Consider the following 72,089-nt stretch of genomic DNA (forward strand, 5'->3'; position numbering starts at 1 on the left):
GAGTAGAAAAGCAAAACATAGAATAACATTTCTAATGGGCATGTCTGAACTTTAATTTGATTTTACAGTTTCCATGTTTGTTTTAGGGCAAATACAGTGCTTACAGAAATTCAGTGCACAAAGTCTCTCTTGTCTGTTGAGAAAGCCTCACCAGTCCTGAACAAATCTGTACAAAGAACACATGATCACTCTTGGTGTGCTAAATCTAACCTAAGGTCTATATATTGCTCAACTTCTGGTTAGCTTTGATGTATCACAACAGACCAGCAGGTATCACTAAAACACAAAACATCACAAATTACATTTGCAGTTCTGCTTCCCAAAACAGAAGATCCCAAGAGATGAAATTTCTACTCTAAATTAGCACATAGTCATCACAGCACTGCAATCTGTTATTAAAGTTTTAATCTGTGTATTATATCTTGGTCTTATACAACAAGTTGCCCACTAAGAGCAAAGCATGGGGCATCTCTTATCTCTCAGATGGACAGATTAGGAGAATGACAAAAGGGTGGGCAAGCTCTGCAGTTATATCATTACATCAATAACAAGAGGGAAATCAATTGCCTTCAATAATATTAAAAAATAATCTTTAATGAATCATCTCACAGAATTTACGATTTCAAAGTATTTTCTTTGAATTTTCCTGTCCTTGAAAATCTAATTTTTTCTTAGGCCTGAGAGAATAGAAGGCTCTTCTCTACATTATTTTCAACACAGGCAGAACTAATCCCAGAACTGCAGAACCAGCTAGGCTGGAACAGGCCTCTGAGATCGTTGACAACAACCCATGACCAAACACCACCACGTCACCTAGACCATGGCACACAGTCTTCCCTTAAACACCTCCAGGGACCACACCATCTCCCCAGACAGCACACTCCAATGCCTAATCACCCTTTCTGTGAGGAAATTCTCCCTAATGTCCAATTTACATCTCTCCTGTCACAACTTAAGGCTATGTCCTCTCATGCTGTCATTGGTTGCCTGGGAGAAGAGAAGGTTCTTCACCTGGCTACACCGTCTTTTCAGGTGGCTTTAGGGAGCAATAAGGTCTCCCCTGAGCCTCCTTCAGCTCTCTCATCTGCTCCTCATTAGACTTTTGCTCCAGACCCTTCACCAGCTTTGTTGCCATCCTCCGGACAATTTCCTGCACCTCAATGTCCTTCCTGAGTTGAGTGGCCCGGAACTGGAGACAGAACTCAAGGGGTTACCTCACCAGTGCCAGGTCTAATGAGCTACTGAAAACTTCTCCCATTGCATTCTTATGAAATTTCCATCTCAGTTTCCAATCCATATAATTTTAGACAAGTTCAGATACATTAACTTAGATGTGCTAAACCATATGAACAGGGTTTTTTAAGCTTCAAAAAGGAAGGACTAAGACCTCCTTATAATACAAATTAAAAAATTGATAAAACTGTCACAGTTCATCTTCCTGAAACTAGCATTTTCTCTTCTACTTAGAAAACTGCCAGCCTTTATGATAGGCTATTCAAAAGACAAGATTTTTTTCATTTCTCACAGATATTAGATATTCTATCACATTCATTAAGCACATGAGGAGTGTAAAAAATATTCTTCATTGGCATTGTCTTTCTCTTCCTCCAGCAAGCTCTATAGAGGGACTATCCATGTGGTTTGCCTGTGGAGCTGAGTGTCTCATTTCCTCCTTGTTAGCATGGATTTCTTAACTGCCTGTTACAAAAGCAATACTGACCCTTAGTTTGAGGTGCAGGTTAAAAGAGAAATGTTTTGTGTATGTATATTTGGAGTTGGGGTACATGCACAAAGATTACCCCCACCTCTACGCCTCCAAGATATGTCATATATTTTGCTGTACAATGACTTTTGACTTCAAGAGCAAGAAGAAAAAGGAAAATAGTATCTCTTGAGCCTTTCAATATTTACATCAAAACCAAACAGGCTATGACTTACGGAGAGAAATTGTATTTCTGTACGTGACTCCAAAATTCTTTGAAGTGTTTCTAGCATACCGTCACGAAAGAGATCAATATTAAGCAGCAAAGATGGAATTTTCAGTTCTACTAATGCTTCAAGCTGACAATGCATTTGGAGAAAAATTATGTCTTCATTTCTGTTCTAGTTAAATAGCCCTCCCCTCCAGCTTTGTAGGGCTCAGGTAGCAGCTCTGCTTACTCAGGTGCCAGCTGTGTTTACTCCAAATCAGCAAACACAGTCCAAACCTAGAAAATTCTCTTATCAGCCTGCTCTACATTCCCAGGAATTTGTATACTGAAAGCTGGATTTTTCACTATTGCTTTAAACATATCCTTACAGAAAGCATTTTTCAGGATTAGGGATTTCATTTAAGAACTTTATAAAGAAATTTTCCCTCCACCCCTGGTTTATATCTCCATGTTTTAGAAATTGCCAGAACCCAAAGTAGCAGAGGACTTTCATGTTTGCTTATGGCTAAAAAATCTAGTTTGTGAGACCCTGGTGCCCTTTTGCTATTTCTCCTTACTGTTCCTGTTTAATGAACAAAACAAAAATCCACCCAGACACCTGGCAGAACTTCTCCATTTATTCCAGATTACAACATTTTTGTTTCTCTTTTCTGTTTTTGCTTGAAAGACATGAGGACTTACAGAACTTTATTCTTTAACAAGTCAGTTTCTAAACAAACAGGTGGCATTTCTCCCTTTTCCAATCCTACTCTAGAAGAGCAGCCTTCTCCATTGCTGCTTGTATGACTTACTGCTGCTCCCATCACAGACAACTTCTTTAACAAAACATATTGCATTTATTTAACATCTTCTTACAAAAAAAACCAAAAGTCTGTAAGCAGACTGGTTTTTCTGTCATGAATTTCTGTCCCAAAGACACAAAAATGGAAATCATAGCTTATTGAAAATTCCAGCCCCTAGGATTTAGGAAAAATCAAACAGAACGAAACATACTCCTTCAGTTTTCACAAGAAAAATTGAAACTAAATTGGTGATATTTCTAAAATTGAAAATTTTCTGGTTTTCCAGCCCAAGTGAATTGTTTTTCACTGCTGATCTATCTACCTGTCTCCCAGGAGCAGCAGGCTGGTTGTTTGTGGCACATATTCCTTGTCTTTGGTAGTGCTTCCTGTTTGGAATACTGCTTCTAAGATAAACTGCCCTGTCCCATCTGCCTTCTGCACTAATTCAAGTATTTTAATTAGAAAATTATTTAAACCAGCTTTCAAAGATACTCAATCTGGCAAAACACTGAAAACCACTCCTATCACAAAATTTAAAAAGCAATTTAGAAAATCAGCAAAAGCAGTCAGGATGCCCAGTTTTAAACTCTTAAGTCAACACTGATTTTTTTCTATAAATAATTAGGAATGGTAAAGATACCTTATTCAAGGATAAACAGCAGTAAAATTATAAAATTTGGTATAAATTTCCTGTCTGAGAAACTGGATTTAAATACTTTCTTGGACAATTCAGTGGTCATGCCAATTCACAAAATGAGTTTTGAATACATCAAGGTGTTTAATGACACTGTCATTGTTATTTAGCAAAAGTATTCTTTCACTTCAGAGTCACATAATTGTCTGTTTATGTTTTAGTATTGACTGCATTAATTTTTCTTGTATTCATTGTGAAAGTGGATGCAGATAAATCAATGAAGAAATCAAGGATCTATTGTTTCATGGAAGTACCCATTTGAATATTTCAGAAGCTTTAAAATAAACCTTAGGGGTTTGGCATAAGTCAATACATGCCCAGGGCACTTCTTCCCACCACCCTCTTCTGTGTTTGTGTGTAAAGATGTGGATGCACATCTGAATCCCTTCAAAAGAAATCCCACGAGACAAGTCCCACCATGCTGTCCCCCTCAATAGAATAGGAGACAGAAGTCTCATGGAGTCCTGGACATGTTGGTCCTTTCTAATGCAACAGCTTTAGGTACATTTAGAGATATTTAAAGCTAAATGAGAACTGAAACCCTCCCCCAGAGCCAGCTACAGGGAAGCTGTATCAGCTCTCAGAGTGTAGAAACATGAGGTGTGAGTTGGCTGCCCAGATGATGCAATTGTGCTGAGCCTGCAGATGCCAATTGCCTCAGAGGATTTCATGGTGAGACATTGATTTATACTGTTCCATGAAGAACGATATAGGGTAAGGTTTATATTTGAGAGTGAAAACAAACTGGAAAATGTATGACACTGTTTAAAGTATAAAAGATATAATCAGTCTGGTGAGTTAACTGCTGCTCTAGAGATAACAACAATATACTAAATTACAAATAACAAGGAAAGTAATTTTCTCCTGAAGAATATTCATTCAGCAGTATATCCAGAGGTTGATCTGACCTCCTTTGAATAAAGCTACTTATCCCTGGATGGAGAGTATATAGTATTTTAGTATATCTCTTAGGAACCATAAAGAGATACCTTTTCCAGAAAGTCTGAGCAGCTGGTCTGACTCAGTGTTTGAAAGCACCATCAAATACAAGGTCTGCAAGGGAGGCAGTCACTAGTCAATGAGAATCAAACACAAGCATTAATTGCAACCACCTTTTCCAAAAGCAACCTGTCATCCTCTGCTGCAGTCAGTCACAAATAATCATATGACAGAAGGATGGATCACGCCATGTCTGTTCTAATATATGTCCTTTTAAATGATAGGGTAATTTTTTGCTTTTCTTTCAAATAATTTAACACCAGAAATGAATTTTGGACCAAGGAATTTTCTGTGCAAAAAGAATCAAGCATGCTCCCTAATCCTTTGCATAACCCCTTGCCAAAAAATGGACAGATACACTGACTATTAGTAATTGCCAGTTACACATGAACTGTGTTCAAGATAATTTGCTTCAGAAGGGTAAGGACTTCCCTGTGCAGAGGAGATGCATCATTTTCCCAGGCCTGAACAAGATTCATCCACCTTAGCAGCAGAGAGAAATGGAAAGAGTTGGTTGGTCTCTCACTTTTATTTCCTCCTCTAATTCAAGACTTTTAATTCCCATCTCTACAATTGCGGTCTGATCTCATGCTGGCCATGTGAAAGGAGGAGTGGGCCGCCTTCTATCTGTCATGGGATGTGTTCACATAAGGCAGGAAGAGTATGGGTGGGAGTGAGGTATATCATCAAGATATATTGACATTTATGATCAACACCGAAAAATATACTGAATGTGAATTTGGAGTCTGTTTAAACCTTACCATGCCTCTGTCGTAATGCACAATTAGCAGAGAGAAAACATCATGATGTTACAAGTAGGTGCCATTTCACTCACTCACAAAAATTGCTTTTCAAGAAAATACTTTGGGGTGGTATTTACTACAATGTACATGTATATATATTTAAGCAGATGTCAAGTATTTATGAGAACTTTAAAAAGTCTAAATTCCTGAATGTCTTTCTAACTCAATAGGAATTAGAGTCAAGAACTTAAAAAAAAAAATCCCCCTGTATGATTCTTCTCTCATTTAAGAGGATAAAAATTAGAAATTAGGCAAAATATTTCCTGTAATATAAAAAATGAATCATTGTAAGGCCACGAATAAACATTTCCTGGCTATGGCAAAGGCTCAGTAGAAACCCCGAATTCAACTTTCATGGCCTGTTGCAGCTGTTTGAGCCATCATGTTCCACTTTCCATGAGTGTATCTTGTCTGGTAAGCTGTAGCATGTGTTACTGTTTCATATGATATGCATGCGTCAATGTGAGGAAGAGCGACCTGCTCACTTATCTTGATTAGTATCCTCATTGCATAGCTAAAATCAGAGAGTTTAGAGTGTTTCTCTTTCTAAGTGGAGAAAGAAGATGTGCCTGAGCAATGAGAATGAGCGAGAGGCCAACTCCCTTGCGTGTCCATGGCCTCCAAGGCCTGAGCAAACACAAACTCACAGCCTGCAGGAAAAAGGGAAGAGTGAATCAAGGAGCCTTGAACCAATTGTGAACCATTTCTTAGTGTAAAAAAATGGCAATTATCTGTTTCGAGTTTTTTGCTGCCTGTCTTAGATGAAAACAAAAATATAATAAACAATTCAAGGGAAATCAGGGACTTTGACACTAAAGGAAATTTTGAAACCTTTTCCCCTTAGGAAAAAACCAAAACTTTCTTTTTGATTTAATCACAACCAATTGCACTTGGTGGCATTTTCTTTTTATTTGGCAGGTGAACTAAGAAATCAATTATTGTTCTATATATTGTACAGTAGAATACATTGCTGCTCCATTCTGAATACCTTTTAAGTTATCACCCATACGTCCTGAGGTAGATTTACAGAAATGGGGGGGTGAATTTTTCTTTCTAAGTCAATAAAATCCCAGGGGAAAGAGGAATGTTTTATGTGACAGAAATTCCTAGATTGAAATCCCTAGACTTTTCCATTAATTTATCAACCAAGCAGAATTTATGAGGTATCTAAATTGGAAATGAGATGTGTACCTTAATGGTCTGTTTCCCCTGTAAGCAAATGAACAAATAAATCAGACTACTCTTGTGGACAAAATGCAAAGTTACTTGCATGTTTCTATTCAAGCTCTAAACACTTGCAAATCATGATGTGAACATGAGAAGAGTGATAGAAAATGTGTCATATATCCATGATTCAGTGTGCAAGGAAAAAATACATAAGATGGAAAGCAATGAAGATCATTACAAGAATAAAACACTTTAACAAACAAATCATAGATTTTAGAACCCTCTATACTGCTTGGCTGAAGATGTAGAGAATATTACTCAGCAGATATAGAATGCTGCATGCCACACACATGAAAAAAGCAGTATAACCCATTATTACCATGAGGATTTCAGGTCAAAACAATTTGCTGTATTTAGATTTTCATTATAAATAAATATTAGAATCAAAATCCTGAGTTTACAAGGATCTGCATGATGACCTAAGAAAACAAGAAGATCGCAGAGAACAGTAGCAAGAAATCATGTCACATCTACATATCTGTAACTCATAAAATTAAAAATGTTATCTATTTTTATACAAAAGTTGCTATTCCAAAGTACTTTTTATTATTTTAGTGCTGAATTTCCAGAAAATCTTTTATACTGTAGCTGATCAAATATAAATATGTTTTTGTAACTAGCACACTTGGAACCTGCTAAGAAAATTGACCTCCAAACCCCACTTATGAAAATTAGACATGCATGATTGCTCCACACCAACACAGAGCATGTTCAGTTAATGCTCACATTATAAGGATTGTGCTAACAACATAAACTGAAATAAAACCTTTTCACTACCCATCTGCATCTGAACAGTCACAAATTGAAATAAGTGTAGAAGGGATGCACTCAATTTCAGCTTGAGTCCCTGGCCTGGTTATGTTATGCATGTCAATATACATTCTCTTAATCAAAAGTGGTTCAGTGAACACTTGTGGTAAGAAAAAGGGAGACTATTCTCCTCTTACTGCTGCCCAAGATACTCCTGGGAAAAAAATAGAAAGTAAATTAATGGGGGAAAACATCAACTAAAGACAAAGCTGTTGTATTATGTCATCATAGTATTCTCCTATGCTGAGAACAGAAGCAGAAACAAAAAGTGTCATTATTTTTCCCTTGATGACCAACTGTGGAGCTTAAAACCACACAAAAATGCATAGCACCTCTGAGGAAAACCAAATGCTACACTTAACCCACATCTCACAAATCATCACAAACAACAGGAAGGCACCTGCTGGAAAACTGCAGTTTGAGAGTTGAAGAGCAGCATTGAGCCCAAGGCTTTCTACCACCCTCAGTTGTCTCCATTTCACATGTGTCTGATGCGGTTTCTGCACAGCACAGAAGGTTTTGTGTTTTGATTCAGGTTTATTTTTTGCTTTCTTTTTTCTCAATTCTCTTCAGTTTCCTTTTCCTTTTCTACCTCTTCCCTAATCATTCCGCCACAGTGACACCCACAGAAGTCCTCACACAGAAGCCATTGACACACACAAAACAAAAAATGGATTCCACAGGGAAATGTTTCCATGAATAAGATTTGGTAGTTAATGGTTACCCCACAAAGACCGAGTTTGCAAGGCTGCAAAGAGCTGATAATTGTGTTCAAGAGCTTTAATTACATTTCTGGCAAAAATAGCTTTTCACTTGGGTAATGCAGATCCTTGGAGAAGATGAAGTGATGGACTGGAAGAGTCACTGGGCACTAGCATAGAAATTGAGTCAGGAGGGGAAAAAAATCTACAGTTGGTTTGTGTTATTTCTTTTCCCTCTCAGAGTCAGGATATTGTAATCCACATCCTGACTCTAAGAGGGAAAAGAAATATCCATTAATACGGAGGATTTATTTTTCAGAGAGAATAAAACATTCTCTGGTGTGCTAGTGAGCATTTGTTGCATTGCACAGAAGAGAGTCAGATAATCCCAGGTATCTATTCTCACCATAACTGGATGCACATGGTAGAGAGATTCATTTTAACCATTTTTATGATTTGATCAATTCTGGACCTGGGAATAGAAGGAGGACCGGAGAAACTACCAGCCAGTCAGCCTCGCCTTCAGTCCTGGACAGGTGATAGAATAGATCAGTATGGAAGTAATCACCAAGCACATAGAAGAAAATAAGGTCATCAGGAGTAGTCAGCATGAATTCACCAAGGAGAAGTCATGCCTGACCAATCTGACAGCCTTCTATGATAGCATGGCAAGATGAGTCGATGGGGGAAGAGCAGTGGATATTGTCTGACTTCAGCAAGGTTTGATGCTGTCTTCCATAGAAACCTCATAAGCAAGCTCAGAAATGTGTGTTAGATGAATGGACAGTGAGGTGGATCAAGAACTGGCTGAATGGCAGAGCTCAGAGGGTTGTGATGAGTGGAGCAGAATCCAGCTGTAGGCCTGCAGTCCGTGGCATTCCCCAGGGATCAATCCTGCGTCCAGTCTTATTCCACCTGTTTGTCAACAACCTGGATGAAGGGATAGGAAGCACCCTAAGCAAGTTTGCTGTTGACACAAAACTGGGGGAATGGCTGATCCACCTGAAGGCTGTGCTGCCATTCAGTGGGACCTTGGTAGGCCGGAGAGTTGGACAGAGAAAAACCTAATGGGGTTCAACAAGGACAAGTGCAGGGTCCTGCACCTGGGGAGGAACAACACCAAATGCCAGCACAGGCTGGGGACTGAGCTCCTAGGGAGCAGCTCTGCTGAGGAGGGCCTGGGGGTATTGGTGGATGGCAAGCTGACCATGAGCCACCAGTGCCCTTGTGGCCAGGAGAGCCTGAGAGATCCTGGGGTGCATCGGGAACAGTGTCAGCAGGTCCAGCCCTAGTGAGGCCACATCTGGGGTATTGTGTGCAATTCTGGTCTCCACAGTTGAAGATAAACAAGGATTAACTGGTAAGGGTGCAGCAGGGTGGCCACAAAGGTGATGAGGGGTCTGGAGCATCTCTCTAATGAGGAGAGACTGCAGGAGCTGGGCCTGTTTAGTCTGGAGAAGACTGAGAGGGGCCCTCACCAATGTGTACAAATATCTCAAAGGCAGATGCAGAGAGGATGGTGTCAGACTCTTTTGGTGCTCAGTGACGGAACTAGAAGTAATGTACATAAGTTAAAGCACAAGTTCCACCTCAACACCAGGGAGAACTTCTTTACATGGAGGGTAGCAAAGCACTGGAACAGGCTGCCCAGGAATGTCGTGGACTTCCCCTCTCTGGAGACATTCAAAACCCACCTGGATATTGTACTGTGTAACCAGCTCCAGGTGACCCTGTCTTGGCAGGGCGTTTGCACTATGTGGTCTCCAGAGATCCCTTCCAACCACAATTCCATGATTCTGTAACAATATTTAGGAAAAGAACATTTAAATTCACCTTCATACACAGAAGCAAATTTAAAAAATTTAAGAGTTGAAATGATATTTGGAGCAGATCACACTGGAACACAAATCTGACTCCCTCATGTTGTAGTGACAGAAGACAGGATTGTGCAGATAAATATGAGGTGACTGATGGCTCTGCATCTTGCCTTCCAGAAACCCTGCCAAGTTCTGCTGACACTCTCTGCCCTCTCACCCCCAGGCTTTTCCCATCTAAAACCCCTAAAGTCCAAACAGATTAGAGAAGTTTCCATTCCAATCAATTGACACATATACATTTTTGTCTTATTTCATTCCTTTTTTGGTTTTGAGTGGTATTTTTACATTCCTGAAGGGTCATCAGTCAGACTACAATGATGGTTTCTTATATATTTTAATAGTAAGTTTTGAAAACATTTATAAGCCTGAGATTTTTCACAAACACATAGTGTGATTTTCATCAAATAGCAAGAAAATCCATCACTATTTACTTCTAAATGAAACTCAGAAAGATGGTTCCCATCCCATCTGGAAACAGTTGCAAAAAGCAGCACTTTGCCAAGAAAACAAGATATTATTATATGTGAAAGAAGAGCCACAGGCAGTGGAAAGTAAATGAGTAAATCTTAGGGTGTACTTATTTTCAGTATAAAACTATGTGAAGCAGAAGCACAAACAAATAAATGGGAAAATAAAAATTTCATTAAACTACCATGGGAAAACTTCTTGCCTTTTATTTTTTTTAATAATGACTAATATTTCTTACTTCGATTGTGGTAGATAGGAACTAATGAATGGAAGAGAGGGAAGTAAGTTTCTGTTTTAATTAGTGTGTATTTCTTCAAGTAAACTTCTTCACTGAAATTGGCCAAGGCAGCAAAATAGCAGACATGAAAACTGAGATCTGGGAAATTCTAGTTTTACTATAGATGAAAAGAACTTTTGGACTTCAACCTTTTTTCTTTGAAACAAAGGAACATGGGGAAATGCTTGTCTAGCATACCAGTAACACTCACATCTCTACTTTGGCACTTTCCCTGAACTGAAAAAGATAGTGAAAAATTATGTAAGCCTAGACAATCATCTTCTTTCTACACGAAAACCACTCACTACCATGGATTTGACAATAACTTATTTTTTTTCAGCAGCTCAACTCTATGTTATGGTATGGCATTTATTTTAAATTTTCTGTATAAAGGTAGCTGAGTGGTGGGTTTGAGAGACATAGGTTCTATACATGACATTCAATGTAATTTTTTTTTATCTACTAGCCCTTCTGGGCCTGTAAGTTTTCACAATTCAGTTTGTCTCAGAGAAGGCTGAGCAGAAAAGCAGCTACATAAACAGATACCTGCCTCACTATATTGTCAGCAGATTTTGCTCTTTCCAAGAACAGGAGAATCATTAGCAAAGATTAAATACAGATGTAATGAGCAAGACAAGATAGGGGAAAACCCCATATATTCAATCTTCACTACTCAAATAAGCAATTTACACTGATAATGTGTTTCTAGTTCCCCAGGCTACAAAACCATATCTGACACCATATTAGTTCACATAACTTCTGTAAGCCATCTAGGTTTCCCACCACATTTATCATATTAAATCCAGAGCAATTACTTCTCAATCTTTAAATATGACACACTTTTACACATAAGATAAACCTTTTGCATAACAGTAGATTAAGAGTGATAAGAAACATCAGTCTTTGCTGATGTTGTCAAACAGGATGCTAATTTCTGGTGACACCATTTTCTTATTTTCTTTGTTCCTTCTCTCTTTCAGTCAGTGTCAACATTTAGTCACATGAAACCCAGACTAAATGCAAACAATCCAATGCTAACACAGAGGCCCGTTTTCCCCATTGGCTTTTCAGGGACTCTGAATAGCAGGAAAGTTCCTAGAATTTTAATAGCTGTCATGCTGGTGCTTCTTCCAAAAATTTTCCCCCTTCATGCACTGTAGGCAAAATAAATGACTGTTCTGGTAGTTGTAAAGCTGTCAGATGAATGCTATAAGGGTCCTTTCTCCCCTATTCTAAAAATCAGGAAAATATGCTTTTCCACTGACCTTCCCAGGTTAATCCAAATTCTCCCTTTGCAAGAACATCTGGAGGAAATTAAATGCAATAACACAAATCTTTCTAAATGGTTTGAGTTGATGCTTCCATAAAGGTCTTATTTCATTTATGTTCCTATATTTCCCCTGTCTTTTCACTCTCTTGTTCACAGACAATAAAAGATATTACATACATCTATCAAAAGACATTTAAGAGCTTTAAGAAGCACAGCAAGTTCACCCAGTCTGGCTTATACTGGTGAAAAAAAATTCCCAAACCAAACAGTGCATACGACTTACATAAACTGTTAGATTTTAAAGCCTGAGGTAGGTTGTGTGGCACAAAGTCACATAAAGAACTCTCAATCTTTTGCACAAACCCCTCAGCCTTGGCCAAACAATTTCCCTTTTCCAGAATGAGTTTTCCATGTACCAGGAATCTTGCTCATGGCTTTTCACTGGTTCTGTCACCCCTTCAGCCTTTTGCCTCTGCCATTACCCCCAACGACCTAACATCACCCTCAGCATCTTACTGCTTTCTCAGCCCTGAGATAAGCCCTTACTGCTTTGCTTCCCCTGAGATAACAAATTCAGTGTCTTGATTAGAAAAAAAGAGGAAGTATCTACATTGTTCTTTCCCCCTGTAGCCACCCAGGCCCCACAGTGGTTTCTATAACAATCCACCTGAAATGAATAACACCAGTGTCATATTGTGACAGGTCAAGGACATCTCAGTATTATAAATTTATTTACTGGCTGATGGTGAAGCAGATGCCCACAACTGATGGTTCCATATTTTGTCTTTGAGGGGTACTGATTAAAATTTAGAGAAAAGCAGACTCGGTATTGTATTTTCATAGTGATGCCATGACATCTGGAATACAAGTCAGTCAATTTTACTCTTAGTTAATTCTCCCCTATGGCAATCCACCCCAAAAACAGATCAATTACAATTACACACTTGTGCTAAAAGTCTATTAGAGGAATATGTGACCTGATAGTTAAAATAAATCAAAAAGAAATTTTATTTCTAGTGATGAGGCGGAAAGTGCAAGAAGTCATATGAAGGATACCTTTCTTGGTTCCCTCTTTATATTATCTCCTTCTTTCATATCATTATGAAAGACCAGGATGATCCCTTCAGCCTCAAGCTCCCACTCCCCGAGATGGGGACTAGCTCTGCATTTAATCACTTGGCCTTCCTGCTTTCATGCTGCTGGTCTGACAGCAGCAGGTTAATAATTTCTCACCTGTGGATATGTGGTAGTAGATGTGTTAATGCAAACATGCAAAATTTAAGCCTCAGATTTCTAAGAATGGGTTGAAGTGAAGCCAAATATTCTGTACTGGTAGCCTAAAGATTTGAGTAGAAAATTTTCCATTTTGGAAAAAAGTTACAAAAATGTCTAGGCAGAGCAGCATTGGACAAATTTCTTTGATCATTGTCTTGGTTTGAAAAGACAGGTGTCTGCCAAGGACAGTCAGAGACTCCCCATACCATTTCCAACCTAAGACAATCATATCAAAACTAGTTTTTCACTGAATAGAATCAATGGGTATTTTTACAAAATGATTTTTTTCTTTCTTTTTTTCCTGCTAAGATTTGTCTCACTTTTAAAGAAATACATTATTTCAATTTGGAACTCCAGAAATATTTAATAATACACTATTTTTAAACTACTAGCATTACTTTAGGATGACAACTAAGAATCTGTAGAGCACAAACTGCATTGCAAAGACTCAATATTTTTTCTCTAATGACTTTCTAAATATTTTAATTTTCCTTTTTATATTTTTTTTTCTTTTTCTGTATTCACATTGCTAACAGTTTTACTAAAATACCAGTACGATTTAAAAATAGCTGAATCTAAATACATTTTGAATATATTAAAATCATTAAGTCATGATACTCAGTACAAATTGAAATGGGCAGGGGGTTCTGAAACAAGATTGGGGGTTTTTTTGTGTATTAAATTTCTGGTTTTGGCCTCAGCACTGTCTTATCACAATGAGTTTTAGAGGCTTAAAAAGAGTTTTTCTCTATAACCTTTATGAAATCACCTAGATGCCTACTGAAACTCTGCCTCATAGTTTTCTGTGCAATTTCTGCCAACATTCACATTTTAAACCTGTGACTTTGTAAGCTGGTGGATCTAAGGTAGGGATAGGACTTGGTAATGAGACCTCAGCAGCCTGCAGATAAGGTGGGTTCATCTTGTGATAGGAAATTGATGAGCACATTTTTTAAGACACACAATTATAGATTGAGAGTCTCTTGGGAGGGAAATGTCACCATCACTGTTACTTAGTCAATAAATAACAAATATGACAAGACCATATCGTCCTGCAATCCTTTGAATATCAGGGTCCAGATCTGCTCTTTCTGAAGCCAACAGGGACTTTGGCTCAACTTTTAAACACTTTGAAGAAATTTTATCTTGAGACAGAGTAACAGCTTATGCAAAAACTGCCACCATTTGACAAAAACCCACCGGTCTGGGTATGGATGGTGCTTCTGGAAAAAGAAGAAATCTCAAGTCCAAAAGAAAATTTGGCCAAATCCAAGATACATAAATAAAAACTTCTGAAATCATTCTTCACCTGGGGTACTTCAAATAAAAGGAAATTATAAGAATGCTACATGAGAAAGTAATTATCAAAAAGAAGAGTGAGACCATGCAAAAATGCAGAGAATGTATGGATAAAATTTGAGAGACTATTCATGAAAAGTCTAGAAAGTTTAGTCCAGGAGGAGTTTACAAGACCTTCCTTGACTTTCTGCAGAAAAGCTTTGGTCAGGCCATGATTTCTTTGCTAAGTTTTGCCTGAAGTATGTGCTTCTTCTTGATAGGAAAAAATCTAAGCCAGATGAAAATGTAGTGGACTCACTACCTGAATATTCTCAGTTCTCACTCTAAGAACCATCTGTCATGCTCCAAGAATCCTGTAAATGTCACTCTTTCGGAAGATGTTATAGATTGGGATTTTTTTCTTTTTCCAGGACCAGTTCATTATCATTAATTAGGAGATTTCTGGGTATTGAGATTGCAAATTGTGTTTATCCTCTCAAGGAAGTCTCAGAACCTAAAAAAGTGGAAACTGGAGAAACCATAAAGTATTATATGAGAAAAGGTTGAAGTGAAATTGTCAGCTCCAAAGCTTGAACAAATAAACAGAGGAGATAAAAAGCAGCTTTCCTGCTCCTCTGTGCATTCAGTGAAAAGAAACTATCAAACTTTTGCACCCTGCTCATCCAAGATGCATTAAAAATCTCTCTCAGTTGAGGGCAAAATGTATCAACCACCACTGCTGTTCTGGTTCAATGTAAGGGGGAAAAAAAAAATCTACTTTTGTAAAAGCTGTCAGTGAAAAACTCTCATCCAAACATTCATTCATGCTCTAGAGTGGTCATGTATTTCATGTTTAATGGGCCAAATTTAGAGAACACAGATGCTGATAGCCAGCACTGACCCATGCTATGTGGTGACTAAAAGCATATAAGTGTGGCACTATTTTTGTGCAAACATAAGACAGCAACTTAATTTATAGCATCTTCCAAGCAGTTTTGGTTCTCTACGTTCATCAGCTGTAGGGTGAAAGTACACAGCACTTTATTGTATCAAATCAGTGAAGACTGTGAGCTCAGAGCTTTCTCAGGCCACTCCTGGAGGTTTCTAAAAGAGGTTTAGAGCCCCAAAACCTGAAAACAAACCATACACAGTAGGTATGGAGGTGTCAGTAGGCGAAGTGAGGAGCTGAATCCTTTCTGCAGTAATCAACTTACCCTGAAGTGAAAAACTGTCTTATTGCTACTGCGGCACATGGCATTTAGCAGGGTTATTGCAGAACCCCCACATGGCTCCTCATATGATAATTGTAATTGTAATTATATGTGATGCCTCTGATCAGGTAGAGGCAGCAGGCATGCAATGGTCTTGTGTTAACACTTGAGGAAAATCTGTAAGTGAAGAGAAAGAAGGGATGGAGGAAGAATATGACCTTTAAAAGATTAAAGGGATTATCACACTGCCTCGGTCAGTGTGTGCTGAGACAGAACCTGTTCCTTTTCGGATGCCTCTTTTTCCTTCTTTTACAGTAACACACTGAAGCTGAGCACTTATGAGTAACACTTGGTGCAAAACAAGGGTGATACTTCTGAGCAATAAACTCTACTGTGAAACACTGTCTAGGAGCACTGTCAGTACTTATACATTCTCATCTAACCTTTTTCTATAAACTTGGGGTAACAGCAGCAAATATTATGATTTCAACCTAACCCCAGTCTAAATCTTTATTTGATAAGAGTGCTACATAGAGAACTTTTCCCCTAAATAACACCTTTTATTATGAGGCTAAATTAGAGAGCCAAATGTAAGGAAAAAGACCAGCAAAATACCTCTCTTGAGATTGTAATCAGAAGCTAATTTTGTATTCATATCCATTCTTGCTTCCATCTACTCATAAAAATGTGTGGGGGACCCTTGAACAACAGATTTTTTTAATATCTGTATTTCTCTGGAAATAAGATTTTGAAATTCTTTTAACAGTTTTTTTATAATAGAACCAGGATAAGACATATTGTCCTATGATGCATTTCAGTGTCAGATATTTTAACCAAGATGTGATAAATTTGTTATGATCTTGGGAAAAAAAATTTCATTTACCATTAGGTCAGTCTACTTCTAGTGTTCAGGAAAATAGGATGCCCTGCATGTCACTGCCTGTGAACAAATATGCTTCATTCTCCCAGTATCAACAAACGACCCTGAAACTGAGCTTGTCCTTAGTATTTCCCAGTTTAAATACCTAAAACCCACACAGAGTCAGATGCCCTTTAGCATCAAAGTGGACCCTTTACACATAATGAGAAGAGTTTATGTCTAGGGATTGCTCAGTTCTGTAAAAAAAACTCAAACTCAAATAATGTTCTTCTTATTTTGCATTCCTGTTTTTTTTTGGTTTTTTTTTTTTTTGTTTTTTTTTGGTTTTTTTTGTGGAAAAACAACAGTTCAGTTTCTAACTTTTCTAACTTTTAATTGATTTGTTTTTACTCTCTGCCTCTGTTCGTCCTTGTCATACTCAAAAGACAATAAGCCTCCATCCAAGTCTCACGCACATCAACAGCCACTTTGCCAGAGAAACCAGCAACACTGGATGGAAAACTCTTGCTGGAGGAAAAAACAATTGCTTGCAAGATCTCTTCCCTGTCACCAGCTGCATGGGGGACAACATGCTACCTGGTATCAGAAGGGCACTGTCTCCTATATTCTGCCTACTTTTTTTCTTTCATTGTTAACTAAAATACCTGCTTCTGATGTATACCTAGTATCCATCCTCAGTGCCCCTCTACTAAACATTCAAAAAAGTACCCTTCATCTTCCCCACAGATTGTTGTTTGGGGTGAACTACTCATCAAAGATTTGTTAAGGGGAATTAGCTGAGACAGAGCACATCACCAACATGGCACACAGTAATTTAATTAACCATGAGCATGTGTGTCACAATATGAAAAGGTAAATCCAGATAGATATAAGCTGCACACTTCCTTACCCATCATATTTTATCATCACACTGCCTCAAATCCATATTTTTAACCCAATTCTATTTAAGGGCAAAAAGTGTCAAGTTGTCCAAAGTTTGGACCCAAGAAATAATTGGGGAGCTTTCCATCCATGCCAAGTCAGACTGCCTTCTGCATCATGAATTAGGTCTTATAAATTAAGGTCTTATTGGATCTTATTAATTTATTTCAATACACCTGGCTATTTCAGTCCTCCCTTTACTGGGGTTAAGAGGGATTCATCAAACTTTGCATCCATGGGAAATGAAGCTGAGACTAGTGAGGTCCAGATACTGAAGCTGGTTGAGGTACTGTTACATTTTTACTTCCATGGCTCTAGCAGTGAATAACATGGGCAGTACAGAAGAAATGCTGTACTTAAACCACACAGTTGCTTGGAGAGCAGGGTGTCACCCACCAGGTGAATGGACATTAGAATGTTTTGCACAGACTCTAGAAGAAAGCTCAGAGAATAACAGATGAGTTCATTTTCAGGGTAAAAATCATGAGAACAAATAAAAACTCCAAGCCTTCAGCTTCATGCTCCTACTTAGAGATTTTACATTACAATTTTACTGCTTTTTCCTTTTGATAAATTAAATATGATATTGGAAGTAACTAAACAACTGTGTTCAGTAGAAATACTGGAAAAATAATGAAGATGGTAGCTAATTCTTTATATATTATTCACAGACACAACATCCTATATATATAATCTTAGATATGCTATTTTGGACCCCAAAGCAGAAATAACTTTAAAAAAGTGGCAACATTGGAGAAAAAAATTTATATATTAGTGCTCTTATCACCACAGCAGGAAGAGACAGGAATACCAACAATAAATGTGTGCCCAAATGGCTCAGCAGAAACATCCTCCTACGTCTGATAGCTCTCCATACACAGATCAATTCAGTGCCCTTTGAACATATACACAGCGTTTTCTGAACCAATTATGACGTTGGCATATGGTCCATTTACCAAGAAAGAAAAAGACAGGCTTCTTAAAAGCACTATCATGACCATTATGACTGAGAAAAAGTTGGCTGCTATTACAGGGCCTGAGCCAACATTTCTTTAAAATAAATGAATGAATAAATGAAAATACTTTCACTGACTGCGGAGTGTACTTTGGATCTGGTCCACAGTACTTGGACAGTGCTGCTGATATTCCTGGCCTCATAAAGAGCCAGAGACTAGAGCACCACCAACACCTAGCTAAGCAGAAACTGTTCTTTAAAAAAAGTCTATAAGGAATAATAGGGAGGAAAGCAAAAGGTTCCCTTGGAATTCAAGAAGCTTCTGAAAATGAATGACATGGCTGTTACAGAAATTGTAATGAACCTGTGTTACTCAATAAAGGACTGTAGCTGTGTTGCAATGTTCTATTGATCAAATTACTGACTATGATTTATGAGCATTCTCCAGTAAATGGTATGACAGTTTTCTATAAAACTGTAACAACACAAGACTAGATGCAATGTCTTGTTAAATGTTGTCCAAGTCCTGAGAGACATTTGTAGATACAGCACTGTGCTTACAAGTCCTAGAAAGTGTTTAGTTTAGAGTCAAGCCTAATGAAGAATCTGTTTACCAACTAGGCTGTAGTGTCCTGCCAGGCCCTTACCTCGATCCCAAACAACAGCTCGCCCCAGAATAGCAAGTACCACAGGTTGAGGTCGCTCTGGAGTTTCCTGTCTTCCAATATCCTGACTCCTGGCATTGTTTCCACTCACCCTGCAGGCCTCCAGCAAGGAAGCAGGAAGCCCATGATTCCTTGTCATCATTTCCTCCCTCTGACCCCTTTCACACTCCTGAACTCTCTGACAGCCCTAGGTAAGGATGACTTTTTGGAAGCAAACAAAGTATGATTATTGGTAAGCTATTGAGATATCCAAATGCCCTGCTGGAGATAAAGTACAGATGATTCTGGTTGGGAAGGGTACTGAGGATGAGCCAGCTGCAACTTATTCAGGACAACACCAGACCAACATGAAATAGTACAGGAGAAAAAGCCCAAAAAGAAAAAATAAATCCATCTGAGGATGGCATTTGGAAACATTTGCATTAACATGGTTCGTTTCTGGGTACAGAACTTTACATATACCCCAATAATGGACTACCAAGCCAATGCAGTTTCTTTTTTACCTTATTTTAACTACTACAGATCAAACCCTCAGTTACAAAATTCGTAATTCACCAGGTAGTTTCACTGCCACCCCAGTATTTCAAATAACTCTTAAACTGTAACCCATGTGTTTTCTTTTTCTTTCTTGCAGCTATTAAAATGATGCAAAGCCCTGCTTTCAAAAAGGTGTGCAACTCTTGCTCTAAGCAGCAACATTTTTCAGAACAGTGTTAAGCTCTGCCAAAAGCTCACAACCAAGTGTGAAAAAGAGCCAGCACAGAAGCAAATGACAAGGTATCTAGGACTGTGCAGGCATCAAAACCTGTGAAAAGGTGTGAGTACTTGCCTCATCCTGTGCTAGCATAGCACCAATCCTACATGGACATCAAGAATTCCTCAGAGTTGTGACTACTTGTGGTGTGCTTGCTACATTCTCTCCTCCAGTTTTGCTGTGCAGGGATGTTTCTTCCTGAAGTAAAATGAAGCATGTTTTGGATGAGAAAAGAACATAGACATGACATCTATGAAATATGACCTACTCAGCACAAGTGCAAAGAAAAAAGATAAATGTTCTCTAAAAATTAAACAATTAAAATGTTCTCTAAAATTTAAACAAACGGCTCAGAGAGCAATGGAACAAGAAGAATTGTAAAACTTACTCTAAACATTCATTTTTAAGGTTTTTTTTAATTTAGATTTTAAAATTGTGCAAGATTCTGGCACAAAATATACTAAAATGGAATTTAGAACCATTAATTGAGAACTAAAGTGACAGAACAGTTTAGAGCAACACAAATTCAGCAGTGCTATAGCCAACAAATCTGAGTGCCAATGCGGAGCTCCTTACATCATCCAAGCATCAAATGTTGCCAATAAAAGACTTTAGGTTGCATGGAATATATAACCCAGAATGACTGCATAATAAAAATATACGAGTATTCAGAATTTTATATGAATTGCAAGAAAGCATTTCATATTGTATCAGCAGAATGGGAAAGATAAAGTGGTAAAAAGAGAGGGAAATATTATATTGACTTACATATGAAAGTGTATAAGTAGAAGATGGCACAGTTAAATTATGTATGGTCCTTATTATAATTACTTATTATGGTCTCCAAAGAACAAGCCAACACTAGTGTGCAGGTAAGTTTTTTTTCTTGGAAAAATAAACTCCTGCCTTCTAATTCTGAGAAAATAAGTCCTCTCTTTCAGAACTAATGTGTCACCAGCTACTTTAACACCTAAGTGCTTTAAATTATTTAATGTCTTCATTTCCACATGCCTCTGGAAATGATGTTATTCACGTTTAACAGATTATTCAATGCTGTTTTTAAAGACTAATGAGTTCTTTTATTGCCTGTTTCATTTTAAGGAAACTGTAGGAGCACAGGTCTCACTGACTGGAAAGAGACCAAATATCCTTTCTGCATCACAAACTTCAAAAATAATTTTGGACAGTTTTCATGTCAGGGAACTAAATACAGATTACCCTAACCCCAGACTGAAGATACCTTACCTTCTGAATAATCTTTTTTTGTATTACAAGATGACATTAAGCCAGCAGACAGAAAGTGGGCAGTGAGGCCATATTCTTGAGAAAGAAGTGAAAAACAAAACCTTTACTGCTAGTTAAGGCCTCCCACTGGTGCTGCTCCACAGCAATAGGCTTTTTTTTTTTTACTGAACTTAGTAGTCACAGAAGCATGAGGCAACTTCAGCCTAAAGTGATGATGATTAAGAATACTAAAGAGTTAGAGAGCAAGCGCTCCATAAGTGATCTCTGCTAACGATATATAGAGATCTAAATGCTGCTCACTCCCACAGCTCACTTCCTTACCCATCAAAATCATTGGTTAGTTAATTCTTATCATGCTGCATCATATTCATAGACAGCTCTGACAAGAATCAATAGCAAAGAAGCTTGTTCATTTAACTTGGCTGACTCTTAACTCATTTAAATTAATCACTTTTAATGAATACAATTTATTTAGCAGAATAATTCTTAGAGCAAGTACCATCTATATTTATGGGGAAAGAGGTAGGGGGGAATACAAAAATTTAGGATATAAATTTGAATGGCAAGAAAGCAATTGAACAAAACAAAATAAAAAGAATAGGCTTTATCCAGTCATCCAATGGCTCTTCTTCAGTTTAAAATTATCAAGAGTGATGGGGAACTGAAGCAGCAAGTACAGTGAGAGAAACTGATTAGAGAGAGTTCATCTTAACAGTGATATCTCCTGAGGGTTGAGGAAAGGAAACATAACACAGTGATATTCAGAGGTAATGCATTTGCTGATTCACCTGCACTTCATGACCTTGGCCTCCAGGACAATATTAAGAGTTTCTTCTCTGATCTAGGAGGAAACAAGCAAAACTAGCAAAAGAACATTCTCTACTTGGCTTCCTTGTGTCACTGGTAACAGTAATGAAAGATGCAAAGGGATCATGATAGCCCCTGAATCAGGCTGTAATTACTTCCATTTAAAGATGTTACAGCTTCCAAGGCACAGTGCAAACAGTTTTGAAATGAGTGACATTGCATACATCTGGCAGAACAAGAGAAACATTAGCTAGAAAGAGATTAAGCTCTGAAAATGACAATTTTTAGACTAGGAAGGGTTAAGAATTTAATGTCAGTGATTTATTCAGATAACACCCATGAACATTAAAAGGGCATGAGTCATGCTCATAACTTCCCATGTGTCAAGAATGACAAGACTTTCTCAGAGTCTGCTGAATAGATAAATCTGTCAGAAGCAGATGGGAAATCAAATTTTGCTGAGAAAAAGAAGATTCTGATCTCCTCAACAGAACCTACAAATGGCTATATGAGCCACAGCAGAGTAAGAAAGACTATGAACAGAAGCTTAGGAGAAAAAATAAAAAATATCAACATGTGCATCTGAACTGCAAATAGCTGGTTTGTGCCCCTCATCATCTGTGCTCTGTGACCGTATACACCTAAGTTTATGAAGCTTGGTGCCTGTCACTAAAATAAACTCCTTCTGCAAGACAGGGTTATGCAATGATGTGGGATGGCACAGCGCAAAGGGTTACACAGCATAGGCCATGATGAACCTCAAATGTTAAAAATAAAACAAAATATAGGAACGTAAAGTATTGGACTGGTGCAATTTGTGCGCTTACTTGAACAACCTATTCTCAGCATGACTGCATTTTTGTTCCTCCACCTCTGAAATAAACAAAGAATCCTCAGGGAAAGGCGCCTCCCAAAGACCGCTCTGTCAGAGGTAAGGTACCAAACACCCTGCCCAAGCTCTGTGTGCACCCACTCACATGAAACTTACCTAGCCCAGGATACACTCACCTCTTGAGCATTACAGATCCTGAGGGCTACGTGCAATAACCACTGCTAGGTTCTCTAGGCTTGGAAAATTACAACTGAGTAATTGCCTAGCTACAAAATCCTGCCTGTATGAAAAATACAGCAACTGAAATGTCTTAACATCTCCTTTTATGGATATTGCTTTTCACTGCTCGCTGGTTTGCTAAAGTTTACCTCCACTGGCTTAAAAATGAACTGTTTAAACAAAACACCAACCACACAATAATCTAATCAGAAAGACTGCTTTACTCCTGTGAACACCACTTTTGCAATTACAAGTTAGTTGGTGTTGGGCTCCCAGTGTCAAGTGCTGAGTCTTTTTCTTGAAGGAAGTCAGTCAAAGCTTAGCTGTAACTTTAAAAGTTACAGTTGATATGGTAGAAGCTCACTATTTAAAAATAACGGTCTTCCTCATAGAAGAAAAAAAACCCCATAAATTTTTCACTCCTTACATGGGATTTTCTATGTTAGCTCAAGTGGAGTTTTCCTGCAATTGCAAGCATCTGAAATAAGAGCATTTCTCTTCCCACCACTGTCAGAACCCAGAAGCTTCCCAAGAACTGGATAGGAGAGCATCCAATGTTACAAATAAATGTGGGGAGGAGATGTGGATTGGAGAAATTGACTTGGACTATGCCAAAGAGATCTGGTCACTGGCTGAATAAGGCTGAAAGATTTAGAGGAAAGGACATGGATTTCGTGCATTTCAGGCCAAGGGTGTTTTGAGAGGTAACTGAGGTCACCTATACAAGACAAATGGGAAATGGGAGTCAGTGCTGCAAGGGGGATGTACTAAAAAAGACCCCAGTGTGCAAGACCAAGCCTGAATGAGCCAATTAACTGGATGAAGAGCAGGGCCTACTGGAAGAAAAAGTAAATTCTGCAGGTCATGCCAAACAAAAGAACCTGGGAAAAGGCAGAGAAGGAATTCAGGAGTGGATGTAGACAACCCAAGAAGATGACGAGGTAAATTTTCTTACCAAAAGGATGGATACAGGTGAAGTTACACAATCAGCCAGGAAAGGTAACAAAACTGGAAGGAAAGGCACATGAGACTGGGTAGAGAGGACTCAAGTAGGCTGAAGGAGGATGTTTGTCCATTAAAGCACACTTCAATGCATGGAAGGGAGACTGAGTTCAAGCCTCCCCTCTCCCTCTGCAAGCAGCCACAGCCCTTGCAGGGCTCACCCACAGAATGTGCAGTAGGCAGGGGCTTTGGCCAGTGTTACCTCTAGTGGTGAGTTGGGTCAATAGTGAGCAGATGATTTTTTCACAGATATTTTGTGATAATTTATAGAAATTAAATGCACCACACAGTAGAATGATAAAACTTAAAAGAAAATGCTCAATATTACAGAAAATTCCCAAATTAAATTTGCTTCTGCTGAACCCAATAATAGCCAAACTGCCCCTGAATACACATCCCCACTCCCATTTTATAGGGATGGTTCTAATTTGTACTTTTCAGAACAGCAACAGAAGTAAAAGGTTTTCCAGAATACAGATCATTCAACACTATATCTTCTCCGTTAGGAACACAAGGGGCAACGCTGAAGCCTTTAACAAAAACATGCTTCAACTTCTACTGAGACCAAAATTGTTCAGGCACATAGACTACATGATCACTGTAGGTTCCTTCCATCTTAAGCACTCTAGTCTAGTCTATTTATCACTTGCAAGGCCAACTCAACTAGAAAAGAAAAAGCACAAAGCTTTAGACACAGTAGTCCTTTTATCTCAGCTACAGCAGTTCTATTACTACCATGAAAACAGAGAATTATAAAGCAAAATTCTCAGTTCAGACTATGAAAAGTTCAAAGGAAAGAAATGTAATGCAGACAGTATCCAATAACATGCTTGGCCAGACCAAACCCTTTACTGTCTGTTCTGTGTGTTTTCATCTACTGGTATGAAAGTTTTTGGGTTGTTTTCCTTGCTGAAGTAAGGTAGTTGCCATTACAAGACTTTCAGAACTACTCAGGTTTTTTGTGTTTTTCTGTTTTTTTCTTCCCACATAATTTCTTAGGTAGCACATCATCCTTTTCACCCCTTGGAGCTTCTGGTGTAATATTATCAAATAGATGCAGCACATTGATTCTGGACTGCTGGGAATTACTGGCTGGCACAGTGGATAACAGGAAACTTTTAACTGCTGCAGATATTTAGTAGTTTCTTCTGTGCAGAGAAAGGCTCCCTTCAGTTAAAACTAAATATTCTATGCATTCCTTCTTTATATTTTCCCAATTTCCAGGACTTTTGAAGTGGATCCCTGTAATTTGTCTTCTTTATGCAACATTACCAGATAACTACAATAGAGGTTTTGCTGCTCTGTATTTATATGCCTGATCCTTAGCACAAAGTTCTGATTTTCACAACCTTCAGACAGATTCAGAATTGACTGGTGCATTGTAATATCTTCCAAGTTCCACCTACATATAAGAAATGTCAGATGAGCTATGCAGCATTAGGATGAATAAAGTGCAGTAATCTGGGCTGCAAGAGGAAGAATTTGCAGTATCACAATCAGTACACATTGTTGTAAAGCCCGTGTTTGCTGGTTTACAAACAGTGCAGATGGCAACAACACAGGTTCTAACTCTGGTAAACATTTATGAGATTACATTTTTTTTTTCAAATAAACTTTGTTAAGCTCACCTCTATATAGACATAAAGCTATCAGAGTCTCTGGGAGAGTGTACAAACCAAGTCTTACAGATAATGAGAAATAAGGAGCTTTAAGGTGTAACTTAATGCTGTTCTCAGTAGACTCCTCCTCATTCCAAATTACATCTCAAGTGTTTGTGGTGCTTCCCAAGGGATTGTCATTGTTCTGAAGAGAGAAAGTAATCTGAATGTACTAACAGTGTACACAGGCCATCCAATCTTAATAGCATTTGCAGGAAGACATTGGGACTGTCAGCCACAAATACTCCATTGCAAAAAAAAAAAAAATTAGTTACAATAAATTAAATTTCCATTATCTGTATAATAAAGCCTCCTTATTAAGTGCACCTCATTAGTGACTGAAACATTTTACTAGTGAGTGCAAACACTATAATGGGAAGCTTTTAGATCAATTACTTTTTCTTTTAAGTTGCTTGAATGTGATTAAGAATCTAAACTCTAGAAGATGCTCTGACCTTTTTGGAGCTTAACTGAGAAGTGACTTGAGGAAAAGGAAAAATTACTCATACTTAAATTCAGTAATGATGAGGCAATGCATATCGTAGAAAGGACAAAGCACCAACGGGATGGTGCTAAGAAAAAATATGGTTTATAACAGGAAAATCTGAGATAAAATGAAGGAAAATATAGCAAAATTTATGAAGAATACCAGGAATGCCTTTCATAATGAGTTCACAATAAGATATAGCTAAACAGGTTGAAATGGCTTTTCTGATACATAAGAAGAGGAACAATAGCCTGTTATAAGGGGAGTTATAATGCCTCATTTCATCGTTTCTCAAAACTGATAAGGCAGATGCAGAACAAAATTGAAGGTATTTAAGTAAGACAGTGATGTTGTATATTGGGAATTGGAAGCAAAGATTTCTAAGCTGATGTAAGGCACAGACTGTTAAGACTAGATGAGTGGGTTAAAATGATTTTAAATTATTTCTTCTTCATTCTCCCTATTCTTTTCTACGATCTTCCCCTTTCCACCCTCCCCCACTTCCCAGAACTGTCAAGCATCTCTTAGCAAGTATAAAGGCCCTAAACTACTGATGTGTACCTTACACCACTTTATACATCTTAATTTGACAATTAGATGAGGGATGTGAGGAAGAAACACAAAATAAGCCTGCAGAGTGCAGTTTCATCATATAGCTAAATTATCTTAATGGCATTCTCTGCCAGTTTAGCTACCCGAACTGCCACACCACTCAGTCATATGTCACACCCATATTTGGGCCAGAGCCACTGCAAGTCAGGAGGATGGAGGAAGGACAAAACCCTTTGCACCAACAGTTAGAGGATTAATGTAGTTATAATGTAAAATGCAGTGGTTTGCAGCAGAATGTGTGTGTTGGGGCAGGGATGGAGTTTTAAGTTTGAATTCCTCCTTGTAAGCAGCTCTGTTCTGTCACTTCTCATGGACATATTAGCATTACTAATAACATGAGTGGGAGAACCAGTAAGGGATGTAGGGAGAAAAGGAAAGAACAATCTTGGATTTGGGTGCTTCTGTTGCTGTAGAACTGTGTCAAATTCAAGAGGTTCCAAAGTCAGACACGGAGCAGGGAGTCCTTTCATTTAGCAGATTCTTGCAAGGTATCATTCACATAAGCAGATAGATATATGACAGCTATACCAGGGCCTCCATGTGATCAAGTTATTACTCCATTTGGCCTTTGGATTTCACAGAGTTAGCAGAAGATTAGCAGAGTTTTAAAGACAAATAGCCCTTAATAGACTGACGAGTAATTGGAAATATTATATGCATATATATGTATAGGAAAATTCCTGCTCCCTCAATGAGCATTTCCCTCATTCAATGAAGAGCTTCAAGCTTGAGTTGTAGTCTTAGCTTGCACAACTGCAAAAATTATTTATGATTCTAACTTTATCAAATGCATCTATGAGATTTGTCTGGCTGACCTCCTAGGGCTCTGATTTTGATGACACAGTGACTATGCATTAGTCAAAAAAAGTAATTCTTTTATTAGTTCTATTACTACCCTTTGATTTTATTGTCTGTCTGGCTTTTTTCCCCATGTCCCTAAGGAGGCTGGTCTGCTCTTATTATGTTCATCACAATTCAAGAAAATGGGAGAAAAAAAATACAAACAGACATTATTGTGTAATAAAATGAAGGAAGACTATATCACACTATATTTAGGCAAAGACAGTTTCCCCATGTTCCATTCAATTTTAACACCAGGGCAATTTTAGTTTTAATTCATTATGGACTTTTTCAGGGCTTGCTGTGCCATAGCTTGAGCACACAGATTTAGAAAGGTGTCCATGAATCCACCCCAAAAATCCCACCTAGATATTTCAAATCCCAATGAAATAGCTCTTTGATGAAAACATTAGCCTGATATGTCATTTTTGCTACATCTTTCACTGGTGTATTCCCTCCCACATCATGTATCTTCACTTGATGTTATATCCATAATATGCTTATGGAATCAAACTATCTCACGTGCATGTGAACACTCATTTTCTTCTTTGCTGAATCACCTGAGAATTGCAATGCTTCTGTCCAATAAACATGCTCATAGATCTGTACAGGTTAAGAGACTCTGGACAAATCAACTATTGGGGTACCAGACATTATAACCAAAGTAGAACAAGTCTTAGCTCTGCCAGATTAAACAGAACTCATCCAAGAAAAAATCATTTAGTCATCACAGACACATAGCGTATTTCAGTTTTACTCCACAGAATTAGCATCCTCCTCATTTCAGTTGGTACAGGAAAAATAAATTATCTGATGGAGCAGATCCAAGTGTATCTGTACCCACTGTTCTTTAATTTGAGTCAATTTTTTTATACAATAAGAACTCCAGTCACTTTTTATTTCAATTCTGCTACATTAGGTAATGGATTTATTTCAGCTTGGTTTAAGCAAGAACATTATGCTGCTATTGGCAATGCCTTTCTTTTGCTTTGACATCGCAAAAGCAGAATTTTTATCAGCCTAGGATGCCTCCTGCAGATGAGTTAGGAGTATCTGCTCTTATCAATAATCTGAATTTTTCCTCTTTTTCAGTCTTAAGATTGAAAGCAAGAGCAATAACAACCATGCTTTGAAGCTCTTCATTCAATAACTTAGAGCAATAGCTGGGATTAACAGCTTGCACATTATTTTTTGCTTTCCTATCACCTGACTTCAGAAACAGGTAACAATGAATGTAATTTTCCTCATCACAGGTGAAATGCAGACTAAGAAGCCACTTTCTATTATGCTAAGAGCAGAAAAACTGCCAAGAGGGAACAAATCAGACCTGGGTCATCTTCTGAATTAATTAATGGAACAGGGCAGAAAGGACAGAGCCAAAGTGCAGAGTTCTGCTGGAGCCAGATACCTCCAGAGCATGCTGAAAGCTGTTGTAAACAGGTTCAGGCTTTTAGGGTTTTTTGCCCTCTGTCTCCAAGTAGCTTCACTAGTGCAGCTACACCTCAGTGTGCTCTAAATAGCTTTGCATTACTTTGTGCAAATCAGAATCATTTCAGAAAGACCAAAGTGTATTGGAGACTTACTTATGGCTCAGCCAGCTTCTTCACCTATTGAGTTAGGCTGAAAACCTCACAATGTAAATATCACATCTGTTTAAATTTTGGCAAGATATTTAGGTGATGCTGAACTAGGTGAAACTGGGTGTCAATGCAGGAATTCTTTTACAAGGGCTTCCAGACATCAATCCCAAGCTTAACAGCCATTTATCTATTAGAATCAGCAAATAATTTTGTTATGGGCTATTTTTGTGAACATGCAGTTTATGGAGGTTATGTTCTGCTATTTAAGAGCACAGAATTGTTACTTATATGCCAAGTCACTTGTTCTAACGTCAGTCCAAGGCTCCAGCTGTGAAAATGAGGAGTTCTGCATCGCTTGTCTTGCCTCTCACACACATGCTGTCATCCTGCCCTGTGGCATTTCATTACACAAAAAATGCCTTACGACCAAGAGACCCAAAACTTGGTATTAGAATTGTATTTCTTATGGTAATTCAGATCACTCAGCACTCAGAACAAAGAAGACTTCTTTCTGCAAACCATCTACACTGAAGCTGCTAGATGGAAGCTATAACCTTGTAAACAAAGTAAATGAAATCTTTCTGGATTTTAGTAGAAATTTGGAAGCAGATACAATTAAAATGGACCAAAATTCTTACGGTAAAATTGTTTCCATCAAAAATATAATTCATTAAAATGTTTCAACATCTCAGTTGCTGAGAAAACTCTATGACAATGCCATTGGAGATCGTGTAAGTTTCCAGCTAGCCTGTATAATTCCCTTAGAAAAGAGAAATCTCCCACATCTCCTACTCTGTGAGCTTCACCTTGTTGCCTGTCTTTCAATCAAGGTTCATAGGGCTCTCAGCTCTGAAAACATAAGCAAAGCATGTGGCTTCTGATTCTTTTTGTCTCATCATTCCCTTAGGAGATTTTCTGCCAGAAATGATACCTGTAAGGGGGTTCATTTATGTTTTGATAAAAATAAATAAAATAAAAACACTCCCCACACTCAGCTGGGCTAATGGACCTGTGACTGCACCAGTGCATATGGAGACTCTCTAAGACATTCCATAATTACAGATACTCTGGATTTCCTGGACATCCAGGTGAAGACCACAGTAAGTAAAATGCTAAATGAGAAAGTATCCCTTTATAAAAAGGGGAAATGAAAAAAATAAACCAACAAACAAACCCCAAATAAATTTAGTCAGACCACCAGCAAACTTCACTGAACTTATGCCTAGCCATAAAGAGATAAAAAGGCACAACTTCCTGTTTTACATACGATTAGAATAAGAAATTCAAATATCCATTTCAAAATGAAAGACAGTCTGGACACAGACTGATCTAGTTTTTGCTCAGATGTAATTGATTTTCCTTAACCTAAACTTGAAACCCGCTACAACTGCTCCCCATAGCTGCATTCATTCACCATATTCCTTGCATTCATATCATGATGTTTCTTGACACACTGGGATAAACCAAACTTCAGCTAACCTTAAATTCACATAAACTCAGTTCTGTTCTTCCTACTAGTGATTCTGCCTGCATTATTTACTGGACAATTATTGATCTAGATGCTAGAGGCAGTTGGGTTTTCTCCTGTCATCCTAAAAACATCATTTTTTTGGCCTGGTTAAAGCAGCCATTCACTCTCCAGAAAGATTTAACTTTTCCAGCATCCTTTGCTGGAAAAAGTAAAATCTGTTTTTTTGGGAGGTCTTCTTTGTCTTGTATGTAACAGCTGATATCACAGTTAATCAGAGATCCAATTAATTTCTGGTGGTGTTAGTCTGAAGACTGTATAGCTTTAAAAAATGTCTTTAAATATATAATTAAACAATATTATAAATCCCATAAGTGGAGAACATTAGAAATTTAAAAGATTATGGAATATGGCACATAAAGAGCATCTCCCATGCAAAGCATGGGAGCATCTCCCAAGAGCATCTCCCAAGCAGTTCAAAAACATTATTTGAAAGAACATAAGACACCTTCATGATCAGTGAATTCCCCCATGCCATTTTACACACTGGTCAGCCAAGGCACAGAGCCCGTACATGAATGATCCTGCCCAAGGTTACTCAGGAGATAAATGGGAGAGGGAAGGAGAGACACAAACACCAGTCTTGGCTCTGTTTGGTGTTCTGGCCACCTCCAACACACCTGTCCTGAGGAACAGGAGGCAGGTAAATGGTTTCACAGTAGCCACGGCTTTCCTTTGGCAAAGGCAACCATCGTACCAGTACCTTGCGTTCCTGAGTCTTTAGGCAAATAACTGAGGTTATTATTCACCAGCTGTGAAGTAAGACACTCCCTGCTTGTAGTTTTTTCTGCAGTGATAGCAGAGAGGTCAGCCATTAAATGTGGCAGTGTGACAATCATAAGATGTTACTCAAGAAGAGATTAAATGTTCAGAGTAAAATTGCCATTTCTATTCGTATGAATGAATTTTGGCAAGTAAAACTCCATGTTTACATCTAAAAAAGCTTCAAAAATCCCTTTGCAAAGAGGGTAAATATTGCTACCTGTTCCCAAAAAGGGTGATGAAACAATGGAAAATATTTAAAATTTTAACTTTTCCATTTTAAGACAGTTTTAGGTGCTCGATTGATGGCCACAGAACTCAGGAGCTATTGTTTGGGAGCCTGCTGATTAAAAGCTCACATCACCTTAAACGTGGATGTGAAAAGCAGGCAGTGTGACAATACTCTAGATACGTGAACAAAAGCAGGGGAAAAAAATAACATAGGTGTAGAAAATAATATTTGGCTACTAAATGGCATTGACTTCTCATTCATAATTACCAGGATTTCTTGACAAATGGAAAACACAGCTTCCCTGTGCTACTGTACTTAGAGTGAGGGTGCACCAGCAGTCTGTATATATGTAACAGCAGATAGAAGAAATAAAGAATTAAAGCACAAGGATTAAGATATGGATTCTTCACTCTTAAGTTGAAACATGTTCCTAATCTTCCTAAACTAGGAAGATAGGAACCTGTACTTTCTCTGTATGAATGATGAAAGTGAGAGAAGATGAAGCAGTCCCTGTATTCTTCCCTGATTGTTGTTCACTAGGGTCCCGACTGATGTAGTTTGATGCTTCCACCTGTGATGCCAAGCCACAGAAATTTTTTTTTGTTTTTTGGTAAATAAGTCCCCAAAGCTGAGGTGGAAATTCAAAGTAGATCTCCTCAGTCAGAAAGTCTGTCATCATGGGTAGTTTTCTAGCACAGTGAAATAGCACCGGTGTAGTTCCATAAATAAATACCTAACCCAGAAATAAAATAAATTTCTTTCTTTAAATCAGTTTGAGGCAAAACAATGCCCACATGATAATTACAGGGTGTTTGATTCATATTCAAACTGAATTGGCAATAATTGCACAGCATAGTTGGGTTATGATCTATGGCCTTATCCATAGAAAACCACTACTTTTTAAGAGATGTGGAGCAGTATATCATGTATTGAAATATATCTGCGCAGTAAAGCTAAGGACTCACTAATTCAGATGCTAACCAAATCTAGGCCGTTTCCAACTGCTTCAATTTCTTGGACTGCTAGCAGAATGAATGCTGTATCCTTTTGAAAAGAGATGCCTACACTCTGTCGTAAGCACCCAAATCTGAATGGAGACACCATAGAACACAGAACTGATGTTATAGCAGAAAATCCCTCACAACACCACCTGTGAACGAGACCCAGCCCAGTGGGTCTAGTTTTGCAAGTGCTTGCCCACCAGAGTGAAGTAAGAGTTGGTATTCCAGCATGTATAGTGATAAAAACCTATTGTAAATCTGCACCTGGGCTAAATTTTACTGCAAATTCACATTGTATATGTTGAATACATTGTGCACTGTCCAAAATCTGAAGAGAGGGGATATTACTCAAACAGCGGGGCTCAGAAACACAGGCACTTTTAGAACACAAGCAGCACTTAATCACTCAGCATTGTTCCCTCCTGTCCTCTTAAGCAGCCATAGCCAAGGCCTGGGACCTTTGCTTGTGCTGCCATTCAGTCTTGTGCTGCCAGCAACTGGGACAGTCCATAGCTCACCACCTAAATCAGTGGCTGATTTCAGCCTCAGCCTTGCTCCAAATAAGAGCCCTGGCCATCCCTGAATACTAAAGAAATGGGACAGAAACTCTACATGAGCTCCTCAAAACTGGTAAATACGACTTAGAGCTATCAAAAAACTCACTTCAACAGTCTGGAGAAAAAACCATCCCCACTGTGAACCATCCGAGGCACAGGGTGATGGAGAGGGCAGAAAACCAATCTCTTGCCCATGAATAACCTGGCACGATATTAATCTGTCAGAAGCAAAAGTGATGCCACTACTGTTCCAGCATGCAAGGAGGAGTTATTTCTCATTGCCTCTGTTTTGGTCAGAACATGAGATTTAAGCAGGAAGAAAAAAACCAAAACCACAAAGCACACAATGTCAGTGTTCCACTACAAAATTCCCACAGGATGGAGATCAAATAATCCAACATCTGATCACTGTTCCAGCCCATGGCTCCAATCTAAGAAGCACATTGAGTACTTGTCAGCAATGACAACGGATTTTGGGAAGCCAGGGGACCCCCCAAGCAGAGAGAGCACTCTGGGGACAGGCAAGGACATATCATCTATCTCAAGGGAAAGTGGGAACTTCAATTCCCCCACTCTACGAAACAGGATGGGAGATTTCAGTTTGTCAGGAGTTTTAAGAGAAGTTAAAAATTAGTTTAAAATCATTAGCTAAACATGTAAACATGCAGGATAAGTTCCAGGGCAAAGATTGTATTATTCATAGTACTTTAAATGTTAACTACTCAAGATTTCACTTAATATATTTTTCCAACAGTGAGATAATGGAATAATACCAAAACACAGTGTATGTTTATGATCTTTTAAGATTGTAATTTGTTTTGATTACATCAAACAGCATCTGCTCTGCTTTCTCTTTACTCAAAGCACCAAGAATATACCTAATAATAATATCACTGTATTTTTAAATTTGTTTTTTTGCACATTTATTAGAGTGAGATTCTTCCAAAACAAACTTGAAAATATAAAACAAAACATGAGGAGAAAAAACAAAAAATCTGTCAAGAATATTGCACATTTGCATTTGTTCTACATTTTTGAGAAAAAAAAGTATCTCTGCTACACCTCAGACTCTGATTCATCTGTAGAGAAGTCCTAATCTTATGTTTATGCCATGCATTGGAGTGGTGATGCATTGGCTATGACCACTGTGGTGTACAATTTTTAATTTCCTAGCGGCAACAGTTTTTATTGCAACTGGCAGATTGTTTATAGTTATAATTTTGAGATGCATTTTAGTTGTTGTTCTTCTGGTCTTTTATTAACATACTGCCAGATAGCACTCTATGATGGCCCATGCTGGGTTAGTGATAATGTTGTCTGCACTGGCAGGTCTACCATGGCAGATTATGGCCATAAAATGGGCAGGGGGCAATCAACTTGTCAGAATATTTACAAATTTCAAATTGCTCTTGACACCCTTAATGACTTGTACAATGAAAAATATTGCTATGTCACTATATCTGCTCTGCATGAAGAATGGTAATAGCTGGAGGAGATGAGCTGAGAGGGAGACAGCCCTCATTAAAAACAAAGAGCTGTGATTGACATGAAAATATGCCTTTGAAGCCAAAAGAAAGGTAAACGCATTTAGATTTAAGTGGCTTTATTGGGGCACCTTACTGAACCAACAGACCTTGCTAGCCTTACATAGACTCAGCTACAAAAACGTATCAGACTTATACAACACTTAACAGAAAGCCACTGATTGTCCAATTCCTACATCCCATATCAGTTTCCTGGGACACCTCACCCTTCATTGCTATCCTCTCTGAACTAAGGTGAGAGGGGGAAAATAATTCAGTTGTGGTAAAAGGTAGTAAGAAGAGAAGTAAAAAAAAAATATATATATATAATTTTACCTGCTTTGTAAAAACTGAATTATACTTTATCTGAATTGCACTTATCTACATGCATTGTCTGTGTGGAAACTGCTGAGACCCATCAGCATCCCTGGTAACATTTCCTCACCCAGCCCTTCCTGCCTCTTCAGAGTTTTCAATATTATTCCTGCCAGAAGCCGGGTCATGCACCCCACACCAACCTAATCCTTCTCTCTGGTGAGCACAAACTCTTCCACTGACCAGATCAGAGGTCTGTATTCTTAATGAGGGTGTTTTGGGTAAAACAGCAGAAGGTCACTCAAGCAGTAAGATGCTGATGGTGATCACACATGTAGCAGCTTGTATCGCTTTTATCAACACATAAGTAAGCACTCCAGTAAAATGGTTAAGTGTCACTTAGATCACTCTTTGAGATGGCACATGAAAGATGAGAGAGCTGCTCTGACAAAACCAGAAGGATAGTAGTAGAACTGGGTATATAAACCAGGTCTCCTTAGTACCTGGTTTATATATGTTAAATCTGTTTCCTATCCACACAGGAGTGCTGTCTTCCTAGTCTGTTTTTCTATACACAAGACCTAGAGGAGTTTTTGATAACATAAGTTTTTCGAAGTTTAACTTTATAACGACAAAAGTAGAACAGTTTGAAAGGTACTGCCTGAAACATGATCATTTACTTCTTGTCTCAGTATAGATTACCAGTACCATTTTTCATAATCTTTGAAAATGTTAAAAATAAAAAGGGTAACAGTCTGAGCATCTGTTTTGTTATAAAATGGAATACGTTTACCTAAAAAAATGAAAGATTTACAAATGCTTTTAATGTTTCTATAGAAACCAGAAAATCATAAACCATTTGTGTCAGAGCTGTTAACATAGGAATCACATATGTTTTCTCCATAGATATGCAAAAACATATTTCCAGCAGAACAAAACCTGCTTTGACATCTAAGGAAGTCTTTTGAAATCCAGGACCATTGCTTAGCCATGGACCAACAGAAACATGAAAAATTTGCAAGATCTGTCAAAATTCCTCATATTCTAAATCTTTACTTTTACTCACAGTCACATATTTCTTACATTTGTTGTGTAAGAGGCCATCACAATGCACACACTTGAGCATTAATAAGTACTTATTAAAAATTCCTTCAACTTCATCCCAAACAAAAGCACAAACCCAGTTATTTTGCTGTTTTTCCCTCCTTAACTCTTTTAAAGCACTGTCACAGGAGGTCAGCAGATATTTGAAAGTGAGGGCATTTTCTACAGAAGTAGTCTTTATGAAGAAGCGTTTGACATGACAAAAGTAGTTTAAATTTATACATGCAAAAATTCCCATCATCAAGAAGCAAATGCACATATAAAGTTGCACCTGGAAAAAACAACCTGAGTCCCATGTGCTTCTGGCATCTCAGTGAGACTTCTGCACTGAGCACAGTTATACCCTAGATCCAGAGAGGGAGAGCTGGTGTCTCCACTGGTCACCAGTTAGGTGGAAAGGATCAGCCTTCCATCATGATCACATACATCTACTGACTGTAAAGGGAGTATGGAACAACTACAACCCTAATTGAGGCTCAGTCAAAACAGGGGAAAAGGATATAATTCTCCATGAAAATCACCATTTGTTGCTAACAAGGATTTTCAGACCTGGAACAAGCTTTACCAAAACATAAAAAGAAAAAAAAAATTAAAAAAATAAACATCATATATACTTATTAACATGGCTGTTACTCTGAGTAGTCTCTGAATTTGTACATAATAATTTGAAATAATTTTATTTTTACCTATGGAACTTTGGAATTCATATTGAGAAAAACTTGAACTTACCAGAGTACCAAGTGGGACTTGGTACATTGTAGCTTGCTACAAGCTACATTTCTTGCTCCTTTTATAAACATTAAGGTAAGCAAACACAGATGGTAGCTTCATTTTAATCCAGTTTAATTCTAAATGTTAAAAACCATTCACGAAATCTTGACCTCAAGAATTAAAATCTGTTGTTTTTCTCAGCTCTGATTTCGGATCACTAATACAAGACTCATAAGACTTGCATGTTTTGGGATATTTGTAAGAAAGAAAAATTCATCAACATTAAAGAAAGAGCATAACATCAACATTAAAGAGATCTTCAGCAGATCTTATAAAATATTTTTTAATGCATGCTACAACAGTTCTTGGTATTAACAACTGATAAGAAGGATGAAATTCCTGTCACCCAATTTCAGCTGCTTCACATTTTAATGGCTTATTAAAGCTAGAAATATAGGATTCCTGTAATATCAACACAGAGAAAGAATCCCACATAAATAAAACAAAACCAAGTGCACTTGGGAGCACACAAGCTTTAGAGGAGCATAGGTGACTAGACACCTGATTTTTTGATGGATAAAATCAGGTGAAATGAACCCTTTTCTGTCATTCTCCCCAACCAGATTTCAAATGTTAGCAATTTCTGTGAATCCTGTATTTCTTTCACCAGTATGGTAGGCAGCAGTATTGGTTTAGGAATTACAGCCTTTAAGAAGCTGCTAGAATAGACTCAGGGATTGGTTTAGTGGCTGATAGAGACAAGGAGAGAACAACATGTTCATCTGGAGAACTGGAATTTCTACATCAGTGGTGGTGTTAACATGCTAACCACATGCCTCTGAAAGTCTAGCTCAAGTAGACGTATTTCACAACTACCTCATAATATATATCTGAGCACACTTTTCTGAGACAGATTGGACAGCACAAACTTATAAGAAATAATGCAAATACTCTTCCTGAAACCAGCAGCAGTAGTAATGTCAACAAATGCTCACTAAAATAAGTAATCCAGTGTGATCTTGAAGGTTGCCACCTATCAGTCAGAGCTCCTGAAAAAGGCAAGGTTGAGCATTTAGTGTTCCTTCAGTTTCCATGGTTATTTCAAGGTCTGTAAATGACCTCTCTAGAGAAATTAAATTAAGCATAGAATTTTTTTTTTAAATACAGCAAGTACCATGCTTCAGAAAATAATTGTACTCTCTGTAATTTCATTCAATACTAATATTCTTATACACACATAACAGATATATAAATTATTTCATTGACATCCTGCTCCCTGGCATTTAGAATGAATATTTTATTAGTAATCACCCAAATACAATATACCAGGACTCCCAGTGAACTTGTGCTACAGTGGAATGTACCAATAATGTTCGAAAATTCCTTACTGTTATTCCTGTCTATTCATTAACACTGCCACCAGTACAACCTCACCCACCCCATTGCACACAGGAGAATTGACCATGTTGCTAACAAAAGAACTGCTTCAGGATAGAAGCAAAAACAGAAGATAAACTGTTCCTCTTCAAAAATGCCAAAAAAATTACGGTCTTTCACATGTCTGCAGATATTTTCTATGTTTATTTTCTCCTCTCATTAAGGATGTTGTTCTTTATTATTAATTAAATGAAAAACATCCACAGCCAGTGATTGAATTACCCCAAAGTACCTGCTTAAAAAGATCGATATTGATCAAACTAAAGGGTAGAAAGTACCACTACTCTTCTTAATGTAAGTGATTTGGCTCAAGGAAGGTTTTGATCAAATTAAGTGGAGGATCTAATTAACTTGTGATTAAATTAAGTGGAGGGCAAGCTGTATAGGCATAAATCCCATACACATTGAGATGAAACTAATAGTAATGCACATATTTACAGAGGCTGCCAGGGGAAAGCATGCAATAAATCCAGCAAAGAAAAAAAAGGTCACAGAAAAAAAGGGAAAATAAAGCATGAGGGGATTAGAATACAAAAAGAAGATAAAGACAGGCACAGATAATGATTACCATTGGAATAACATCAGCCAAACCTGGGAGATTAAAAATTGTGAATATACTAGAACATAATAAAAAATCTTCCAGATTAAAAATCTAAAGCAGTGCAAAACTCAGTGATTCATATTGAAATAGAATTCCAGAAGCTACTAAACAGACTCTTGTACAAGGTCACATTACATCTGTCAGTAGTTTGTACTTCACGGGCAGTGTGATGGGAACAGTGGTAGGGACAACTTGCCAATTCACAACATAGGCACATGCCATTCCTCCATGCAGAAGACCACTGTTCTTTGAGAACCTGGATGTTTATGGCTCTACACTCACTGAAGAGCCATTTGCAACAATTCAAACAGTCAGATATCCTTCCTTACATGACCCATTGTCTTATAAGAGGCCACTACCTTATTTCTGTCTCACAGCTCTGAATAGTATGACTTGAACTGTTCCTGAAGAAGCCTGCACATTTTTCACCCACTGCCAAAAATCCTATTACAGCAAGGCTGAAACAATAGTAGTCAGAGCTCTTTGTGACTCCACACTACCCAATTCTGCAACAAAATTATATGTCTTCAAAACAACTGGCTTCAAAATTAGCACTCCATTTAAAAGAATGAGGAAATCTTGAGCTGGATGCCAAGACAGGCAGAAATCCCAAGAGTTTATTGTCTTTATCTCATGAAGACTTGCCTTTTTTCTGAAGTTTTAGAGAAAAATTGTTGACATTGTGCAGCTTCAAAAAAATAATGTCTATGTACATCTTTCACTCTTATTAGACCATAACAATGCATTAATCTTGACCTCAGATGATATTTTGAAACGCTGCTAGTTCTCCCTGTCTCCAATCTGAGGCACTTACACAGACTTTGTTTAAGCATTGTTGATACCCTTGATATATTTAAAAAAACATGGAAAAAGAAATTGGTTACAAATTCTTCAAAAGCAATCCATACAAACAATAACATGGCATTATAGAATAATAGATGGGAGTATAGAATAATTAAAGGCATTATGGAATTTCTGCCAGCTACTTGCTAGCTGCAGAAGATTACATAAAAGCACCATTCCAAATGTACCAGTTCCATTTCACCAAGGCAGTGGTGGAGACAATTTTTTTCAAGACAAAATTCTCGAATAGTTGTCTGTTCTTGCAAGACAAATATTGACTTCCTGGAAGTGCAAGACAATCATCTAGAAGATACAAGCCCCATAGTATTTCAGGGCTCAATGATTATCCATGAGACACCTCTGTGTCTTCTTGAAGCCTACCTGTTCATAGACCATAGGCAATTACCTTGGTATCCAATTTTATGTAGCAACTCTACCTCCACATCTATTTGCAATTTTCCACAGTTTTGAAGCCTTGTGAAAATAAAACAGACAGCAATTTCTGAGAAACAGAAAAATAAAGCACATAAAGCTAAAACCCAGCTAGCCAGCATCACTGCCAAACCTGAAAACCTGACATATTTTTCAATGTTCCTGTAACACATTAATATGAATTTTTGGTTACATTTAGTGCATAGCGATGATTTCTAGTTTAAGCCAGTAGACAGTAACAGTAGCCAGTAACAGGCAGATTTTTTTTTCTTCCTTTTTCAGCCAAAGATATTTATTTCTACAAAAATAGCCTCCATTTTGCAATCAATAGCAGCACTGAACAATTGCATTGGAAATCATAGTGTATAATCAACTCCAAGGCTCAAACAGAAGAATACCTATTGTTCTTTTCTGAGTAGACAAATTGAGATCTCTGTTATCTCTTAAGTATCAACAATTATGCAGCGAAGATATTAATTTTCCTTTACCAGGCATGGAATTATACATCTGGCTGCTGTCAGCTGTTTTATGCTACTGGAGCAATGAATTAACCTTGCCCCATGTTGGCAACTATGTAAAACTAAATATTATATCAAGAGCATGCCTTTCCTAACTCAGATGATTTCAAAAACTTTGCATCATAAAACCTTTTAAAGCAGTTTGATCTTCTTTTATGTATGAAGTAACCTATTTTTTTTTTTATACAGTACCTCTTCATTTCTGTACATCTAATAGTAACAATAACTTAACACAAAGTGTAATAATATTTTTCTCTTCATCTCATGTGGGTTGCAGAACTTGTTGCAGCATCTTCAGTCGCCTTTGACAGTTCTGTTGGTTTCTTCTTTATAATTCATCATAACCCAACTAAGATTGACGGGTACCTTGCCAACAATCAGGAACACTGGAAGTTCCCACAAAGACCTCTGTTTTTCCACTGCATTGCACATAATCATGGTTTCCATGACCTTCATGACATTTTGCCACATGCCCTGAGACAAGGAGGAAAACTAGATAACAAACCTAAGGAAATGGCTCAAACTAAAACTATTATTTATCTGTGTTCTCATGACAGCCATAGATTAATGGACACACAAATTCTCTATTTAGCTTTTCAGACAGATTTTGTTCAGACCATTGAATCTTAACTCCTTGTTCCTCGGAACGTACTCACTTTTCTGTTTAATTTCCAACTAAAGGGCATGCAGAAATGTTCTTGCAATTGCTTTGAGTTTATTCTCACTGAAAAAAAGCCCCAGGTGTTAATAGCTACTATAGGTCAACAAAGGGTACATTGGCTCCTTCAGTGGAGAGCAGTGCTTTGAAAATTTCTTTTGCTTTTATTATTTCTTGTGTCTTACACAATTGTCTCCACCTGTGGAGAATAATCAGCCCCTTATCCTGCTACTTAGTGTTATACACATTTAACACTGTTAGACCTCAGTGCAAGTGATTCCATGTTTATTATGTAAGCAATTTGAACTCACCTTCCAGGTTTGGGGTTTTTTTCCCAAGTATTTATAAGCAGCTGTGTGAGCTAGCAAGTTAACTGTACCTGTGGCACTCTAATTCTGCATACATAGCGCCTGTTTCTTAGGAGGCAGAAGGATTTTTTTGTGTGTGAGTTTCTTTCAACATCTTCTCAAGGAGGGGCTAGAAGTCTAATTTTGATAAATAAGTATTCACTCACTTAACATGTCCCTAACCTAGTTCCCTTTTGAGAATAGTCTTTAATACAACGCTCCCACAGAATGCCTAATTTAGGAAAAAGGGTGAGGAATCAATACTGAGATAAAGCCTATGAATTCTTCTTCCCTCATCCTTGCTTAGAGGTAAAAAAGTTAAATATTTTTTCTGTATTAATAATTAATAAAGAATTTCAGCACATTTTTAAATTGAAAGTGATGGTCTTAAGCCAAAGGTTTCTCCTGGATTACAAACTTCTGCTGCTGCCCTCAGGAATGCTGATTTTGCCTTGAGTATCTGATCTTTCTCTGTTTTGGACAGAAAACTTCTGGCCAAATAAATCCTGCACTTCCTCTCTCCTTATCAGAAATGGCTTCCTTGCTCACCAGATGTCTGGACAATGGGAAGATTATTGGAGAACTACTCGCCTGAGATCCTATACCAGGGGTCCTGGATGCTTCTGCCAAACAGAAGGAGCAGATACACGGAAAAGACTGTGGTCAAGGCACAAGTCCAGTGTGTTCTGGAGTTTTTGTTGCCTGCCATTCAGATTCTTCCACCAAGGAAATATGGGTTTTGTTCTCTTTTGGACTGTTAGATATAGCTAGATTTCCATGAGAATATTATCTGACTCAAATAAGATAATATTTCTGACATGAAGTGGAGAGGCAGTTCAGCTTCCCAAAAAATTACAGAAGTGTTTTCTATCACTTCATAATTGAATGATTTTTCTTTAAAGTTCACTCTCTAAAAACAAACAAGGTTCATTTTTCATGTACTGAACCTTTTTAATTTTTAAACTTGTTTTATGTATTGCAGAAATATAGTGGAAGTAATAAAAATTCCAGGTCTTTTAGTAAAATCTTTGCAAAACTGTGAAAAATTACACTTAAGGGTAGGTCATCCCTAAGGGCTTCCAGAATAAAAATCCTTACTGCAGATTCCATAACCAATAAGGGTTTATGCTTTGACATCTCTCTATAAATTACGTCCAAAAAAATGCTCTTAAATGAATTGAGTTTGAGACACCTAGGAAATCATTGCTGCCATGATAACTTTTACTAAGAAGCAGTAATTTTCCTAAAATTAGTAAATAAATTCAAACTATTACAGTACAAATTGATACAGAGGATAGTAAAATATTTTACTGAAGATTCCTTCTGTGCATTCTGTTTCAAGTCCTGGGCTATATATTCCCCTTTTTTCTGAGGCAGAAGTCAATAGAAACTGCATATAAAGAACTAGGACAGTATACTGGCCTCTAAGGAGTCTGGATGCCCCAGGCAACCTGGAAATCATCCATCCTTCCTTGTTTTCAGTCTCTCACACAGCAGAGATACTAAATGTTACACAGATTTTAATATGCCGGTTCACACACGTCTCTAAAGAATATGGATATAGTTGGCAATTGCCTAAGAAAAGAACTGAAACTAAAATACACCCAGACTCATAAAAAAACATGACGGAAAACTTCAAATATTTGTTTTACTTTCTAAACCTGCTCCTCAAGCAGAATTGTGCTAGATGCCAGACAGCATGGGACAAAGACCAAAAATCCTTTGTTTTAGGATTAAGTTTCATAAAAGGATTGCCTTTCACTCGCATCTCACTGAAGGACAAGGTGGACCCACAAGCAAGAGAGGTCTCTCCTCATTACTACACCTCTTGTGACCTGATTTAGCAAGCTGAGTGACTCATTTAATGCCTCTTTACTTGGCTAAGTGCCACACAGAAATACCTTAGCTGGTGTTTGAAGGACATGGTTTCTATGCCAGACACTTTGTTAGACAAAATGAGCACACTGGGTCATAGCAAAGGGTCACTTAGGCCACTGGCCTCTTTCAGGTAGTGGTCAGCAGCATAAGCCCTGGAAACATCAGAGGCACATAAGTATTTCAGGTCCAGAATAAACTCTCATTCACCAGTGAACTAAGGGTCAGGACTTTAAAGCCAGTGTGGCATCTTTGCCTTCCACACTTCTCTGTAATCTTTTATCCCAGGAGTTTGTGCAGCTGTTTTTCAAGTTAGCACAAAGCTGAGAATCCAGGGACATTGTGGCATGCAGAACACTGTGCTAATCATAATCTTTCTTCACATAGAAATAAAAGTAAAATACCCTTTGACCATATGCATAAAGAGACCTAGTGTAGGAGGCAGTTGGATATGAAAATCCTGAAATGACTGTTATCATATCTGCTGTTCTAAAGTAAATATTTTTATGTGTCACTACAAAAGACAAAAGGACAGAGAGGGCTGAGAACTCTTGTCCACAGGAGGAAAACAAGTTCACATCTTAAAAGGTGAGTTTGTCTGTTTTGTTTGTAGAGTCAGAACTGTAGTCACAAACACATTTCACCATTTCTACAGTTCAAAGCTAGAGTACAGCAACATCAAATTAAAACCAGAGAAATTAAAAATAGTTTCATTTAAACCTAATTATATCATTAAATACAATTTTTTATATTACACAAAAGGTTAATATCATAGCAACTTATTTAAAGAATTTCTTCAAGCCTCATCAGGAAAGTTAATAATTTAGATACCATATGAAGTATAAGAAAAATCCCTGTGATACATTTGTCTGTATAAAATAGCAGTTTTCAAGGTTATTATTTTCATATGTCTTAATAGAGGTGAGTGCTGGTAACTGGAAAACTAAATATACTTTGAGATTTATGAATTCAGTAATTGCATTTCGGGAGCTAATTAAAAGCAAAGCCAAGAAGAATATTTCAGAAGGGGATAAAAAAGGTGTCTTCTGAATACACAAGTATGTGTAATATATAGTACACATATAGTACCACTATTTAGAGTTTCTCTGCCTGCTGCCTGAGGAGATGTACATGCAGACCTCCTACATGCAATGAATCTTTTCATGACAGAAAATGCTGCCATTCCCCTGTCTGGTGGGGCCACAGAACACGAATCAATTCAGTACATAATGCAATATTCTAAACATGGCAAAGAAGAAATGAAGAGCCAGAAAAGCTAAAGTGGATTCTTGATTTTGATTCATGTAAAGTGCAACAAAATTAAAATGCGAAAGTTACTACTTGAAAAATTTAGAAGGGTTTTGGAAGCCAGTTCTAGATTCCAGATTAGTGCAGAAAGAGACTAGAAAAGTCAGGAAACAGAATGAAGGCACTCACAAAGAGAGAAGGTAAAAAGTCTGCTAATAAGGGAAAACAAAGGAAGAAGAAACTCAAGGAAAACTGTAACAGTGTCGCAGACATTTTTTCATAGAAATCTTTCTTTGGGACTTGTTCGTCTTCTGGGAAGCTAAGGCCCCAGAAAGAGAATGTAAAAAATTGTTATCAGCTGCTGTGACATGCAATAGGATGCACCTGTGATTGGTTCATGTTCCATGTGTACCATTAAGAGCCAATCACAGGGCAAGCTCGCTGGGACACAGGGACAGAGAATTCTCTTGTTTTTAGATTCTTTTCTATTCTTAGCTTAGCAAGCCTCTGCAACTTCTCTCTCTATTCCTGTTATTATAATGTATTATATATATCAATAAATCCAGCCTTCTGATCAAGAAACAAGATTCTCGTCTCTCTCACCCCAGCGACCACCTCAGGTCACTGTAATAGTAACAGGACCTAGGAAACTTAAATTGCATTCTCCAAACAGATGAGATTCACGTACGTTGATAACCTCTGAGTTGAAGGAGAACTATTAGGATAGTGGTTTGGTAAGTTTTCTCTGTTAACAACCAGTGGTATCTACTTACCACCATGCCGTATGTTCAAATTATACCTGAGCCTCCAATTTTCTGCCAGAGGGAATGCAATGTTGTCTCAAATGTTCACCAAAAGGATGAGGAAAAAGCCTGTAAGACATGTAAGGCAAGAATCATATTAATATATAATCTTATTTAGGGGATCATACTAATTTCTGTCTCTTTCACAATCGTTCTCTACATCATGGTGACAAACTGTTTGCCTTTTCATCTGCTTTCCCTTTCCTTTCCTTGTTTCTGGCTGTAATCACCTCCAGGCAAATGGAGTTATTATAGCAGACTTTTCATCTTTACTGGCATTATGTTTATATCTTAAAGAAATGGTTTTGAACTAGGAGCAGTAATGGATGAAAGAGCAAAGTTGAATACAGGGGGAAAATAGTGCCATAGTAGAGAAGAAAGCGAAATGAGAGGGTAAAGATGACCTTATTTGTTCAAAAAGCATTATGGGCTGTTTTTCATTCCTTCTTAGCCACAGATTCAAAAAAATTAATGTTTTTAATTTTCTTTTCTTATTTCAGACTTTTAGTGTCTATACAAGCATAGGAAATATCTTGCTTTAAAAAAAACAAAAACAGATTTAAAAAACCATAAAAAATAAAGAACTACAAAAACCACAAACCCCCACAATCTTTTCTTAATCATCCTAATGAAAAAAAAGTATATTGTCCATTTCTTCTTTTTGAGAGACTAGTTCTTACACAAGATGAAAAATTACCTTTCAACAAAATAACTTCACAAACAAGAATGTAAAGGCAGAAAATATCAAGGAAAAGCACAGCTCTCATACAAAAAATGTTGCAGTAGAGGATGTTGTTGGAAGTTGACATTCTAATTCCTTTTGATCTTTGTAATTTCTTAAAAACATACTAAATTCTCCTCCAGTTTTAAAATTGTGTAGTCATTCTGAAGATAGCAAGGCCAACCAGGCAGAGGGATATTATCTAACATAAAGCTAAAGTCATTGTCACTCTTTAGATAAGTTTGGAAAGCAGAATCAGAGCTTGCTTGCATATGAAGATCCAGAAAAAGTAAGTGAATGTTTTCATATTAGCTTATGACACAGACTGAGGAGTGCAATTGTTGCCTTCTATTGGTTATAAAGGTGGGACAAACCAGTCATTAAATGCAACCTACTTGAATTAAATAGAACATGGAAAACATGTTATAATCACAACCTCATCTATCTAGTATATATACACCTGAAAACATGAAACAAAGAACATAAAGTCCATTCACCAAAAACAGGGCAACACAATATGAAACAAAAGTGAAGTTCAACTTGATTTTCCCTTCGTACAGAAGAAAACTACGCTTCAGTACATAGGTATTTATTGCAAAAGACATCATTAACAGAAATTGGAATTTACCTAGTGTTACTCATCCCAATCAGACTCAACTTAGACCTCTTAAAAACATAATTAAAATAAAGTTTTCCCTATCACAACATTATAATGGTATTTTCACCATTTCATATTGCAGTGTTCAGAGCATGGCTTCAGTCCTTACTGGCAAGAATACATTTTGACATTTCTTAGAAACATAGCTTTAATCTTAAAGATTATAAAAATTTCATTTAAAAAAAAAATCCTGCAAGTTGTCCTACAAGCAGCAAAGAGGCTTGAGTTAGAGGATTGTTAATTAGAGTTAGGAGACATTGCAAATTCCTCAGGGACCAGCACAGTGCTGAGGCTATGATAATATTTATTGGCAATGGCCAAGTATTGTCCATTGCCCAACTTATCTTTGCTTTTTATTTATTTGATAAACAAAAACAATTTGCTTGGTAGAAATACCTGACCAGTTGTGAATGTTTTCCTGCAGCAAGTTTTTTCAGACACAAAAAGACCTTGTAATTAAAGTGTCCTAATGAAGCTGTAAGTTCAATAAGCTTTTTTTCATTTTAGCAGAACATTCATAATTAGGCTGTACATCTTTTTCACTAGCATTTTCAACTGCAACAACTATAAAAGCAGATTCCTCCACCCAGTAAAGTCAGTCCCAGTCTGTCATGATATTCCCAGTTTATGAAAACTTGGAGATTTTCAGGATTTTTCTTTAGTGACTCCGTCTGAAAGAGTAAAACCATATATCTTTTCCCATCTCAACAACATTTTAAGACTCTTTCTTTTTCAGTTGATTGCAATGAGGACTGATGGGTAGAGAAGAAATTGCCAGAAAATTGCATCTTGTGGTGTTTTACAGAAGGCAGGTATGCATCATGAATCCGTACTCAGCCCAATGGAAACCAGTCCTTGGCAGGGATGTTCTGTGCTTTGCTATCAGCTACAGCACAGAATCTGGCACACAAGAACAAGCCCCAGCCTCTGTTGACAGCCATCACGTGATGTATCAGAGCAGAGATATGCTATACAAATGTCCAGGAGCACAGGATAATCTATAGAGTCACCACCCAGGTACCTTCTCCTCTTCCTTGGCTTTTTGAAGAATTCGTTAAATAGCTCCACTGTGTTTGGGGTGTTGCCCTCATCTAGGTTTTTGTTCTGTTATGCATTAGAGTGTGATCCATGATGCTCTCTCGGGGCCTATAAAAAAAAGCAAATATCTCTTCCCTCAAGTGGCAGGGCAATCGGAACTTCCAACCCTTCTAAAGGGGTTATTAGCAAAAGGAACATCAAGGTTGCTTTATGGTTTCAGCTCATTCCCAATGTGATGATAATAGATTTAAAGAGAAACATGAGAACAGCCCAGAGGAAAAAAAAAAAGTCGAGCTGTGATCCTGCCAACATACAGGCGTTTGGTTTTAGACATATGGACCATAGGGCAAGAAGTGGGGAGAAAACCACTGACAACTAAGGATGCAGCAAAAACCTGAAAGATATTTTCTAAAGCTGACTCATTTAATAATCCATATTATATTTTTGTACACAATTGTTGCTGTCAGTTTATTTCCCCAGGATTTTTGTGGGTTCGCAGTTAAAAACTACCCCTCATTGTAGGTGCCCCACAACTCAGCCTGAATAAAAAGGTGCTGTGAAATACTATAAGTGAGGCATCATGTTTTTTACACTGTAAACGACCTGTTTTAGACTAAACAAGGGATGAAGAGTAAGCTTCAATGAAATGCAGCAATTTCTTTTTCTTTTTCCCTCTGGCTGCTTACGCCACAGAGCATGATGACAGAGAAAATGACAAGTGAGTCACTAAAACAACATTATTGGAATTGACAGAGATTGAAACAGTCATATTTGTCTCTAAAAGATGCAGTCTATGTTTATCTGACTGGGATGGAGTTGACGAGTTTAGGTACCTGCAGGCTCACATCTGGTTATGTTCTAATCTAAATTCCAATGAGTTTATTGATTCTGTTTGTACAAGAACACGGGTGAAGCTGGGTGGGCTTTACAAAGCAAATTGTTGTCTGAACCCTGCTAGAAGTGGCTGCTTATCCCACGTATAATGTTGCATGCAGTCTCTATGGAATATGGCTATGCCCATTACAGATATTGCTGGCTCTCTGGAGATTAAATGTTCTACAGTACTAACTCCAGAGATTTATATTTCTTGACGATTTTATGGCCCACCTTAAATAGTTGCCCTCTGTAAAAAAAGCAGCCTGTACTTAGAACAGTATGTAATGGTAAGAGCTTCTTTACAGAGTTTTTATAGAGCACTGGGTATCAGCTGACAATTCACTCTGAGAAAAATATCAGAGCCGCCAAGGAGGAGGGGGAAAAAAACCCAACAAGTGACAACCTTACAATAACCTGTGCAGAGGCCTCTTCTGTCCCAGTGCATAACAGCAGATCAACAGTGTAATTCCAAACAACATTGAAAAAGTCATCTAAATATTTGTATGCTTCTCTGTAATCGTTCCCTCCTTCATGAGGATCAAAATCCTGTTTAAAATGGAACTGAGTAAGCTACTAACAAATGGAACTCTCAACAGGTAAAAGTGATTAAAACAATGTAAGACTGAGTAGAGCCTGTGCTGATAGAGGCCAATGTGTAGACACTTTTCTTGAGGAAGTATTATGGCAGAAAGCTATATGATGAGGAGTGAAGGAGCAATGTACATTTTCACACCCTCCCATTTTTTAACATAGAAGTTTTGTGTCTGTGTAGCTGATTTGAATTTCAGAAGATCCTTCTCCCAGGGACTGATATTTGTACTAGCACTCTCACAACACATATGGAAACCCAGGGACCACATAAAGCTAAAAGGCAGGAGGCAAGGTCTGAACCAAAGTGATCATGAAGACCTACAGTCCCAATTTTTTTCTCTATTTGACCAGTTACAGCACAGAAAATGAAGATGAAAGACTGTCAATGCACACAGGTTGGAGAGGTTAGGGCAAAACAACAGAAATTTTAAGCTGAATTATTACACGGGAATTTACATAAGATTCCTTTCCGGCTTTTCTGAAAGAATTGTGTTGACAGGTTCTATGTAAAAACCCATTGTCAAGGAACTACTTTATTAAGCAGCTCCTTTACACATCTTTAAAAATCTAGCTTGAAGTGCAACCTGGCACAATGCAAATTGCTAAAAAAGCAGCTCAACAACCCATTCACATCCAAGTGCAGGGGTATAAGATAAAACTTGTAATCCTTAACCAAGGCTGGATTTAGGCTCTAGATTAAAGAAAGCAGAAAGAGGACAGAAGACAAATTCAGTATCAGAGAGCAGGTTTACAGGTATTCCTATGGTTTCATTTCCCTATGGACACTATTTGCAGAGAACAAAGGTTATAAGAAAGCAAAGCAATTGCAGTAAATTACTGTGAAGCAAACCAAAGTGGAGAAAGGACTTGACACCAAGCTCAGCTCCAGCTGAATGGTATTTAGTAAGTTAACTTTGACATTGCTCTCTTGGAGTAGAAGTGCTGTAATATATGTTATTATCCACTGATATTAATGAGTTCAAGAACATTTAAAAATTGTGTATTGTGCATGAGCATCATCCTTTTAACCTGGAATTCTTATGGGACAACCATAAATCCATTCTTTGATGAAAGACAAGGGTTTTACAGAAGTCATTTCTATGAAACTTCTCATCAGGTAAAACACAATGAATACCACAAAGTTTTTATTACACTCTTTATGGACTTGTTAGGATGCATAGAGTGCATCCTGAGGGCAAGACTGCTGACATCTCTTCCATCTCTACAGATGGTATCAGCTGTCTCTGGGAGCAAACAGCCGAATTTGAAATCGAATACGGCAAAGCAGGCCAATAAAAATGTTGATGCATGGAGATATTTTGGTGTTGTTGTTTGTTTGTTTTTTAATTACTTGGTATTACCAATGTTTTGTTCTGATCACTTGAAATTCCAAGCCCCTTAAAAAAAGTCAGTTTACCGATCTACAAATGTCAGATCAGACATGGCAACTTCTTTGCACTTCAGCTATTTCCCACAGGCAAAGCTCTTCCGACAACCCAGCATTTCTAATAAAACACCACCACACGCCACAGGAAGCATGCAGCTTTTTCAAAACTGAGATATTACTGAAGAATATCTGTGTCTTTAACTTAATAAGTCAAATAACCTGGAGTCTTGAGAACATCTTAAGTTATACTGAGGCTTTGTGGCAGTTTAGAGCCAATAGAACTAGGTCTATTTCCACTCTGCAGAATAAAACTCTGTTATAACCCACCTCCCATTTTGCACTCCAGTGACAGAAAACCAGGTAAGTAGAAGTACATCCAGGTCCTGGAGCATTCAGTGGAAACATTGGAGCATATTAGCTGCTGGAAGATTGTTGTTTGTATAGCTGAGAATTGCCATCATATTTTGAAAGAGCTTCCTTTCTGTTGTAAGGAGAGGGGGGAAATGTATGTATGTACAAAATACATACCTCTCTAAATCAAACAATTTGTAATTTTCCTCAGAACATTTTTAGGAAAAGAAAAAATTTCCATTCAACTTTACTGAATTCCTCAGAAGACACAAGGCGATTACTAGACTGACCCCTCCTTGAAAACTACGGACTTTATGGATCCCAAAAGTTTTTCTTTGATCACTCATTTATTTTCTGAGAGGTCACCTGGGGGCTATCCAAGCCGCCTCAAAGGTAAACCAGTTTTGTAATGCAAGACAAATGAGTTGTTTTTGTCAGTACACGGGTGAATTGGCACATGCTCTTTGCTCATCGTACACACAGGTGACCATGCAGATGCAGAGTTTTTGCCTCCTATGTAGGAAGCTGCACTGACTCTCTGTGGTAGGAGGCAGTCCTGCCAAAGCTGCTCTCCTCAGAAATATGCAAGCAACACCTATGGAAGGACCAGAGACAAGGCTTCTTTCCTGTCTAAGAAGTAAAAACACTCCCACATCTGCTTTTTGAGTAGCCTCATCATAAACTCTTCCTTACTTGGGGGAGACTATATTATAGTTTAACCTTTGTTCCAGGGAGTGTTTTAGGGGCATAGCTTTGCCAGTAGACAAGGAGAGGAAACTGAGAAAGTCAGCAAAGAGCATGGCATGCAAAGAGCTCAGTCACTCAAGGCAAATTCCACAGGGCTATAAGGTTAACACAAAAAATTAAAAATTAACCATCGGTGAATCAAGGCCACCACGTTTCTTGGGCTTTGGGGTTTAACAGGCACCCGTTTCTCTTTTCTAATCAACTTTATTGTGGTTTCATGAAGAAAAACAGTAATGAAACTTGCAAACAAATACACATCTATAGATATTTAAAATATGCACTAGTATGCAGTAGGCATGAAGCATTATACAGACGTAAAAGTGCACAGCAAAGAATAGTTCAAAGCATCATAGAAAATCCTTACCAAAGTAAACTGAGGAGAGACTTTTTAGGCTATTTCCTATTTGCCAGCAAAGAAAAATAGCAGCTCCAAGTGACAAAGCAGGTGAAAAGCATGCAGAGCTCTTCAGAATGGCCTATTATCACCCCAGCAACCCTCAGGCACACATAATTGATAAGCAAAAGGGAAAAAACAACACTTGATGCCCAGGGCAAAAACAATAAAAAATTACATTTACAAGTTGTGGCATATAAAATCTGCAGGCACTTTGACTATACTGATTAAGGTAGGAAAATAAGATGTGACAGAAACAGAAAAAATCTGGATCATCCTAAGGAAGAAGAGGAGGTCTTTAACAAGATCCGTAAACCAGGTGGCCCAAGGTGTTCCCTTGAGGTGATGCAGAAAGCCTTCAAGATGACATCTATATGAAAAAAAGACAATAAAATGCAGCTGTTTGGGCCAGTCCCTGTTTTGGGCAGGCTGAGAAAAAGTTGTCTGCAGTGAAGAGGCAAATATGTTTGAGCAATGGGGACAATGCCCAAAAACTTGACAGGAACTTCCCAAGAAATACCAAGAATCCAAAGAAAAAGCATTAATTTACTGCTCTTGTAAGTAGCAGTGGACTTCCTCCACAAGCACTTTGGAAACCCCTCTTTCTAGAAAGCAGCACAGACAATAACAAGTGGTTCAGTTGTGAGATACTTCATGAAGAATCATTATGCAATATGATACTTTTTAAATTCACCTCTTCCTGCCACTCTAGCTGGAATAAACCGTGCACCAAAACAGCACATTAACTTTTGAATTTATGCAAGATGTTTTTGAAAGAAGGTGATGCGTCCTTGGCCCACACAGCAAAATGAAGGACGATTACAAAAATTGAGTAGATAGGTTGGATGAAGAGCTTATACTTTGCAAGTCTTTGCCCACCAAAATTCTAGGTATATATCCTTGAACCAAGACGGCCAAATAGGACACAAATCCAACTCATGCCCTGCTGAAATTTTCAGCCTGCTGAATGGATTTGAACCATCACCAATCACATCCTGTGGTAATGTGCTGAGCTGAGAAACAGAATGGCACATGAGCTAACATTCCCAATGTTTAGCCATTCCTGTTCCTGGTAGATTTTTAGAGACATAGTGTAATCACATTGAATTATGATTAAATCTACCTCTAACATGAACCAGAACTCAAATTAAACAGTTGTTCAGTCTTGCAACTATGCTCAGTTCCAAGCAGCAAGATAAGGAACAGTCTCCTTGGGTAGATGGCATGCATCAGGTATCTCGTCCTTCAGACATTCAGTTCATTTTTCCACAATGCAATCCAAGAAAGGTATTATATTTCATGGGCTCATCTAGCTGATTGGCAGACTTTTGGAAGATACTCCACTGTGCCCTTAACCACAATGAACATAATAAGCAAGGAAGAATGCTTGGTTACCCTAGACAGCCTTACCATAATTTGAAATTTTTTACTAGATTTGAGAAACAGAAAAAACTCAGAATGCCTTCAAAGTAAATTTTCAGACATAGTATACCCAGAACATGCAAACAAACAAATAAAATCCACTTATTGAAAAGATACCAAACTAAGACAAGGAATTCAACTTAATATTACAGGTGACCAAAACCCAGAGTTACTGTCCCCAGTGTCTTTCCTGTATTTCCCCTTTGTTTCATCTATGGTCAGAATGTTTCATTTGCAACCCTGAACTATGTAAGCTTAAACTAAAAAATTAAAATGTATGTACTCATTATGCACATACTGTCTTCCCAGCTGGACTGCATTTCAGATGAGGTGCTGGATGTGGGTCTCCTATGATAAATTCCACCTGAAAGAACTTCAAAACACATGTAGTCTGGTTGAATGTAGAAAAAATAATAGAAAAGAGTATGCCAGGAGCTCTCTTAAGTACCTTAACAAAATTATGATAGTCATTTGCAGCCATCTCTGACTTTAAAAAACTGGCTTATGATTATCCCTGGCAGAAAAATTAATCCGCAAACATATGCACTTCATATATACTGGCAAATACAACCAAATACCTTGAAACAGGCCAATAGTTAATCAGTGAGATGAATGCTGAAAACAGTTCTCAAGAGTTTTGGAGTTATGTGTTAGAACCAAATTTAGTACTCAAATAGTATACCAGTTGTGACAACGTGCCAACTGCCTGCACAGATGATTTGGCCAACACAGGACTATGTGCACCTGTGGCCACCCTCAGGACAAAGCCAAAATGTTGAGGAAGAAAAACCTAAGCAGAGCAGAATAACCTACAAGTTGAGCAAGCTAACAGAATTTTCATAGCACGGAACAAATCCCAAAATTAACAGAAATTTTAGTGGTTTACATTTATTGGGAAGAAGTGGGTGATTAATTCATCAGACAAAAAAAAATAATTATATGAACTACAACACTTTATTGAATGGTTACCTACAGTACTTTGCTTATTGCTCCTGTGTATTTAGCAACCAGTTAAAAATACAGCTAAGGACCAAAATAGAGTTATAGCCTACTTTGCTATGTTTTCAGTTTTTGTTTAATACACCAATATATCCTTCTAATCCATTGCTTGGTCTAAATTTCCTTACAATTTAGAAAAATCACTGACACATGGGGTATGGAAATAATAATGGAATGCTCTGAGGCAAACAGGGATTAATTGTAATTGTCGATTTTTCTGAGCACACTTAAAGTAGCAGCCACATGCTGCCTTATTCCATGAATCCAGGAGATTGTTTGAGCAGGCAGTGTTATATTACTCTGGGGTGGGAATGAAATCATGTGGGAGCAGCAAGCACAGCTCATGGAGAAAAATTACCATTTTATATTTATTACTTTGACTGGTTTAAGTGCCACAGGAATAGACTCTCTTATGCATTTGAGTGCAATTCCCCAACAATTTTACTCTGTTGCTTTGTAAACTATTTTTAGGGTAAGTCTCAGAAGACTTTTAAAGGCACAAGCCATCTGAATTTAAAAGGTTATTTTGGTGGTTTATCAAAAGGATATAAATAATATTATACATCTTTCCAAATTAGATTGATTCTTCAAATTCAGGTAGGAGAACAGAATTTTAGGAGAAAAATTCTTGTTTTGAATTTGCACATGATTTTTTTCCATAAGCTCAAATATGCTTCTTCAGCAGGCTTTTCATCATTTTGGATTTCCTTTGGTAACTCTAAGTGGATTCTTCATGCTTTTAAAACAAGATATTATTGTAAGGAAACTACAGGCTTGAACATACATAACTGCATAATTATACTGTTCACAAGCAAATGGCAAAAGAGCATAAGGACATTCTGTTTTAGAGGATGAAACTTAAGGTAAAAGCAGAGTGGCAAAAGTTCACACTTCTAAAAGGATATTTAATCCAAACTCCATTTTTTTCATTAAGCAGTAAGGTAATTACAGGTTGCTGACTTCCCTATCTTGCATCTTCACACAGCCATACACATTAGCCATAACCATTTGTTGGCATCCTCTTCTCCATCATTCTGAAAACCTGAAATCTGAGTGTCCAGCATAAAAATGTACCTTTCAGCTGCTAGCAACCTACTACAGATGGATTTTTGTGTTGACCTTCCAGCACAGGACAATTAATACCTTGAGAAAGTATATGCATTCTCACAGTGTATGTAGTAATGGCTATGCAATGAATAAACCACAGGAAAAGGCTGAAAACTCTTTACTGATTTATGACATAATAATAGCCCAGAGGGGTTTCCTGTTTATTTTAATAGTCTTTTCTATCTTAGTCACTGAATCTTGGGCTGCACACATTCCAAGGCAGAGTCAGAGCATGTTCTGATTCTAACATCTCTGAACAAGGCCCTTTTTCCTAGCTGCCTTTCAGCAGACACCAGCAAGCACCTTCCAACCCACCCAGCTGGTTGCCAAAACCACTGCTTTTGAGTATACCTGTTTCCTGGTCAAAATCTCACAGCAGACACCAGAGAAAGTGTATTTTCATGGGGGCATTTGGCCTTGTGCCAGTGTCAAACCTTAACAAGGACAAAACAGGCTTCCATACCAACTCAAAATCATTTCTGTGGGGAGTTGCACACTCTCCCCTGGGACTGCCCAGGGCATCCTTAGTCTGCCCTGTAATGTTGCAGGAAGCACAGGTGTGGGAGGAGCCAATACCTTTGTTTGGGCATTGTACTACTATACCAGCATCAGGAGAGAAAGTGAGAAAGGCAGTGACATCTAGCTGTCATCATCCGGGAAAATTCTAACCCACCACAGTGACTCTGATCCAGAGTGCTATATTAGTCCATGCCATTTCATAACAAAATACCAGTTTCAAGCTCTGTTTCCTTTCTGAAAGCTGGGTACAACAAGCAGCCAGCTCACTGCATTCAGCAGAGGAGTACAGCTATGCCAAATTGTCAAGGTCATTGAGCCTTGCAGCCTCTGATGGGAACTGCATGATCACAGCCAGGCTGTAGAGTCCTTAAGACTGCAGCTGCCATCCATATGAAAAGACTTTTTGATGGCTCTTCCCTCACCTACCCCTTGGTAAAGCTGTGAATTGAAACAAGGATTAGAAAAAGGCAAGCAATTTCTCCTCCAGTAACACACACGTCACTCACACACACACTTGAACTATGGTGCTGGAACTGCTGTATAGCAGGTTTGGAAGTGAATCACACTAAACATAGCATTGTAGACCTAATGACTTGAGTGAACTACACTGTTTTTAGATAACTGTAGCTCTAATACACCAAATAATACAACAAAATCAGCAAACATATTATTCTATTATTATTTTTGTTATTGTAGTCAAAGCCACTCCTGTTTTGTGAGATATATGAACTTTTTTTCCCCAAATTTTGCATATAAAGATACATGTTAACTATCCTGGAATGGGATTAAACTCTGTGTTAAATGATCTCCTAAGAACACTGCACAGATCACTCAACAATCTGCCTCAGTGTTTTATAGCTGGCCAAATCCTCCTCTCACTGCTTTTATTCACTGTCCAATTTTCTGTAATTGGATTACTCCTCAAGGAATGGAGAGGAGGTCTTCAGCTATCATGTCAAGAAAGTATAGTGTCTTCACTAGCATCTTCAAAGCTGCAAGGATTTAGTAACATTAGGAAATAAAAGGATCTTGTAGATCTCATCCTTCATTTCAGTGAGAGTTACAGTTATACAGAAACCATTCCAGCACTTCCAACATCACTGATTCTTTTTTTTCTTTAAGTGATATGATATATAGCTGACCACAAGGGAGAGGCATAGCAAATAACTGAAAACAAATTCAAGAAAACATCGCTGTTTCTCATGAACCAAACAAAAAGGTTAAGCAGTAGCCATCAAAGCAGTAATGTCAACACACATACTTTCCCTGCCCCCACCCCCAAATCAGCTCCAGAAAACTGTAAAAACATAAGTCAGAAATAACTCAGATGAGTCAGAAAAGTAATTTTTTTCTGTCTTACTTTCTCTCCCAGCCCCAGATATATTCAGGTAAGCACAAAGCCACATCATGATGAAGTCAACAACTTGCAAATGAAAAGAACAAAGGAAAATGCAGAGAGCAGTGCAAAGATCAACAGCAAACCTTTCCTCTAGGAAACCTCTCTCCTTCCAAACTCCAGAAACTGCATGCAATGAACTACAGCCACTTGCCACTTAGGATGAAAATAGAAGTCAAAAGAAAAATCACAGCAATGACAGCAGATGCAGATAAATAATGAGTCCCTACCACAGCACTGTCTGGGCTAGGAAGAGGGCAAGGACACTCATGTCAAATACCTGCATTGGAAAAAGACACTTCAAATATTTCTACAGCTGTTTTCTTCTCATCATTTCCCACTTAATATCTGTAACTATGGGAACACAAAAGAAAACCAAAGATTTAGGGAAGCAGGGACTGAGAAGCAAGACATCAATAGTTTCTTACAGAGATGAAAAGACAGACCAGCCAGATCAAATCTAACCAAGTAAGAAATCACATGTGGCAGTTCAGTAATGGTCAAACACACATCTCTGGTACAGTGTTTTGCCCATAAACAGACTCCTAGGTTTTAAATAAGGTAGAAACATTGCCACATTTGCTTAATCTCTAAATAACAATGAAGAATTAGTTCTAAATAGACAGCCCGTAGACTTTTTCACTTGCCACAGAAAGGCACAGTCTCCGTTCAGTGTCACTGGCTTTTATCTAAGGTTTGATGCTGGTTACCTCATTAAGCACTGGCTTCTGAAATGTCTTGCATCCACTGTATTCTGTAGCAGAGCAGTTAAATTTGTCATACTTGAAAGAGAACTTTGGAAGTATTATCTTTGCTATTTGGCCATTTTTTTTTTAAATCTTTTCTTTATGCAGAATGAAATAAGAAAAGCCAGATAAAATTCAGAACCTCCTTTTAAACTGATACAGAGAAAAAGTTTTTGGTATCAGATAAGAACAGAAAAGACTGAGACACAAGATTAATTTACATATTTAGTGTCATCCAGCAAATACTTTTTGCTGGTTGATATGACGTGACCACATTTCAAGAAGTGGCTTTTCCTTCCAGCTTCAAAGAAAGAGAAAAATAGAAGAATGAACTTTTCTTTTTGCTTTAAATCCACACCTACTTCAAACACAGCTTTCTTTATGAAAGGCTGAGCTCACTTTTAGATTATAAAATTAATCACTTAATACTTCCTCTCCGAAACAATACATAATTCTGAACGCTTTTCTTTGGTGAAGCACACACATTTTCCAAAATCAAAAGACTACTATCTTTTTAAACAGGGTGACTGAGAAATTTCACACTTGAAAGAATGTTTCCTGGGAAAGTGGGAAGAAAGCTGCAAAGAAGGTTCAGCCTCATCTTTTAGCCTTAAATTATGGGGGTGTCCTCTGATTCCAGGTGAAGTCAATAGACTGACAGGTAACATACTGAACAAGGGAAAAAATAAAAATCAAGCAAAATCAAACCACAATGCTCTAAATTTTTGATAGATTTTTTAAGCTCATTGCAGAGCTTGACCATTCTGGCCTCAAGCTACTAAATAGTTTGGTTTGTCTGATGGAGACCTAAAGTTAGACCTGCAGTGGAAGTGCTAACCAAACGGATAACAGACTGGCAATGAGAGGATGCCAGGTCTGCTCTCATGAGGCTACAACGCTACATTGCCAGTGACCATTTTCATCCCTGGAAGTAGCTCCAAAGCTTTGCTTGACTCCCTCATTTTCAGGCTAGTCTCTGCTGAAATGAAGATTTTCTCAGTACACATGGCTTTCAGCACTTGTTTTCTTAGATTCAGCCTCTGACCACAGTCATCTCTCTTTGGTAACTGATAGTTTAAGCTTCAGGTGTTAAATAAAGAATTTGGATGAGGTCGTTCTGTCTCACCCTCCCCACCTGTTCAGCCTCTGAGATGTAACTCACCTGAAGAACTGAATGCAGCCTCTAACCACAAGGGAAAAAAAGGATGGCCAGTACACCCTGTTGTGTTTGATTCATGGCCCACTTAACAAGTGCTCTGGTAAAACCTCAATTCATTTCTTTAGGCCTATTTCTTATTTCCTACAGCACAATCTGTCTTATGGCTCAGTCAGCCCCATGAGGCAAAGCCTGGCAGTCCCATCTCCCAGCCCATGCAAGTACAAAGAGGAAGAGGAGGAGAAGAGCTGCAGACACTGCCAGTCAGCCCAAGGAACATATAAAACATCCCACTGCTCAGCCTCAGGGACCAGAAACAACCTGTATTCTCACACTGTCTCAGAGTTTCAGGTGCCTGCAGTCAGACAGCAGCTCAGGAAGGCAGGGAAGGGCAGAGCAGCCTTCACCAGCTCTCGGTGGACAGAGGGAGGAAGAGGTGCCACTGCCCAAGAGCCCCTGAGTCAGCACTGACGAAGAAACACCTTGAGCTCCTCACAGATCAATCAGCACAGCAACGAGTGCCACTAAACACACACAGGCTTGTTTCCACAGGAAAACATTTTAACTGCACACGCAGGTGAGCACTTTGTAAAACTGCCAGTTTACACTGCTAATGTGATCACAAAAACCTACGATGGTAAGAATTTTATATTTAAAAAATGTAGTCCAAATCAATTAGAAAATTAAAAATGTATGCCTCAGAATTCCAAAGGGATGCACAATTTTACATACAAAAGCCCCACAAAATGGATGAGACTGAATTTTCAAGAGGCTTTTATAAAACCAACAAAAAATAGCTACACTAAAGGCTGGCCAATTTGTGGTGTTTGGGGGATATAATTATATCTCTTCTCAAACTGCTTCTGATTTTTATTGGATTTTTCAGGTTATTAAAAGATTTATCCTTCTCAAGAAAAAAAAAAACACTTTTTATGAATGGGCCTGAAATCAAACCAAGGGCTGTGGAGGTCCCTGCAGAAGATGAACAAGCAGAGTAGTGGGAAGAGTCTATCTCCACCTCCAAGCAGGAGCCAGAGCTTACAGCCCAGCCCTTTGACAGAAACCACAATCGGGGGCAGCAGGCTGTGTGACCTACAGTGTCTGTACCTGGGGCTGAGAGGGGAAGCACAGGCTGGGGGGTGGCTTGAGAGGAAGAGCAGGGAATCAAATCACATCCACCAGCCTTTCTGAGCTTCCTGCCTCACAGTGATCCATTCCCCAGCTAGAGCAGCACAGCAGGCACAGCAGCCCTGGTTCTGCATGTGGCCACCTGGGCAATCCCAGTGCATGGCCCACGCTGGTGACAGTGGTCACCTCTTTGCAGGATGGGCTAAGGCTGAAATCCTAAGGGGTCAGGACATTAATCATTAATTACAGAATATGCTGAGTTGGAAGGGACTCATCAGGTCTATGTGTATCATCAAGACATGTGGATAAACAACTTGAATAACACGATTATTCTGTTCATACATATATATATTTATATACACATATGATATATATATATATATTTCTATTTATATGCTTTTTTCATGGCAAATATTTTGCCTATTGAATGACTTCACCAACAGAAAATCAGGGCCAGATAGTGGTATCAAGGCATTACTCACATGGCCACTTTCTGACCCTTTCTGCTCAGGATCTGGCACTTTATTTGATGAACTGACATATTCAGATGAATTAGGGCTGTGGTTCACAGAACGGGACTTCATGCACCGTATTAAAAGAGGATGAAAGAGTTTAGGAAAAAATGAACCATTATAAATAAGTTGTTTTGAACTCCTCCAGCCTAAATAAAAGGCTAAATAGTGCAGTGTTTGGTAGCACACAGCAAAACTGATTTTTAATTGCTACATATTCTTCAGGGCTTATATGTAACAAATGGATAAACATTAAACTATTATTTCAAATGCATGAAGAAAAGCAAGTTTCTCCTCTTCTTTGTTTTTGTTAATTTTTCAATGTTCATTCACAACCTTTGAAAGGCTTAAGGTGATAGAAAAGGACAGAGGATTTGGGATTCAAATTGTTGTAGAAGCTTTGTTTTAAGGATATGAGTCCTGTACAATTCCCATTGCCTAATTTCATGATCTGCCCACATATGAAGAAGTTATATAATTTTGAGATTTGCAGTCTAGTAAGAACAAAGATCAAATAACTTTTCCAAAAGTGTGAATGATTTCCCCTGAGGGGAGCTGAGTGACAATGAAGCTAATAGGGGATCTAGCCCTGTCCTCAGAAACATTTAAATGGCAACAGGATTAAGCCACAGAGTGAAGAATCAAGAATGCCTTCATTGGTTAAGTGTTAATTGCCCTGGCAGTACATATAATGCTGAACAGGGATGGGAGGAGCTGGGTTTATCACTGAGTCAAAACCAGCAGCTCAGTTTGACTTGTGGGAGGGAAACAAATGGTGCCTGCAACCTCCAGATGATGCTCTGCCTTCTGCAAGAAATCTCTCTCCTGATCTGTCCTCAGAAGAGCAGTTCCAACCTCCTCACCCTTTGGGACATTTGCACTGCTGAGCCCCAGATTACCATAAAGGGCTGGTAATAAAGTAAATAAAGTAAATAAAATTAGCTACTTCCCACAGAGGACTGAGGCACAAATAAAAATGAAAATGAAAAGCAGAGATATAAAACCAGGAGGCTTTTTTGTCCTTTTTTGCTTTTCTGTTATTTTTAAGGAGAAACTAGGAAATAAAGCAGCATGAGGGAAGCAAAGACATTTTCCATCATGAATTCTTCAATGCTGTACACATGATCTCATTGGTAATGGGTCAATGCCTCCTGCTGTGCCTTGGGCAAGATGGCTGTGATATATAAAATGCTTCTAGTGATTGTTGACATTGCAGAAAGCTCTTATTTCTCTCTCCCCCTTTGTTTTTTTCTTAGCTGCATCTATGTCTCCATCTTAAGTCTATAAAATTGAGAACTTCATAGCAGTCATTTTTTTGACTTAGTAATTGCATATTGAACCATTTATTACACATACAAAATCAACAATTGTCACAGTGTTAATAAACAGCTGGAAAGTTAAGCTCTAGTGGGGACATTCATGACAACATGTTGTCATCAGTAGCGCTGATGTCAGAGACAAGTGAAACCTGGGGGCTTGTAGCCATCAGCTCAGACCCAAACCAGCTGAAATCAAGGCAAAGGCTCCCTTCCAGACCAGAGAGAAAATACTGAGTGGCATAATAACAGACAGGTTCTACTTACTTTCATTAGTTCATTCCTCAAAAGGGGCAGAAAAAAAAAAATCAGATATTTTTCTATCATTCTCCTTCTAGAAAAAATGCTGTTTCATACACTCAATTTCCTCAGAGAACTACAAAATCCTCAGAGGACTCAGCTGAGTAATGTGATGTTTCTAAACAGAAGGTGACAAGCAGTCATCTGATAGTATTTTTTTTCCTACATAGGGAGCATACAGAGGTTGCTGTAGAAATGACACAGAGAAGAAAGCAGCCGAATTATAAAACACACCTTCATTATAGTGTGTATATGTATAGGATCATGATTACTAATGGCAAAAAGCAAGTGGATTTTCCTGAGTGCTAGTAGCATTTCAGTTTTCTCTAGCGCAGAAGTTTCACATATAGTAAGTAGATAGAGGGTGATTTTTCTGTTTCTTTTGCTTTCCCTGTTTAAATAGTAACTCAGATAGGAATAGACTATTTATGTCACTAGAATACAGCACAGAAAAGAAGCTGTAATATCTGCATATTTTATAGTTCATCTTTTTCTGGACTCACTATGGTGCCCATCAGTAAACAAGGAGATATTAGATGACCAAAATCCAGCATTATTTATTTTTATTGTCTATTACTTATTGCTGTTTACTTACAATTCTTAAAAGTAACAAAGGACACCATTTAAAATTATCTATACCGTGAGTTTTACTGCACCATTCTCTCCCCATATATTATTATACATGGGTTATAACACACAGGCAGTGAAGAACTTGCAGTTAGATATTTCCCAGGGTATTGAGCTCCAAGGAAACCACTGATGTAAAAAATTCCAGCAAAAACATACTGCAAAAAACAAATGCAGATTGACCATTACTAAATATCTTTTTCCTTTGTGGTACATTATTACTTTTTACTATTTTTTCTTGTCTGTATGTGTGTGTGTGTGATATTATTTCATACTGTGAATGAGATGTAGAGATATCATTCCCTTGCCTTGCCAAAGTGGCGCAGAGAAAGTCAGTGGCTGTCAGAATTTTTGCTGCACAATACTGCTTTTCATGAAAAGTACCACTACAAACAGTGAATAAGAAGAGTAGTCAGACTGATCAGATATTTTCCCCACAGTGCTTTTTGTAAAACCTCAATTTTTATTTTTTTTAATAAACAGTTTCCAATCAAAGAAGTAATAAGCTTTCCACAGAGAAAAAAAAAAAAAAAAAAAAAAAAAAAAAACCAAAAAAAACCAAAAAACAATTAAGGCAGAAAAGCAGAAGAGCTCATAGATTTTAACAGTATCCACTTCAAGCAGATCCAAGCTCTCTGAAGAGTACTTAGTACTCTATAAAAGATCTTAAGGAACTGCAGTGACCCTAGTTTCCCCAGAAAAGAGACAGAAAAATCTGTAAGTCATGTGAACACCAGCCTTTCTGGTCCAGACCCACCTCACTCAAGCATTTAGCCCCAAGAAAAAAGAAACTGAACACAATTATTTGGCCTGCACTTCAAAGCTTAAACTAGGTGATGTAGTGAGAACTCTAAGTGTTAAAATAGAATAGCCTCTTCACATTATTTTTTGTGCCCTCCTTTTTATTCTCAGGCAGCTTGCTTGATGTATCTGTAATTAGACAAAAGGAATAACCAGAAGCTCTGGAAATGCAGACTGTGTACATATGTGTGTGTACCTACATCTCTCCTCCAGCCAGAGCCAGAAATGTACTAAGGACATGCTTCAAGTATTCTGACAAAACCAAGGAAAGGGTGAAATTCAGTATCTTTGGTTGGGTGATAAGTTAAAAATAGAGTCCACGTTACTACAGAAAATACAATTCCACATGTTGGATCTTTTACAGTTATCTGTTGTTTAGTCTTGAACTCTTTCCCTTTCAAAATGTCAGGGGGTCAAATAAAATTCAAAAGGCTTCTGAGCCACTCAGAAAAGCCTCATTGCTCAGTGGATGGCGTTTCCTTTCAGAGAAGCATTACTAGTGTGCCAATCCTGACCACTCAGCAGTAAGATGCAACAGATGATGACTGCATTCTAAAAGATATGCCCTGCTCAAAAGCTGAATAAATAGGTAACGAAATGACTGATTAAAAAAATAGTAATCCAAAACATTGGTTCATTTCTGTCTCACACTCTGCACAAAATCACAGCTCAAAAATAAGGATAGTACCTTGATAATTCATAACAGGAAATACCTTCCCCTCAGGCATTGTTATTTTGTCTGCTTCAAGTGATACTTTCTAATACAGCACCAGAAAGTGGTGAAATAAGAGTAAAGGAACAGCTGAAACTGCTGAACTTTTTGATCCAGGACAGAAAAAAAAGGCCAAGTCTAGCTTCCACAAAGTCTAAAATGCAAAAAATGAAAAGAGCAACTATAATATTAATAATTAAAATTGAATTAAAACTAATGTAAGTTAAGGCCAAGGGAGTGTTTTTACTTTATAAATTTTTTATTATTTTTGATCAGTTAGAACTACAGAAGGCTTTGAATACAGAAATATGCATGTAAATGAAATAGTATGTACTAAGAATGTCTTAACTGAGGACATTTTTTTTAAATAAACCATAAAAGTTGTCCTTAATATATTATTACATTAATTATACACAAATAAGTTATGAGAATTATGTTTAAATAACTGCTGTGTAGGCAAGCATCCAAGAGGATTAAAAACACAACCTTGAATCCAGATTCTCATTTTGTCAATGCCACAGCAATCACTGCAGTTATGCTGCTATGAGGACCATTGCCACACAGCCTCAGCCTGGCTCTGAGTCGCTATAGCATGGGAAGACTCAGTTGGACTTCAATTGCCAGAACTCCTCAGACTCTTAAAGAGAACCTTTATTCCAGAAATAGAAGGGCAACAATCACCCTTAGATTAGGAAAGAGCATTGGTTTCCCATTGCCTCCAAATGTTCATGTCAAGTCACAAGTGTAAGAATGAGGGGGGACAGTGAAGAACTGCATCTCACAAATCTCCCTCCTAAACTCCTTCTGGGATGCTCGGGTGCCCTTCCCACTCCCACAGAAAGGTTTATCACGAGTTTCAGAAAGGCAGCAGAGAGGCAGAGCTGAGGCAGTTCCATGCTCAAAGTGTTTGAATGCAAACCTCAGTATTTATCTAGCTTTTAAAAGATGAAAGGCAGCCTCTGATCATTACAATGAAATTTATTGTGCAGACTTCACAATAATAGATAGTGCCCAATGCAGTTTTCAAAAGTACATTGTTAGTATCTCTGAACATTAGGCAAACTTGATTTTGTAAAGGTGGTGCTACCCCTGTTGTAACTGTAACCCACCACATCCTCTCTAAGAACTCTATCTGAGAAAGCCCAGGTGCAGAGGATCCTTGAAAAATACTCTGGGCTTTGTACAAGGAGAAAAAAGTCTGTATAAAGCTGTCACCACAGCAATTATGGATTAAGGATGAGGTCTGAAATCCAGCTGCTAAAATACTTAAGGAGTGTTGCTGGCAACCTTTATATGGTAATAAGAGTTTGATGCTTTGTAAACTAACAACACAAATATTTTAAGTATTCAGCAGCATGAAAGTCAAAATGCCAACTAGACTGCCCGAGAAGGAAGGAAGCAGTAGTACTGAAAGGAATTATTGCCTGACAATGAACCCTGCCTATGTGAGGCATAATTTCAGAGACACCAGGAGTGTAGCTGCTCGTCTAAGCAACTGGACACATACAGTGACCCTGAGAAAGTTATTTCCTGCTGACAAAAGCAGGGTCAGTTGTGGATATGCCAACCTGATCAGAGAGAAAGAAAGCTAGATAAACTTTCCCATGAATTGGTCTGGGAAGCTTTAGGGATCTGGAGAGAAAGAATTGTAAACTACCTGCAGGCGGTGTTTGCAATAAGCTATTTTCCTCATAGGATGTTTATCCCAGAGGGTGTCTTCCTAATTAGCCAGTCATGTGAAATATGTTGCTTAAATAACCAATCAGATCCACCTGTAGTGAACCAGGGTATAAAAGAAGGGATTCCAATAAGCTGGCACTTTTTAGCCTCTTCGCCTTCTGATCTAGAGTCCATGTCACTTTATCTGTTCCTGACTCAACAGTGACAGTGAGTCAGTGGGAAAACAATCCAAACTTCTTGGCTAAGTGGCCATATTCCTCCTAAGTAATAAATTTTCTCTTCTAGGGTTCTCACGGATATCTAAGTGAATTCCCCTTGGAAACTTGTCCTTATATGGATGAGTTCGTGTTCTTTTGTGTACTGATGCTCTCATTTACTATTGTTCATGAAAAAATACACACAGCTCTCGCTTCCAGTGTCTAAAAAACCCAATTCACATTAGATGTGGTTCACTTTGACATTATTATCCCTAATGCCACTAATAGTCTTTTTAAAAGAAAAATATTGCTTACATGTAGGTTGATGGCTTCATTTCACAGAGCTAAGGAGTTAGGTTACACATCTTTTTAGTTTGATTCTTTTGTGATACCTCAAGGATTGTGATCACAGTAGTGATATGCCACGAATGAAGTGTATGCTGTGGATCTGAGATAATCATATGTCCTTGACCTTGTGCTTTTGAGAAGGTAGAGAGAGGTAACAGACCTCAGGAGGCATATTCATGTCACCTGAAAACATGTCCTTATTTTACATGTAGGACCTGTCTAAAAAAAACCCACCATGCATTTGACATTCCTGGAACAGAAGGGTTACATGGGGGCTTAACAAAAGCAAATGGGAAAGAAAAATAAAACTGAATGTGCAGATTTCTTCTGAACAGCAATGTAAGGAGCACAATTTTGACATGTACAAAGGCTGTGTTTATTATCCCCTGGAGAGAAGATGAGTGGAGAAGCTGACATTGGTTGCATAGTGACATTTCAGGATGGAAGAAGGCATACAGCCAATTAAGTCTAACATTTGTAACCTGTAGTGCTTTTCCCCTCAAGTGCTTATCTAACACTCTTTAGAATATGTTCACAGCTGCAGCTTCTATTTCTGCCATTAGTAAACTTTTCTACTCTTACTTTAAAGGAGCATGCTCTAAACTTCCTTCCTGGTACATTTTTTAATGATTTGCAGGATCTAGGCCCTCAAATTAACTGCATTTTTTGCTACTTACTATTTCCAGCTCTCTTCTAATTTTAAATTTCCCCTTCCTATTTTAAAATACATTCACTGTCAGTCCAATCAGTGGGTATTTATCCACTGCCCTTGGATTTCAAGCTTGCATTGACCAGGCATATTATTTCTAGTGTTACTCCATATGAAAATGAAAAATACAGTATTTGTCTTTTTATATTATGATTGCTGTCCCTCTCTCACTGTTTCTACAACAACTTATAAGTTCCCTAGTCTTCTGGACAAGGTGTTTTCATAGAATTTCACTCTTAATTGATGCAGGTATGTGTTATTCTCCTAATCACTGTACCATCAAAACATTCTCAACATCCTTAGCCAAAAAACACATTGTGGGAATGTGTTAGCTGAACTTCAGAGATTCAGAACCTGAAAGAACACAAGAGTCCAAACTATTTTCCCCTTGAAAACAGTGAAACTAGAAACCATGATGCAACTTGGAAAGATTCACAGGCCCTACCTTGCAAGTTTACTTGAAATCATACCCGTTATCACTATACTGCAAGAGTTCTATTGTCATTACATTGCAAGGGTTCCATATTGCCAGTTTCCTACCTCCTTGAGGCTTCTTGCAGGCATTACCTCTAGGCCTCTTCCTTCTCCTCACAGCAGCCAGCTGACTCCAGTCTCCCTCAGCCAACCAACCCACTCTTTTATAGCACTCTTATTATTATTGGCTACAGCTGTGGCCTGTTAAAGTCAGGCCTGCTCCTAATCTTTAATAATTAGCCCAGCTGCAACTCTTTAGGGGTAAAATTACTTTCTATACTACCTTTTTTTACTTATATTCTATCCCCCTACACATATGAAGTAACTTCAGTGCTGAAGAATCAACAGTAAAGCAACATGGGACAAAAGAATTGTAATGAGCAGTAGAATCAGCTCACACTAGCCTCTTTCAGGACTTATCTTTGGGAAGTACAGGCTGATAATTAAGAGTGCTGATGCAACACAAAGATGAGGTACATAGCTATGGCTACCCAACAGAAAAACAAAAGTACGGTTTTGTTGTTGTTGTTGTTCAGGTTTTTTTAACCCAGCTATAAAAGATAATGAGATAAAGCCCTAGGTATCCATCTTCTGACAGTAAGAATCATTTGTGTGAAGGACTAAGATGATTATGGTAGATAAATGCTTTTATAAGAGCATTGTGGAAGTGTGCAATGGACCTTACAATGTATGCTGATATTTTAAGATACTTTACAGAACATTTTAAGGATGTTCTTACAAATTGCAATGGCTCTTGTATATGAAGCTGTGTCATCTGTAAGAGCCTATTTCAGGAAATTATCTTCAAATTTACTCCTACTTGCCATTGACAGTAAATTGCTGCCATTAAACACATTTCTATTACAAAAAAAAAAAAAAAAAAAAAAAAAAAAAAAAAAAAAAAACCCACAAAACCCAAAAAAACCAAAAACAGCCTGTGATTTAGTCCTGGTGTAGGCTGTGATCTTTCATTTGGGAACTGTACAGACAACTGTATGGGGACTAATACAAGAGATCCATATGCTTTTAGACTCTTTTGTGTAGAATACATTCTATCTACACCCTCAGGACACAAGTACTACTCTTGAAAAGTATTTTTAGGGAGTTTCCCCTAAATTTATTCTGGAGATACTGCACTTGAAAGGCAACACACAAAATACAGCGAATGAGCAGTTTCTTCCCTTCTGCACTGGGCATGTTGGTGCTTTCAGAGGTTTTATTTGCCCATGATTTCCTTCAGCATATTCATTGTTTTCCTCAGTCCTTCTTTCTTGCAAGTAACCTGAAGCAAACTTTGTCCTTCCTGAATTTCCTCTGCCCTGTCCCAAGCAATTCTCTGAGTTAAATTCCCAAGGAAACCAACCAGTCTGCCACCTGTCTGAAAACCAGGACAGAAAACAAGGGTTTTTTAAACTTTAGCAATAACTAAAGATACAAACATCGCAAAGGCAAAGTCACTCTGTGTTAATGACCCTTAATTGCTCATCACTGTTTGGTCCCTTGCATCAACATCTTTTGGAATTACAGGTCACGTTGAAGACTAAAAATAACAGAGAGTACACAATTAAACTGACAAAACAGAAGACATCTTGATCCTTTCAAACATCCCAGCGCTTCCTGTGTATTTCTTGTGAAGGCAAGTTCATACTGGAATTAAATATTAGCAATTTACCTACAGAGAGTTCCTGTCCCTTTTTGTCTCTCTTGCCAGAGATGCTAAAGACAGATCATTTCTTTGGCCAATATGACTGATTAGACACACAGCAGGGTAAAGAACAAGGAGGTGTATGAGACCCACCTCCAGGCTGAACCATAATGACAAGTAGGTCTTTAGCTTCACATGTACCTAAATCTTACTAGTACAGTTTTGGAGTTTGTAATGGCTGCCTATCTTCCCACTAGCTCCATTGCTTTTTTTACCATCCAGATTTTTCTCCTGTGGGACACTTTAAAACCTCAAACACATACTTAACCTAACAACAATACTGCTACCCTCCATCTCCATCTGTTTGTATTTTCTTTCTTAGAGGGTCATTCTATAACAAGAACGTTGTGAGCTCACTTAGTGGATCCAGACCAGACTGTAGCTTTACATAGTCAAACATCTATCTAAAGGCCAGCCACTCTTTGTATTTAAGTCAACAACAAAAACCTACTCTAAAAGAAATAAAATGTAGCAAAAGACAGGTATTTCCTTTCGTATTAAAAGGAATGTGAGTAAAGAGAAACAGTTTTTGGTGAATCAGTAGAAGAATACATGAGCTGTTGACTTTTCATTCTTCATTGTTCCTGAAGTACACGGATAGATGGGGAAAGAAAATGATGGAGTAATTATGTGGCATAGAAATGATACCGTCTCAGTTCTACTTTCCCCGATTTCCTGCTAAAGAATATTTTAGCTGAAGTTTGTCTGTTCTCCTAAGTGTTTGCACAGCAAAACACTTCTTGTAAGGCCTACAAAAATGTCTGTGAAGAGGAGGGATTCACTAACCTTGATGCTACAGCAAACTGTTTTGTTTTCTGCTTCCCTTCTTCCACCCACCTCTAGGAATTTAGAACAGAAAAGGGTTGATGATAGAAAAAGATATGCCAGAAAACAAAAGGGAATAGGAGTCCAAAACTGTAAAAATGAATACTGAGTTGAGCAAAAATAACAAGAAAATTACCTCTTTCTTAAAAACATCTTCAAAAATAGTGTGATTTTTTAATTTTAGTTTACACTCATCTCCTTCCTTTAGGGCATTAGTCCACTACTAACTGAAAAACAAAAGTTTCCTTTAGCCACAGAATGACAGGTCAAGGTAGAAGAGATGAATTTTATCTGAGTTGTCTGGTCCAATTTCCCTGCTCAGACAGGGTCTTCTAAAGCCAGTTGCCCAGTACTATATTCAGATACTATGTATGCATGTATTTATATATACACTACCTATACTATATGACATATAGAAAACCAGGGTAATTGATGTGCAATCCATATATTGAGATAATCTACATAGAGATTTTATATAGATAAATACCAATTATACGTTATATACCTAGACACAACATAGACATTTATATATAATAAGAATAAAGTTATATGAGTGAACATAAAGAGAGATATCATATAGAGAGATATACAATAAAGCACAGGAAACAGGAGAACTAAAGCATCTCAGAGGGCTGCATGGACTCATCGTGTAGACACTGGAGGTAGACTCTGGCCTCTTTGTTAAAAACCCTAAAATATATTTTCTGATGGAGCAATGAACCACAGTCTCTGTTCAACCAAATAATTCTACATCTAAAATTTATTATATGGAACCTACGAATGCAAAACACTCAGCCATAATGAAGGCTTTATTTTTTTCTCTCTCATACAACTAAAATTGTATAAGCAGACACAGGTGATGTAATAAACCTGATGTTTTTGTAAATTCAAAGATATCCCCAAAGCCAGAAGTGGGACATCACTCCAGCGTTTTGTTAACATAACAAGTTGTACTTCATGGTTAACTAACTTTAACGTTAATCGATAGGAAGATACAACTTGTAAATATATGTGAGAACTAGTATCAGTTTCAAAGATGACAAAATATAACTGCTTACACAATTGTGCATACAGGAACTTTTTTGTTTTGGC

Source organism: Melospiza georgiana, chromosome 3, assembly GCF_028018845.1.
Source record: "Melospiza georgiana isolate bMelGeo1 chromosome 3, bMelGeo1.pri, whole genome shotgun sequence".
NCBI classification, from domain to species: domain Eukaryota; kingdom Metazoa; phylum Chordata; class Aves; order Passeriformes; family Passerellidae; genus Melospiza; species Melospiza georgiana.